The sequence below is a fragment of the Lolium rigidum genome, chromosome 4, assembly GCF_022539505.1.
Source record: "Lolium rigidum isolate FL_2022 chromosome 4, APGP_CSIRO_Lrig_0.1, whole genome shotgun sequence".
Lineage (NCBI taxonomy): Eukaryota > Viridiplantae > Streptophyta > Magnoliopsida > Poales > Poaceae > Lolium > Lolium rigidum.
Window position 1 is genome coordinate 195356864 of NC_061511.1, and position 58625 is coordinate 195415488.

The window sequence follows — 58625 nt, forward strand, 5'->3', positions numbered from 1 at the left end:
ATATATATATATAGTGCGTGCAATGAACGAGATGGGGTAGAAATTAATAAATCACTTACGTAACGTAGCAACCGATGATAGATTTGTCGAGCTCGCGCAGATTGAACAGCTCGGAACAATTCACTCGGAGGAATTTGTACCCAGTAACGTTTGAAGTGATGCACATATTTAACTTCCGCATAGATATAGTCTTTGGCGTTTTCATGTTTTATGTAACCCTTGTACCAATTTAGCGTACCTTTCATTTGTCGAGGTAGATCCTCTTCTCGCGCAGGGCTCGATGAGAGGGCCATTCTTCACATATGTAAATACTACGTCCTTCATTGGCGCCTCATCAAGGCCTAACACCGCACGAAGAGTGATACCTAAGTCGGCCGCTTGTTTTCCGGCACTTTCTACGAGTCAATCCATGTGCTGCCGCAGCTGCTATGATATCGGGGGCATCCGGACCGGCGGCTTGCACTATGAGCGGGGCGATCGATTGTTTACTTTGTTCCCCGAGCCGGGCAACTTCTTTCCCCTTTCTAATTTTTTCTCGGCCTCGTCCTCCAAGGCTTTCTTCTCCGCCAACTCTTTCCTCGTTCTTGAACGCGAGTGCTTGCCTACGAAGTTCACGTAAATAGTCGTCGAGCAGATTCTTCGCGGCTTGGGACGGTGTGTTCAAAAATGACTTAGCCCACTCGCTTTTCCTTGTCGAATATACCGGCTTGGGCTCGCCCTCTATTTTCTTCTTGACGCTCGCCTCGCCATTTCTCTAAATCAGCAGCCGCGCCGCCTCGACTTCCTCGGCACTACTTTCCCAAGACCTCCCGGGGAGAGGCTTCGATGATACCTCCGGTACCTTTGTTTTCTTAGGTACGTAAGGGTCCCGGGTTAATAACCCAGGATCGTGCTTCTGCTTCTTCGCCGGAGGTGGATTGGGGGCGGTACCGGTGTCCGATCACCCGCCGGACGAGGATCGGGGGCGGCGTCGGCCGACGTGAATGAGGTGTATTAGGTGAAGCACCACCGCCGTCACCGCCACCGCCACCGTCACCGCCACCGCCACCGCCACCGTCACCGCCACCGCCACCACCACCACCGTACGGGGGTGGACTTGTTGGCGCCTCGCCCGGAAACTTGATAAATTTCTTCTGCCATAGAATGAACTCGGCGCTTGACATCTCCAAGTCTTTTCACCCCTTCAGGTGTAGCAATGTCAATGTCCGTGTCCTCAAACGCTTGGACTATCTCCTCCACCGTCACACGAGCATAGCCATCTTGAATGGGGTTGTTGTGGTGGAGTGCTCCAGTGGTAAAGCACCGCCGATGGCTACCTTCATGGACATGTTCCCGATAGGATAATACGGATGACATGCTTTCATCTCCTTTATATCGTCCACGGGGTAGCGAGGAGGCTCCGGTGCAAGAACTTCGACCACCGACCGAGGCTCCGGTGCAGTAATTTCGATCGTCGGTGCACCAGCCCGGTGAGGCCTCCGTGGAAGCCACGCCGCTTCTTCTCCGCTGCCGGCTTCCGAGATCCATTGGATGATCTTCATGCCGCGCCCGAGCTGCATCTCTTTCGGCGACTAGTACACTCACGGTTTTCTTCATCACATCCATTTCCGTTACCAACTTCGCCACAACATCCGCATCCCGATCCATCTTTCTCTTACGGCTTCGTAACCGTACGGGTCATCTTTCGCGGGGAACCCTAGTTTCCACGAAATGTCCCCGGCATGCCTCGTACACGTCCTCCGTGTTCAGGATTCCCGAGGGCTTTTGTCGTGGCGTCGTTCTCTCCGTTGAACCCGATCCTCCCCTCTTGAGCATCCCTCATTGCCTCAATAAGGTTTTGGGTGGGTGTAATTATTTTGCCCCGGTAAACACACTCCCTCGTCTCCGGGTTCGGCGATCCCCCATGCCCGTACTCACCAGCTTTTGGCCCTTGGGTCCCATCCCTCCGTACTCGGACGGATTCCTCGCGCCCTCGCCTCGTTCTCCATCTTCTCCCACTTAGGCTGCCAAAAGCGATACCCTCCCCGGCCCCATTTTATGATTGTACTCCTTCTTGGCCGCATTTTCCTTATTTTTTTTCGATAGTTCAAGGAACTCGCTCCGATTTCTTTTGCTTCACAAATTCTGGCCAATCATGTTGCAGTTTCTCATATTGTCCTTTGAAATCCGGAGTCTTGCCCCGGTTGACAAAGTCATGGGCTAGATTTTGCTTGTATTTCCGGAATGCGTTGGCCATCCTAGAAAGAGCGAATCTGTTTGACTAGCTTGCGCCTCTTCTTGTTTTCCGCAATCTTGTTACCCTCCTCATCGTATTTGCGGTATTCCGGAGGTAGAACGAAATGTTCCATAAGCTTGTTGAAGCAATCTTTTTTTCTCTCTCGTTCGACAAAAGTGAAACCAACACGTGCCTTCTTTGGCTCATTCCACTCCCGGCGGGTGATCGAGACGTTGTCTCTAACAACGGCTCCGCATTGGCCGACAAACTTGGTGGCGTTCTTGCTGGGCTCCGGCCGGCTCTGCCGGTTGCTTCGTCGACAACATCGATGGTGCATGTTTCTCCCGCTTTCATCGTCTTGGTTGCGCCACGCTTTGACGACGACGTACTCGATTTTTTCGACGATCCGGCCGAGGGCTAAAATAAGAAAGAGAGTCGCGCGCGTTAGTACACACACATTTATTCAAATCAGTTAGTTGTATCACCAGACGCTCAATATGTATATATATATACCTCGGCGCCGGAGGTGGTTGCTACTTCCAATCGAAGATCGTCGTTTATCGACGTTTCTTCCGCACCATCTTGCCGACAGCGCCCTTCATCTTCACCCTCAAGGTTCGAGATAAGAAGAGATATCATCTTCTTCTTCTCCGGTCGGCACATATATAACATCGCCTTTTATGATGCCGAAGATATGGTCTTCGCCGACCGGATCATAGTTGTCCGGAATCGGGTCAGCTCTATCGTCCGCCATATGTCGGTCCCGAAAACATGTAGTCAAAACAAATTAATTGTGTATATGCCAACGATTATCATATCTCTTCTACATATAAAGAGAGAGGGCGACGAGGGAGGCGAGAGGGGGGACGCGGTGATCGCGTGACCGAGAGAACGGTGGTGGTGGCGAAAGGGGGACGCAGGTGACCGCGTGACCGAGAGACCGGTGGCGGTGGCGAAAGGGGGACGCAGGTGACCGCGTGACCGAGAGACCGGTGTGGCGGTGACCGAGAGGGCGGTGCTTGGAGCAATGGATGGAGGCGGTGGCGGCCACCTACCGAGCCGGAGAAGGCGACGCGGACGACGACCTCGAGCACCTCGAGTCGATTCCTTCTCCTTCGTGTGGGAAGTTCAGCAAGGCGAGCCGAGCTATTGAACATAGCTTAGAGGTCCACCAGACTTCGAGGGACGGCGTGCTCGTGGCCGCGGGGATAGAAATCAGGCCATCGCCGTCACTACCCGAATGAATTTTTGGAAAAAGTGAGAGAGACTCATGCTACGATGTGAATGCCGGGTAGGTAATTAAGGTGGGCTAAAAGACTAATTCGATGTAAAGACGGTAGCCACGGTATTTGTGGTCCAGTGCAACAATTACGGGAAAAGTGATGTTTTATGCAAAAGTATTTTGTGGTTGTCGTTTTTGCACAAGTGCTCCCCAACAATTGGTGTTGCAATTTTACAATTTTAATTAAACAAATTTTACAATTTTACAATTTTAATTAAACAAATTTTACAATTATAGTTTACAATTTTAATTTACAAATTTGTGAGTTAATTAATTAATAAAAACAAAAAAAAAACAAAAAATGGGGGCGCCGGCCGGCCACGGCCCCTGCGCGCTTCGTCTCTCCCTCATCTCTCGATCTTCCTCTCTGTAACGCGCGCGGCCGCGCGCGTGGCCGGAGGCCGGCGGCGGGCCGGTGTGAGGGCGGCGCGCGCGCCGGCGCACGGGCGAGGGCGGCGGCGGGCGCGGGGCGACGGGTGATCGAGGGGCGGCGCGCGCGGGCCACGGGTGATGAGGGCGGCGCGCTCGGGCGGCGGCGGGTGGCGAGGGCGCGCGGCGAGTACGCGCGCGGCGGCGGGGCGAGAGAGGGCGGCTCGGGTGACGACGTACGGCGGCGGTGACGTACGGGGGCGGGCGAAGGGCGACGGCGGCGAAGGCGGCAGGCGACGGCGGCGAAGCGCGCGCGACGAAGGGCGACGGCGGCAGTTCGATCGGCGCGCAGAGACGGAGTGGGCGAGAGGAAGAGGAGAAGAGGCGCCGCGCGCCCGCTCGTTTTTATAGGCCAGGGCCTTTAGTCGCGGTTGGGGTCACCAACCGCGACTAAAGGCTACCCTTTAGTCGCGGTTGGTGACCCCAACCGCGACTAAAGGCTTTTTTCGCCCCTTTTGCAGTTCCCGCGGAAAATGGCCTTTAGTCGCGGTTGGCCAGGCCAACCGCGACTAAAGGTATTTTTTCAAATTAGTTTTCTTTTTCAAAATAGTTTTCTTTTTCAAATTAGTTTTCTTTTTCAAATTACATATAATATATCAATAAATTCAGAAAAATAAAACTAATTCAATTCAAAAACTTAAAAATACAAATATTATATCAAAAAATTCAGAAAATTAAAACTAATTCATTTCTAAATGTTAAAAATAGAAATAATGTATGAAAAAATTCAGGAAAATAAAACTAATTCATTTCTAAATCTTAAAAATACAAATAATATATCAAAAAAATCAGAAAAATAAAACTAATTCATTTCAATATGTTAAAAATACAAATAATAAATCAAAAAATTAAGAAAAATAAAACTAATTCATTTCAAAATCTGAAAAATATAAATAATATATCAACAAATTTAGAAAAACAAAACTAATTCATTTCTAAATGTGAAAAATACAAAATAATATATCAACAAATTTAGAAAAATAAAACTAATTCATTTCTAAATGTGAAAAATACAAATAATATATCAAAAAATTTAGAAAAATAAAACTAATTCATTTAAAAATCTTAAAAATACAAATAATATATCAAAAAATTCAGAAAAATAAAACTAATTCATTTCTAAATGTGAAAAATACAAATAATATATCAAAAAAATTAGAAAAATAAAACTAATTCATTTAAAAATCTTAAAAATACAAATAATATATCAAAAAATTCAGAAAAATAAAACTAATTCATTTCTTCACCGTCTTCCCTCCTCTTTCTTCCCGCCAATTTCTTCCCGCCTCTTTCTTCCCGCCTCTTTCTTCCCGCCTCTTTCTTCCCGCCTCTTTCTTCCCGCCTCTTTCTTCCCGCCACTTTCTTCCCGCCTCCCGTCTTCCCGCTCCCATTTCTCCCGCCATTTCTCACTACATATATGTTGCCCGGCTTGGGCAGCATTATCACATCTCTACAATCTCTCATCACTCTCTCATGGCTTCCAACGCACCCACTCTAACCTACCGGCAGGTGGAGGAGCTTTGCGCCTCGAACTACCCTTGCCCACCGGCTACCGCGTCCCCGCCGGCCGGAGCCTAAGCGCCGGCGGCGTGCCGGTCCCTCCCATCCCTCGAGTGCCGCGCGCCGGGCGGCCATCACGAACCACTACTACCTCGACCTCACGCCGGAGCAGCGGATGAATCCCCGCCGGCATCCCGATAACCAGCATACTTGGGACGCCTTCTTCATCAATCGGCGTGAGAGGGCGCTCGCCGGGTATGAGGAGGACGGTCCGCCTCCCGGAAACTTCCACGAGGCCGGCCGTCGGCTATGGTGGTACGGCCGGACTCTGCAGAGCGTCATGGACTACATCACGGCCGGCGATATCCCCCGCCTGCGCTACCCTCGGTTCGAGCCACGAGCGCCGCCCGACGACGGCGACGACAAGCAGGCGACGACGACGCCGGCAACTTAGAAGGCGACGACTACCGGTACAACGGCGGCGGCTATGAAGACTACGAGTATGCATATTATACGCCTAGGCAGGAGTATGACTAAATCACTCCAAATTTCATGTATGCGGGAGTATGACTTAGTCACTCCAAATTTCTGTACGCAGGAGTATGACTTAGTCACTCCAAATTTCATGTATGCGGGAGTATGACTTAGTCACTCCAAATTTCATGTATGCAGGAGTATGACTGAATCACTCCAAATTTCATGTATCATCAGTGCTATCTCGAGTCAATTGAATCATTCGAAAATGGACACCAAACACATCACGGGTAATATAATTCACATGATTCATTCAACAAAGTTTGGTACAATAAATTATTACACATCATTTCTTCCCTTGTGTCCCCGCTTGCTTACGATTGTGCCGTATCCATGGAGCATCCTCATCATTTAACTTAATGCTTGGGTCGGTGTTCACTTTGAAGGGCGGAATTTCAGCAAACATATTATAATCTTCCGACATGTCCGTCTTGTCCTCCACTCCCACGATGTTTCTTTTCCCCGAAAGAACAATGTGGCGCTTTGGATCATCGCATGATGTACCGATCGTTTTCTTATCTTTCCGTTTCCTCGGTTTGCTACTCATGTCCTTCACATAGAAAACCTGAGCGACATCTTTCGCTAGGATGAATGGTTCGTCAAGGTAACCAAGATTGTTGAAATCCACCATTGTCATTCCGTATTGCTGGTCCACCTTTACCCCACCTCCTGTTAGCTTGAACCACTTGCACCGGAACAAAGGGACCCTAAAGGAGGGTCCATAGTCAAGTTCCCATATCTCCTCTATGTAACCATAATATATATGTGACCTTTTGCCCATTCTCGGTTGCTGCATCAAAGCGGACACCACTGTTTTGGTTGGTGCTCTTTTTATCTTGTGCGATCGTGTAAAATGTATTCCCATTTATCTCGTACCCTTGGAAAGTCGTTATAGTCGAAGATGGTGTCTTGGCCAACATGTACAGCTGATCTACAACCTTATTGTCACTCATTAAATGTTTTCTCAACCAACCGCCGAAAGTCTCCATGTGGGCCTTCCTAATCCAGGATTCGAGCTTCCCGGGGTTGTCCGAGCGTAAAATATTCTTGTGTTTCTCAAAGTACGGAGCCACCAAGCTGGAATTGGTCGAACCGTGTGGTGTGCTTCGATCGGAGAATGGCCGTCCATACATATCATTGATTTCCTTCCGATCGTGCCTTTTCCACTTAGTCTCCCCTCGTGCCGCGATTGAGGAAGACCAATCGGCTTAAGGTCGGGAACAAAGTCAACACAAAACTCAATTACCTCCTCATTTCCATAGCCCTTGGCGATGCTTCCTTCCGGCCTAGCACGGTTACGAACATATTTCTTTAATACTCCCATGAACCTCTCGAAGGGGAACATATTGTGTAGAAATACAGGACCGAGAATGGAAATCTCATCGACTAGGTGAACCAGGAGGTGCGTCATAATATTGAAGAAGGATGGCGGGAACACCAACTCGAAACCGACAAGACATTGGATCACATCGTTCCGTAACCGTGGTAGAACTTCCGGATTGATTACCTTCCGAGAGATTGCATTGAGGAATGCACATAGCTTCACAATGGCTACTCGAACATTTTCCAGCAGGAGCCCCTCAAAGCTATCGGAAGCAATTGCGTCATAATCACGTGGCGGTCGTGAGACTTCGGGTTTTGGAACTTTTTCTCCGCCATGTTTATTATTCCCTTTATATTGGACGAGAATCCTGACGGGACCTTCATACCGCTCGGGCATTCAAAAAAGATGACCTTCTCTTCTTTGGTCGAGCGTAGGCGGCACGACCTTGAAACCGTTCCGGATGCTCGGTCATCGTGGTCTTTCAAACTTTGTCTGGTCCTGCCGTGCTTCCTTTGTATCATTTGACTTCCCATACACGCCCAAGAAGCTTAGGATGTTCACGCAAATATTCTTCGTAACGTGCATCACGTCGATTGCGGAGCGGACTTCTAGGACTTTCCAATATTCTAGCTCCCGTAATATAGATTTCTTCTTCCACATGGCTACGTGCCCGTCGGCTCCCTTCGGAACCGATTGTCCGCCGAGACCCTTTCCAAAGATGACTTTCAAACCCTTGACCATATCAAATACCTCGAGCACCGAGTGTGTTCCGCAGGCTTCGGCCGGTGATCCGCCTTGCCGTTGTAATGCTTGCCTTTCTTTCTTACTCGGATGACCTTTCGGAAGAAATCGACGATGCCCAAGGTACACGTTCTTCTTACAATTTGGCAAATGTACACTTTCGGTCTCATGTAAGCAGTGCGTGCATGCATTGTATCCCTTATTTGACAAGTCCCGAAAGGTTACTAAGAGCAGGCCAATCGTTGATGGTTACGAAAAGCAACGCTCGTAGGTCAAATTCCTCTTCTTTGTGCTCATCCCACACACGGACACCAGGTCTGCCCCACAGCTGTAAAAGCTCATCAACTAATGGCCTTAGGTACACATCGATGTCGTTGCCGGGTTGCTTCGGACCTTGGATGAGCACTCGGCATCATAATGAACTTCCGCTTCATGCACAACCAAGGAGGAAGGTTGTAGATGCATAGAGTCACGGGCCAGGTACTATGGCTGGAGCTCGCTCGCCAAAAGGATTCATGCCATCCGTACTTAGACCAAATCTTATGTTCCTTGCGTCAGCTGCAAAATCTTTGAACTCTCTCGTCGATCTTTCTCCATTGCGTTCCATCCGCGGGGTGTCTCAACTCCCCGTCCGACTTACGGTCCTCTTTGTGCCATCGCAACAACTTGGCATGCTCTTTGTTCCCGAACAGACGTTTCAACCGTGGTATTATAGGAGCATACCACATCACCTTGGCGGGAACCCTCTTCCCGGGTTTCCGGCCCTCAACATCGTCACCAGGGTCATCGCCTCCGATCTTATAACGCAATGCAGTGCATACCGGGCATTCATTCAAATTCTCGTATTCACCGCGGTAGAGGATGCGAGTCGTTGATGCATGCATGTATCTTCGTAACCTCTAAACCTAGAGGGCGGACAACCTTCTTTTCTTCGTACGTAGTGGCGGGCAACTCGTTATTCTTTGGAAACATATTCTTCAACATTTTCAGCAAGTTTTCAAATGCCGAGTCAGCTACACCTGCTCGTGCCTTCCATCTCAGCAAATCCAGGTGTGCAGCCCAGCTTTTCGGACCATCATCGCATCCGGGGTACGCCGCCTTCCCGTGATCCTCTAACATGCGATCCAAATTCTCCCTCTCTTTTTCGGTCTCGCAGCGTCTCCGTGCATCAGCAATGGTCCGACCAAGATCATCAACGGGATCATCACGTGCCTCTTCTTCACCTTCCCCTTCACCTTCCCCTTCACCTTCAGCATCCTCCATGAAAGTATCACCGAAATGAGCAAGATAGTTTTCATCGATGAAATCGTCCCCTTCTTCATCATCTTCCATTATAACCCCTCTTTCTCCATGCTTGGTCCAACAATTATAGCTTGGCATGAAACCGTGCCGAAGCAGGTGCATGTGAACATCTCTTGAGGAAGAGTAACCCTTCTGATTCTTACACTTAACACATGGACAGATAACAAAACCCCCCTGCTTGTTCGCATTGGCCACTACGAGGAAATCTTTCAAACCCGTACTGAACTCGCCGGAGAGTCGGTTACCGTACATCCATTGCCGATTCATCTCGCATTATTATAATATAAAATATATAATTAACCATCATGCATTTGTTAAACTAACTAGCTACAAACAATATAAATTAAACAATGAACTACACACACATGCATATTTTATCAATGACACATCAAAGGTTCAAGTTGCTAACCGCGATCGAGGAGGAAAAAATAAATGAGAAACCTCAAGTGTGGCTCCAACACTTCATATCATGTTTGTTTCATGCTCTTGGGGCATTTCATCAAACACCTTATGTGCATAAGAGGAACCAAAAGCAAACCTAACACTCACTTGTGAAGTTTGTGAAGAGAATGGCTCCAAATGGCTAAGTGTTGGTCGCTGGATGGGTATATATAGGGGAGGGCGTTAGTCCCGGTTGGCCTGGCCAACCGCGACTAAAGGCCTTCGGGCACATTTAGTCGCGGTTGGGCTGGCCAACCGCGACTAAAGGCCCCCACGTGCACCACCGGCCACCGTGCGCCCTGGGCCCAGGCCTTTGGTCGCGGTTCGCCACACGAACCGCGACTAAAGACGCCATTAGTCGCGGTTCCTTTACCTTCGCGACTTATGGGGCTTCCCGGAAGCCTGTTTTTCCACCAGTGATAGATTCACACAAAAATTTGATTCGCTAACTTTTGACTTACAGATTATTTCTAATAATTTATTAACCGCTTAAGGGTGATTTTTAGATAAGAATGCCTCAGATATTCCCAGCATCTTAAAAAAAAAATCTCTGGATAAGTTGGATAGAAAGGTGCATTGGTTCTGCAAAAATTGGTTTCACGCCAACATAATATTTTAAACTCTCTCAGTAATTTAACAAACTCAAACTGGGACAGACTTTGCTAAATGATGCACTTGAAGGGAGAAACAGGTACAAGCATTTCCACCTATTCTAAAGTGAAGAAAATACAGAGGGGTTTGCATACAAAATTGGGTTACTCTAAAAAGAGTTAGAGAACGTTTACTATTAAATTTATAATGCTACTGCGTACTTTCAGTATTTTAATTACTGTTGGAGTTGCATGGTAGATCTGGAGCTGATACTTAGTCTATGTGACAGATAACTCATCCAGGGACGTGACAAAGTTTGAATCAACGCATGTTGAACATCACAGAATATTTGACGAATTTAAAGTAGAGTAGATCTCTCAGCAGGATTTAATTTCAGAATAAAAGGGAAGTGACTATCGGAAATTCAATTCGGCTCCCGGGTGCGTATGCTCCCTCTACCAACAAAACATATTTCGAAGTGTGGAAAAATTTTGACAAAAAATTCTACATGTACATCTCCATAATATATGTGTATGCGTCAAGTTTCACAAAAAAATAATATTTTTTGTGGCCTATGTAAAAAAGAGAAAACTTATCATGTGAAAAGCATTGTTTTCAGCACTGAATTTTGTCTTTTTTACACACGTCACATGATAAGTTCATTTTTTATGAAACGACTTTGTGAGCATGTAGCACGTGAAGATGTACGTGCGGATTTTTTGTTTCAATTTTTTTGAAATTTAAAATACATGTAACATGCATTTCAAAATATAGGGAGCATATGCTCCCATGTTCCAAAACACCACACCCAGTGACTATGAGCCTGTTTGAACAAATCGGACCAGGTCCAGAGCGGACCGAAACTGACAGGCGACCCAATAATGCGACAGGCTGGCCCAAGAACATCATGCAACTGTCGGATGGGAATCGAGCGGCCCTGGGCGAGCTCTTCCGCGACAACCCACAACGAGCGGCTCGGCCACGATCTAGCAACGGAGAGGAAACAAACAGGAGCTCACCGTGGGGAGGTCTGGAGGCGACGGAGATGAGGTGGAGACGGCGCGGCGGCTCGCGGCTGCCCCACTCTATGCCTTGGACGCGAAGGCAGAGCTCGCGGAAATCGGCGGCGAAGCGAGCGAGCGTGGCATCGGAGACTCCAGCTCGGACGTACGGGTCGATGACGGAGGCAGAGAGTGGCTCACCGAGGGTGGCTCGTGGGCGACGGAGTGGTGTGGCGTGGAGGCGACGGGGGCGAAGGTGCGGAGGCGTGCTGTTGCACGACTTGGCCGGCGAGGCGTGCATGCAGAGGCAGCTTGCTGCATGTCGACGAGAACGGAGGTGAGCTCCGCGTCCGCCATGTCCAAGGCGTCCATCGTCGGCGGCGGAGACGATGCAGAGACGGCTCGGGGACGGTGCAGCTGAGGGCGGAATGGCTGTGCGTCGGCGACATGGCACGCTGCTCGGTGTCTTGGAGATGCCCGTGTTCCCCTCGGTCGTCGGCGCGGGCGAAACGGGCGACGGCGTTGTTCGCAGGGTTCCTGGAGAGAATAAGGGCCGTGTTAGGGTGCTGAGAGGGTGCCGAGATGGGGATGACCGAGAGGGAGTGCGAGGGAGAGGGCGAAGAAGGGCGCCGGCCTCGTTTGCCACGAGCGGCGGGGCGACGACAACGACGCACACGGCGGCGAGCTCGGCTCGGCCGTGTCCATGGCCGAGAGTGGAGAGGGCTACGCCCTGGAGGTATTCTGGTGAGAAGGGAGTGGTGTGGATCAGGACCAAGGCTGGGATGCGCCGGGGTCGAGTTAAAAACGGTCTGGAGGCGTGCACGGTCTACGGCCGGTTCCTGGACTTGGGGTTTCCCCACGAGCTCACATTGGTCGGCGAAACGGTGCAGAGAGGTGCAGCGCAGTGAGCTGAGCTCAGTATGACCAAGGGCGAGGAAAACCGCGGGCGCAAACGGAAAGGACTGGAAGTTGCCCGAGCCACGTCGCAGGTGTTCGATAGGGTTGTACAACGAACGAGAGCAAGACGGAGGATGCTGGGGCACTAGGTGGGGTCACGGTGGCGTGCCTTGCAGGCTTAGGGTGAAGGAGGTGACAGGAGAGGAGTCTATGAGCGGGAACGCCGGGGCGTCCACAGCGGTGGTGACCAGGAGCTTGGCGAGCACGGGCGAGGGGCTGTGGGGCAAGGGATGCTTGGGGAGCATGCAGGTCAGGGAGAGACGAGACATGACGTCTCCGTGGCGCAGCCATGGGAGCCAGGACGGGTCATTTCTCTGTTGTCCCTTGTTTGGTGTCCGCCGGGTACGTAGAGAGAGAGTGAGCGAGATCGAGAGAGAGAGGAAGAGCTAGGGCTTGCTAGGCTCGTGTCCAGGGGGAGATGAGGGACGTGAGGGGTCCTGTTACTGGTGCAGGTACTGGTGGAGTGGAGGGTAGGCTGGCAAGCAAGATCTCTTCAAGATTTGTCCGAGTGGCGAGTGCATGCATGTGTTCTTTGTGTCTCTTCTCTTGTCTCCAAACACTATCAAACAAGGATGGTGCTGCTACAGTGGGACGACCAGAGGGAAGTGCAGCAGTGGTAACCGATTGAGCTAAGTGTTTGCAGATCACAAGATCAAAAGAGAGAGATAAGACACATCATGCGTATGCAAGGCCATGGTCCGGTTTTCTCATTGTCCATCAGGAATGTGCAAGAAGGAAGCACCAGATAGCAATGCATGTTGATCAAGACATTGTGTTACTGATGGAAGATCATATATATGGAGTCGTTTTTTTTTTGTTAAGTGGGAAAAAGGATTAGAGAGATAGAGGTGAAGATGGAGAGTAATGCCAAAGGTAGCTACCATGGTACTTGATCACCATTCAGTATTTTGCCAACGCAGATTAATCAGATGGATGGGCTTTATGCAAGTAAGATAGCATTTAGATTTGGGCTTCATTGAATTTGTTTTGGATCATTATCCAAGAATTGGTCCAGTTTTGAAAAAAATTCAAATAAACTAGATTTTGATTTTTTTTTTAAGACAACGTAATATTTTGAGCTAAACTAATTCTACTTGCATATCTCTGCTTCGTAGATTTTTCTCAATTTCCAAATATGCAAGAAAATGTAAGGAATGACATATGTCCCATTTACATGCATTTTGATAGGAAGAAAGTAGAATGAAGAAAATATATTTGTAATTATTTTTTTAATGGAAGTGAGGTGATATAACATATCAATCCCATTCCACGTTTTATTTGTGAAAATATTTTAAAATATTTTGATCAAACTAGAAATAGTTTTGTAAGAACGATAAAGAAGAAAATAGGGTTTTAGGGTTTGAGTTATTCTGAGGGCGAAAACACATTTTGGGAAACTAGATTTATTTCCGTAGGGCACTGCATTAAGTTTTTGGAGATTAGGTTAGATGAGTTGGCGAAGTTCTCGGAGAGTCCTCATACACACAAGAAGAATTTAGCACAAGCATCACACAGGTAACATAAGATTCATCCTCATTCTACAAGTCAACCAAGTCACATAAAATCATTTCCTCACACACAGTCAAACAAGTTCAATTTAAACAGGATACACACATTCCAAAAAAAAACAGTGTTGAACACGTGCCAAATAATGATCATGCCAACATAAGGTTTGGAGAGTGTTTTTAAATAAGGGAGCAAGGCTTTTGCAACAATTTCGAGAAAATAGTGGAGACATGAACATCTCCTTATTTTTATTACTTTTCAAAAGTGTTTGAAGTACATAAAAAAAAGTTTGTAAAATGAGGTTTCACAAGAGGGTGGGATCATACCACTAGTAGATCCGTATAGGTTTAATAAATACTTAGTTTGGAAAAACGCTTGTGTCAAAATAAATCTTGGCTCATTGTTTTAGAAAAGTTAAATCACTTGAAATAAGAGAAATTGCCAAGATAAGACTTTTGTCAAAATAGATAGTAGTATTTTGAATGACATGGTCACTAAGGCACATGGATATTGTTGGTTCACGATCTTGTTCAGCATTCAAATTAAACAGACATGCTTATCGCATAACACAAACATGCAAGAACACTATTTAAAAAGGTTAACACAAAAAGTTTTTGTTGGCCCTCATTTTCACACTACAAAAATCCGCTTAAACAAGGTTATAAAAGTTGGGGTGTTACAGATTCTTCCCCCCTTAAAATAATCTCGTCCCGAGATTACTAAGCGTAGGGGTGGAGAAGTTTTATGGGTTGACTTAAGTTAGAGTCCATCTTCAGGTAGGAGTGTCGTTGTCGACCAGGTCACAACTTCACTTTCTGAGAGACACGATAGATTCCTGCCGAGGGCGAGGTTGACTTCTCCATGCGGATGTTAGATTTGCATCTTCCTAACGATACTAGAGGGGTCCACGATTCTTAGATAGTTAGAGCATCCCAAACGATGCTTTAGAGGATCGAGGGTTTTGGATTTAGCTTTGATTTTAGTGGAAGACGAAGTCTTCCACCCTTAAGATTGTTCATCGGGAGTTCAGGAAAACTCGGAGCTACATCCATGGGGTCTCGGGCGCTTTTGAGGAAGTCATCGATCTCCCGTGTTGAGTTGAAGAATCTTTAGGGGACGAAGTGCAGTCCTCAGCTTCAAGAGGCACGCACGACGTTTACTGTTCCATAAGGCGCTCGTTAAATTAGTGAGTCAACGGAACTCCTGGTGGGTCTTCACATTAGGCAGCAGCGGTCGTCAAAAATAGTCTTCAACCTTAGGGTTGGTGCTTATTAAAGTACACCAATTTCTAAGTCTTGAATTTTCTTCAAAGGCTTCGCTTGATGAGGACTAGATGGACCTTGCAGAGTAACTTGGCTTCGGTGATACAGCTCACTTATCTTGTTAGAAGGCGCGTTAGGCTGCGGTTTTAAGTAGATAATCTCAAGGTTAGCGCGATTATGCTCTAAGGTTAGATAAAATTTGTATGGCTTCATCTTCTCATGGAGTTGCAGTCGATCCTGAAGGCACTGGTTTTTGTTTCCTTGCCATCGCAGGGTGTTTTTGGCTGAGTGTCGTACTGAAGTTGGCATTTTGGGAAAACATGGTTGCATCTAGCGCTTACCCAAGTTAGAGTTAGGGTTTCCCATTTACTTCTACAACTCCAGTTAAAATTTCTACCAAAAACCTGAGCGGATGCGAAGAAAAACGACTTAGGGGGGTTTCCTAGACAAGGTTAGCACACAACAAGGGTTTTCCAGGCCAAAGGGCCAAAACAAACATACACACAACAAGCAATCACAAGCACTCAAGCAGCAAATTCAGAACACCGCAAGCAATCATGAAAACCACACGAGGTATTTCAAATACCCAAGGATACCTAATACGCAGGGGTAGCTCAATCGAAGCAATTGAGTTTGTCCTATCCATCCTATCGGCTTGGGTTGGTCAGAGATGCAGACGTCTTCATTTTGCTGATATTAACTTCAACATTGATTCTTGTAGCAGTTGGTGGTGAAGTGGACCTGATGTTGAGTTGATGTTGAGTCGGGGGCGAAAACTGCATAGGATCTTATGGTCTCAATTCGGAGGGGTAGTTGCTGGAGAGTTCCATGGATGACAACTACTTGTGATGGGCCTAAAGATTACTAGTAAAGAACTAAGGACTTGATCCTTGACGACTGCAAACATGCAAGTCCAAAGAGGAACAATGTCAACTCCTTAACAGACTTTGGTGATAACCAAAGATATGCTCTTATTTTCTCTATACGTGTACTGCTAAGTTGGTATCCATTCTTTAGTAGCTGCAGTCGAAGATACTGGAGACTTCCTGAAGAGTTGACCTATCTTCAACTTCGAGTTTCTGAGTCTGATTTCGGGACATCGTCCAATATCTAGGTTTGGAAGAGGATGAGGTAGGAGAGTAAAAGGTTTCCAAAGTCTTTGGCAATCAGAGAGTGATGTAAGAATTTGAAATTTTTGAAGGGATAAGAAAATTATAAGCTATGCTTCCGTTTACTAAAGAAAGAATTTGTTTTAGAATTTTTTTTTCAAAGTACCGGTTTCCTAACTAACGTCCATGCTAACTAGGGTCTCCTACAGTCAGGATGGCTCTGATACCAGCTCTGTGGGGCCCCGGACTAGCTGTCCGAAACACCCGTTATGCATAGACATTCACGATCCCATGATCAGTGTGTCGTGAAAGCATAACCGAACTGGTATCAAATACATCATCCATTTCAGTACCGAATAAAAAGGATTACAACAGGTCACATGACCAATACTTACATAAGAGACGCAATGGCAGGGGATTAACAATCACACAGCGGAAATACTTCAGACGAAAGCGTTCGCATGGCCCAAGTCATGCCATAACCCTACAGGCAACTGACTGGGAAGACGTTCCTAGCTCGCATAGACGACGTCGACTGCTTCTTCATCTGTTGGAATCCACCAAGTCTGGCCAAGTAAATAGCCAGGGACAAAGCCATGAGTACATTATGAATTGTACTCGCAAACCACCTTAGAGAGAAGTAAAGGATATGCATATTTGGCAGTAGCAAAAACAGGCACTGTTCTAGGGTTACAAGGAGTGAGAGATTGATTCTCCCAAGAGTAATAAAATCTCTATATCTTTGTTGAAAAACCTTTTTGAAAACAAGTTTTCTTTGGAGACTAATAGGTAAGGGCGACCCATTTTCCTTTCCGGCCATCTCAGTATGACCAAAACAACTTTTCCAACTTTCCACCGTACTTCCCAAGTACATCTCCACCAGTCCCACTGGTATTTTTCCGTACCTCCCAGGTACATTTCCAAAACCTTTTGGACAACACTTTTTGTAAAACAAAACTTTCCTTTAATGCCAAGTACCGCCATTCCCATGTCCATAACCGCGGACACGGCTATTCGAATAGATTTACACTCTGCAGAGGTTGTACACTTTCCCCACAAGATCCGATAAATCCGCCGGGATCATCCCTGGTTCACCAAGCGTCAAAACGCGAGGCTCGGATAACCGATCGTAGTTTTTCGCTTGCTCGCCTTAGCCTAAGACATGCCGAATGAGTTGTACCTCCCAACACCGAGTCCGGGATGTCGTTTACCCAGGAGTTGCAAAGTCCCCGACACCCGACCCTCCGGAATGCCATCCAACCTCTTAGGCATCTTTCAATGGGAGCTCATAAGTTGTACCCCGCGTACCTAAACAGGCAAATGGGTTGCGTCCCTTCTCATGGGAAGAAGCCCGGTCGAAGCGTCCATGGTCGGACTGCCACTACACTTGCAGGACCCAAACTAAGGCGAGACAAACTACTACGCTACGCCCCGTCCCACTAAAGGGTAATGTGGTTGTACTGGCTAGGTCCGGTTTCGTACTATGGTCACCAAAGTTTTTCGAAAACACAAGTTCCTCCTTTTTCCTTCAGCACCATCTTTCTCAAAACATTTTTATAAAATTCCCACTTGGGCAGGGTTGCCCCATTCCAAGGTTTTCAAAGAACTCATTTTCTTTAAAACCTTTTCCAAATTCCTTTTTCCAAAGGGCTCCCAACCTATAGTCCAACTTTATTTGAAAAGCGGCGACAAAGATGATAAGGTGTTAAACACCATATCACTAACAGGTATTTGTTTAGTAGGTATCAACGAGGGCTGCACCCGTAAGGGTGGAATAACAAAACATCGAGTGGCAGGACCACTCACATAAATAAATAAAAACATGCAATTTATAAAAGTGCTAATAATGCAAGAGTAAGATAATTAGGATGAGATATGCATCAAGAGGTGGCTTGCCTTTGTTGGCTATTTGTCCCTTGACTTCATCTTCACGAATCATCTGCTCATCCTTCCTCTTCAAAATCCTCATCAAGATCCTCTCCTTCTATTCCGATAGCACTCGCATTCTAACGTCGCAAAAAAAAATCAAAGAACACACAATCACCATACAAGACTCAACCATACAAGAAACATACTCGCGACACTTAGGCTACTGCAATAAGTGGGTATTTCAAGCAACAATAAGTGCACATCACACGTAGTATATATCTAGAACTTTTTATTTCAAGAAAACCAATTTATTTCCACTAGATCAAGTCTAGTATCCTAATTATAAGCCAAAAACTTTCTTCTACACTCCAGGGGCTAAATTTCACATGCACATGTAGTTAAGATTATTTATAGACTAATAGAACTAGTTTTGTGCTAGAAACATTTATATATTGTTTTTAATCATTTTTATAAAGGCATAAATCATTTAACAATAATTTTTAATTTCGCTTCACTGAACACCACAGTATTTCAGCAAGCAATAAACATACCACTGGAAGGATATTCGAGCATAGATTCACACAAAAATTTGATTCGCTAACTTTTGACTTACAGATTATTTCTAATAATTTATTAACCGTTTAAGGGTGATTTTTAGATAAGAATGCCTCAGATATTCCCAGCATCTTAAAAAAAAATCTCTGGATAAGTTGGATAGAAAGGTGCATTGGTTCTGCAAAAATTGGTTTCACGCCAACATAATATTTTAAACTCTCTCAGTAATTTAACAAACTCAAACTGGGACAGACTTTGCTAAATGATGCACTTGAAGGGAGAAACAGGTACAAGCATTTCCACCTATTCTAAAGTGAAGAAAATACAGAGGGGTTTGCATACAAAATTGGGTTACTCTAAAAAGAGTTAGAGAACGTTTACTATTAAATTTATAATGCTACTGCGTACTTTCAGTATTTTAATTACTGTTGGAGTTGCATGGTAGATCTGGAGCTGATACTTAGTCTATGTGACAGATAACTCATCCAGGGACGTGACAAAGTTTGAATCAACGCATGTTGAACATCACAGAATATTTGACGAATTTAAAGTAGAGTAGATCTCTCAGCAGGATTTAATTTCAGAATAAAAGGGAAGTGACTATGAGCCTGTTTGAACAAATCGGACCAGGTCCAGAGCGGACCGAAACTGACAGGCGACCCAATAATGCGACAGGCTGGCCCAAGAACATCATGCAACTGTCGGATGGGAATCGAGCGGCCCTGGGCGAGCTCTTCCGCGACAACCCACAACGAGCGGCTCGGCCACGATCTAGCAACGGAGAGGAAACAAACAGGAGCTCACCGTGGGGAGGTCTGGAGGCGACGGAGATGAGGTGGAGACGGCGCGGCGGCTCGCGGCTGCCCCACTCTATGCCTTGGACGCGAAGGCAGAGCTCGCGGAAATCGGCGGCGAAGCGAGCGAGCGTGGCATCGGAGACTCCAGCTCGGACGTACGGGTCGATGACGGAGGCAGAGAGTGGCTCACCGAGGGTGGCTCGTGGGCGACGGAGTGGTGTGGCGTGGAGGCGACGGGGGCGAAGGTGCGGAGGCGTGCTGTTGCACGACTTGGCCGGCGAGGCGTGCATGCAGAGGCAGCTTGCTGCATGTCGACGAGAACGGAGGTGAGCTCCGCGTCCGCCATGTCCAAGGCGTCCATCGTCGGCGGCGGAGACGATGCAGAGACGGCTCGGGGACGGTGCAGCTGAGGGCGGAATGGCTGTGCGTCGGCGACATGGCACGCTGCTCGGTGTCTTGGAGATGCCCGTGTTCCCCTCGGTCGTCGGCGCGGGCGAAACGGGCGACGGCGTTGTTCGCAGGGTTCCTGGAGAGAATAAGGGCCGTGTTAGGGTGCTGAGAGGGTGCCGAGATGGGGATGACCGAGAGGGAGTGCGAGGGAGAGGGCGAAGAAGGGCGCCGGCCTCGTTTGCCACGGGCGACGACAACGACGCACACGACGGCGAGCTCGGCTCGGCCGTGTCCATGGCCGAGAGTGGAGGGGGCTACGCCCTGGAGGTATTCTGGTGAGAAGGGAGTGGTGTGGATCAGGACCAAGGCTGGGATGCGCCGGGGTCGAGTTTAAAACGGTCTGGAGGCGTGCACGGTCTACGGCCGGTTCCTGGACTTGGGGTTTCCCCACGAGCTCACATTGGTCGGCGAAACGGTGCAGAGAGGTGCGGCGCAGTGAGCTGAGCTCAGTGTGACCAAGGGCGAGGAAAACCGCGGGCGCAAACGGAAAGGACTGGAAGTTGCCCGAGCCACGTCGCAGGTGTTCGATAGTGTTGTCCAACGAACGAGAGCAAGACGGTGGATGCTGGGGCACTAGGTGGGGTCACGGTGGCGTGCCTTGCAGGCTTAGGGTGAAGGAGGTGACAGGAGAGGAGTCTATGAGCGGGAACGCCGGGGCGTCCACAGCGGTGGTGACCAGGAGCTTGGCGAGCACGGGCGAGGGGCTGTGGGGCAAGGGATGCTTGGGGAGCATGCAGGTCAGGGAGAGACGAGACATGACGTCTCCGTGGCGCAGCCATGGGAGCCAGGACGGGTCATTTCTCTGTTGTCCCTTGTTTGGTGTCCGCCGGGTACGTAGAGAGAGAGTGAGCGAGATCGAGAGAGAGAGGAAGAGCTAGGGCTTGCTAGGCTCGTGTCCAGGGGGAGATGAGGGACGTGAGGGGTCCTGTTACTGGTGCAGGTACTGGTGGAGTGGAGGGTAGGCTGGCAAGCAAGATCTCTTCAAGATTTGTCCGAGTGGCGAGTGCATGCATGTGTTCTTTGTGTCTCTTCTCTTGTCTCCAAACACTATCAAACAAGGATGGTGCTGCTACAGTGGGACGACCAGAGGGAAGTGCAGCAGTGGTAACCGATTGAGCTAAGTGTTTGCAGATCACAAGATCAAAAGAGAGAGATAAGACACATCATGCGTATGCAAGGCCATGGTCCGGTTTTCTCATTGTCCATCAGGAATGTGCAAGAAGGAAGCACCAGATAGCAATGCATGTTGATCAAGACATTGTGTTACTGATGGAAGATCATATATATGGAGTCGTTTTTTTTTTGTTAAGTGGGAAAAAGGATTAGAGAGATAGAGGTGAAGATGGAGAGTAATGCCAAAGGTAGCTACCATGGTACTTGATCACCATTCAGTATTTTGCCAACGCAGATTAATCAGATGGATGGGCTTTATGCAAGTAAGATAGCATTTAGATTTGGGCTTCATTGAATTTGTTTTGGATCATTATCCAAGAATTGGTCCAGTTTTGAAAAAAATTCAAATAAACTAGATTTTGATTTTTTTTTTTTAAGACAACGTAATATTTTGAGCTAAACTAATTCTACTTGCATATCTCTGCTTCGTAGATTTTTCTCAATTTCCAAATATGCAAGAAAATGTAAGGAATGACATATGTCCCATTTACATGCATTTTGATAGGAAGAAAGTAGAATGAAGAAAATATATTTGTAATTATTTTTTTAATGGAAGTGAGGTGATATAACATATCAATCCCATTCCACGTTTTATTTGTGAAAATATTTTAAAATATTTTGATCAAACTAGAAATAGTTTTGTAAGAACGATAAAGAAGAAAATAGGGTTTTAGGGTTTGAGTTATTCTGAGGGCGAAAACACATTTTGGGAAACTAGATTTATTTCCGTAGGGCATCGCATTAAGTTTTTGGAGATTAGGTTAGATGAGTTGGCGAAGTTCTCGGAGAGTCCTCATACACACAAGAAGAATTTAGCACAAGCATCACACAGGTAACATAAGATTCATCCTCATTCTACAAGTCAACCAAGTCACATAAAATCATTTCCTCACACACGTCAAACAAGTTCAATTTAAACGAGATACACACATTCCAAAAAAAAACAGTGTTGAACAAGTGCCAAATGATGATCATGCCAACATAAGGTTTGGAGAGTGTTTTTAAATAAGGGAGCAAGGCTTTTGACAACAATTTCGAGAAAATAGTGGAGACATGAACATCTCCTTATTTTTATTACTTTTCAAAAGTGTTTGAAGTACATTAAAAAAGTTTGTAAACTGAGGTTTCACAAGAGGGTGGGATCATACCAACTAGTAGATCCGTATAGGTTTAATAAATACTTAGTTTGGAAAACGCTTTGAGTCCAAAATAAATCTTGGCTCATTATGTGTATATAGAAAAAGTTAAAATCACTTGAAATAAGAGAAGTTGCCAAGATAAGACTGTTTGTCAAAATAGATAGTAGTATTTTGAATGACATGGTCACTAGAGCACAAAGGATATGTTGGTTCACTAACTTGTTCATCAAATATCTTAAACATACATGCTTAACACATCAAACAAGGGAAACATGCAAGAAAAATTGTTTCGAGATGGTAACACAAAAAAGTTTTTGTTGGCCCTGATTTTTGCAACTCTAAACCTATGCGTACTCAAGGTTACAAAAGTTGGGGTGTTACACAGAGGTAGTATATAACTGTGTATACACTAACTAGTGTCTAGTTTTGGCATCAATAATAACCTAGATGACACAAATGCTAAAACTGCAAGAATGCTCGATGTCAGTCACAGAAACATTATTGCAGTACCACTTTAGTATGTAAACATCAGTCGAAGTAACAGAAAGACTCAAATAGAGTTAGCTACTGAATTCATTCTTATCCTGATGTAGAGTTATTTTCTATATATTATTGAGACGTTTCGATGCTTAGTTTCCGTTGGGCTTTTCATCCGGACAAATCATTAGCTGAAATGGGCAGCTACTATTTTTAGATTATATCAACTAAGGCAGACTGTTACTTTTCTCTCGTTCTTACTAATTACCGTTCATGAAACTATAGTTCATATTACATGTGTCAAGGTGAGACGATTGCTAAAGTAGAATTATCTCGCATTTACTTTGCCGTGCTTTCCCCGAAAATAGTCTCGTTGTTTTTGGCTACTAATTCATACGCTCACATCTTCACATGTTAAACATGGATGTACACTAGACCAGCTTAGATGAGGCAATTGTCCACTTTTGCCGGTGTAGCAATTTTAGTATTTCATCTTACACTCAATTACTTCAGTGGTAGCCGTCTTTTGTTTTCGGATGTCTTTTAATAGATCAAATTCTGAGAAGGATGCAATTACCTTCCCACGGTCAGCTTCCTACATGGGGTAGCTAGCCGAGCATTTGGCTAAGTATATGAACTCTTACTTTCACAACCGGAGACATGAACCATCGCATTAGTAGATGGCCTAGCAATTTAACCGATACTGCACAAGATACACACCAAGGAGTGATAACAAATGGCATCACAAAATTGTGTTCTGTAAAAAATAATCCCGAAGTTGTGTTGTGATCTATTTATGAGTTGCAGCAATATGTGCAACGGATTCGTTCTCTACACATCAGGATTAGACAGTTGATCTCTTCACAGTTGAGATTGTTTCAGACTTCCGGATAGCATGATGTTTGATTGCGTTGTCTCATGGCTTAGGGAAAGTGGGTATGTGCCTAATATCAGCTCCCTTAACGTTGTAAGGGCAGTTTGAGAATCGGTGAGTTTGAGCATCATTTATTCAAAAAAAAATCATGCTACAACTGCTAAACTGCTAAACTTCACTTCATGTTGTGCCATCATCATTGCTGATGAAAAGCCCATAAATATTTACAACAGCTAAACATTTACTCCATCTCACAGCTTAAGGTGTAAATAAATTGGCGCTAGGATTAAGTAGGGTTGGCGTGCAAATTAGCTTCCATACTTGCCCCTCATAAATCTCTAATAACTCACTCCTTTTACTCCGTATTTCTCTCTTCCCTAAAGTAGCCGCATCGTACTCCTCGTTAACTACCATCTCATGCATGCACCGTATACAACCAATGAGGCACCGGTTTTAGAGGAGATTGACCGGAGGAGCAGCTAATTCAGCGTGAATACCGTGTGCATGCCATAGCTGGGTCAATCGTCTCCCCGTTTTTAGCAAACGAGAAACGGCTGAGAGGGGCATCTTCGGTAGAAATAGGATAGAGTTCACCCTACGCCTTATGCTTTGATCAGAAATCGAATTTATTTTTACGCCTTAAGCTCGAGATAGAGGGAGTATATTAGTTAGACACGCCGCGCCGATCATTGCTAGTGCCTTACTATATGACATAAGAAGACCATGTGAAGGAGACATGCATCACCTTTTTTGGTGATGTAACTAGTCGTCCTGTAGCCCTTTTCAAATTCCTCTGATACTGATGGGAGGGCCTGCTCACCCTATACGCTAGTACAGTAGTAGTAGTTGCATTTTTTGGGCTCACAGCGGCACGACGGTTTTCGCGTGTGGGGCCGCCTTGTCAGCGGGAGGACGCGACTGTTCGCATCAAAGGCGACGCGGGAAGGTTGGTAGTCCCCGGCGTTTAATGGTCTCCCGCGCCTAAACCTAGGCGGCCACGAGGGCAGCGGCCGGACACGCGGCGTCCAGTCGCCTACGCCGCCGTAAATGAGGGTAGTTGCCTACCACCAGCATAAAGTACCTACTACGCCGTCCACCCCCGCGGTGCTATCCTCTCATTTCCACCACCGCTTACGCTCCATTCTCTCCTCTCCACCTCAAAAATGCCGCGCCATCGGAAAACGAGGTTCTGTAGGCTTGGCCTCAAAGTCCGCGCGCAGCCTCCACCACCATCGCAGCCGGAGCCGAGCCGGAGCCGGAGCCGCAGTCCGACGCGGAGTACAGCTCCGATAACGACGAGGACCCACGGTTGAAGGAGGAGTACAGCGAGCACGACCTCCGGATCTTGGAGGCTTCCCAACGGAAGTTCTGCGAGGTCAGGGCTCATCGCCATTATGAGGCGTTCGCCCGCCAGCAAGCGATACTCTTCTTCCGGAAGGAGATTTCTCGGCTAAGGACTGAACCGCTGGGACAGCGCCGCCGGCAAGGTCTTTTGACGGCGTCCGCCATGCTCGACCGCCTGGAGCGCGAACAGTGGCTGCGCCAGTGATGAAGTGCTGGGTATTCATTTTCAACCTGTGTATTCATTTTGCCAAAATCCTCATGTATTTGCCAAATTTTTCCCCGATTTATGAGGAAATTCTAAGGTTTTGTCAGAATCTTGGGTATTCAGCTGCATACGCAAGAATACCCCTGGGGCCGCCCCTATCGCGAAGCATGGGACCGAAGCGGGCACGGACGTAGGCGGCATAGGCGAAGAACGAGGACGAGGCAGACCCGTCGCGCGCCCCAACCGACGTCCATTAGATTAGGATTAAGTTTAAGTTTTATTTAGGCCTCCCCAACCGACGGCATCACTTGTGTTCATGTAGTATTATTATGGTGGTGTACTTGTGTTCATGTACTTGCTTCGTACATGTACCGCCGTGTTTGTTGAAGGAGACATGCATCACCCTTTCTTGGTGATGTCTTCCCGTAGCCCTTGTCAAATTAAATTCCTCTCGATACCGATGGGAGGGCTTGCTCACCACACACGTCAGATGAAGTGGAGAGAAACTACTCGTCCCTTGTTGGACACGGACCATTGGAAACTTATTTTCATTATCAATCCTACGTATTATTTTTGTGGCATATATCTTATATTACACCTTGTCACTGCCCATGATGATGGACTTGGGTGTCTAGGAATAGGAAGGAGGACACTAGCGAATAAACAAACCGGTCAGCCAAACGGGGCAGCCGATGAAAAGTATGATCAAGTGCGAATCGTCGAAATTGCAATACAATAATTTCCGGGGAAAATATATGTTGATATGAACTTGCAAGTGTGGGCTACCCACAAACTATTTGCAAACACGGGCTATGCATCCACCATGCCATGCTATCTATAGTTCTATTCCCGTTGCTTAGTTTTTTCCCAGTTTTATGAGTTGAAGCTGATATACCGTTCCTACGAAATAGCCAAACTAGATCCAGAGGCATAATGTTCAGATTGTGGGCTTCATAAGTATACCATTTGGGTCCATTTTTGTTGTTGCATTGTTCAGGCAACAAGATCAAGCTTGTAGGAGAGCTCATCTTCGAAAAAAAGGGAGCTGCCCTGATGATCAGGCCACCAAACGCCAGTGAGCAGACCCGCCCTGGCAGCTTCTGCAAGTTACTGGATGGGCTCATCCCCGCTGCTTTTAGCCCTGGTTTGAAGGTTTGTGGCCGCAGACCATCAAGCTGAAGATCTCCACCGATTGCATCTGGGAGGTCGGCCCGAAGGAGGAAGATGGCAAGATTGTTATGGACGCACGCTGGTCAGCGTTTGTCAAAGCACATGACTTGAAGATAGGATACTTCACAGTATTCAAGAGGATTGACACCAGATCCTTGAAGGTGCTCGTATTTGATCACGAAAACTCGCGAGAAGGTCATCAAGTGTAAAGGCAATCATGCACCACCGGAGGAACAATATGGATCACAGCTCAAATAAGGTGGTGCATGTTCGGTTCTAATTACCACTTTTTTGTAGAGAGGTGGTCAATAAGTATATTTACCACTCTCTTCGATGATGCATTTGTGGTCAACATGATGGTACTCTTATATACTATGTGCGTGGCTCCTCCACACACAATGTTATGTTAAACATGAAGGCTCAATCTGTACTCAATGTCTCTAGTTACATTAGTTAATGCTTGTGTTGGCTGTATTGTGAAGAACACATGCTGTTCAGTTGTCTGGTGAAGTCAAAATGCTGCATTTGGTTCCTCGCAAACGTATGCATGCACCAACAAACTCCCCTTCCATAGTTTTCCAACAAATAGCAAACCTCCCGCTGACAAGCATATTAGGCGCAAATGTGCAACCTTCAGTAACGATCAGGCTTCCAACACTGCCCCATGTAACCAGACATTTTTTGTGTGTGAGGCTAACCTTACCCATAGAAAAAAAGTACAACTTCCACGGCTTGGGCCAAAATTTCCCCTTTTGGGTTGCCGTCTACATGGTAATTGATGTGGGCCTACTTACTCGGACTATAATGCCCAATAACTACAAACGGGCAACTCAAACACTTTCGGCCCCTTTTCTAATGCAACACGGATACTATGATTCACCACAAAAAACAGGGACATTCTACGTACAAGTTGTTTTAAAGTGATCAAATATCGTGAGCCAAAAATAATTCAAGAAAAGAAACTTGAGTGTACATAGAGGATGACATGCGGGTCCCATTTAGCAAGCAGCGGTATCACCGTTTGAGAGGCCGCACGGGATCGAAAGAAAAAGGCAAGTGACCAAATACGAGGTGCCAAAAAATCCAAGAAAAGAAAGTTTTATAGTACATAGAGGATGACATGCGGGTCCCATGAGCCAGCAGGTTCCTCAACGTTTCAAAGGTGGCATGAGATCGAAAGAAAAAGGCAAGTGACCAAAAATCATGGGGTAAAAAAAATCCAAGAAAAGAAACTTTATTGTACATAGAGGATGAAATGCGGGTCCCATGAGGCAGCTACTTACTCAACGTTTCGCAGGCGGCATGAGATCGAAAGAAAAAGGAAAGTGACCAAATATCAGAGCAAAAAATAATCCAAGAAAAGAAACTTTTATTGTACATAGAGGATGACATGTGAGTCCCATTTTGCAGCAGCGGTCTCAACGTTTCAAAGGCGGCATGAGATCGAAAGAAAATGCAAGTGCCAAAACATCAGTAGCAAAAAATAATCCAAGAAAAGAAACTTTATTGTACATAGAGTATGACATGCGGATCCCATTTTTCAGCAGTGGTCTTAACGTTTCCAAGGGGCACGGGATCGAAATAAAAAGGAAGTGACCAAATATCATGAGCCAAAAATAATCCAAGAAAAGAAACTTTATTGTACATAGAGGATGACATGCGGGTCCCATTTTGCAGCAGCGGCCTCAACGTTTCCAAGGCGGCACGGGATCAAAAGAAAAAGGAAGTAGCCGTAAATCGGGGTAAAAATAATTCCAAGAAAGGAAACTTTTATTCTACATAGAGGATGACTTGCGGGACCCACGAGCCAGCAGCCTTCCTCAACGTTTCAGAAGCGGCATGATACCGAAAGAAAAAGGCAAGTGACAAATATCAGGTCCCAAAAATAATCCAAGAAAAAACGTTTATTGTACATAGAGGATGACATGCGGGTCCCATTTTGCAGCAGTGTTCTCAACGTTTCAAAGTTGGCATGAGATCGAAAGAAAAAGGCAAGTGACAAATATCAGGAGCCAAAAATAATCCACGAAAGAAACTTTTATTGTGCATAGAGGATGACATGCGGGTCCCATCATGCAGCAGCTGTCTCGACCTTGCCAAGGCGGCATAGGACCAAAAGAAAAAGGAAGTAGGCAGAAATTAGGGGGTCAAAAATAAACTCCAAAAAAGAAATTGATTGTACATAGAGGATGACATGCGGGTCCCATGAGTCAGCAGCTTACTCAACGTTTCCAAGGCAGCAGGGGATCAAAAGAAAATCAGAGGGTGAAAAAAATCCAAGAAAAGAAAGTTTTATAGTACATAGAGGATGACATGCGGGTCCCATGAGCCAGCAGGTTCCTCAACGTTTCAAAGGTGGCATGAGATCGAAAGAAAAAGGCAAGTGACCAAATATCAGGAGCCAAAAATAATAATCCAAGAAAAGTAATTTTTATTGTACATAGAGGATGACATGTGGGTCCCATTTTGCCGCAGCGTTCTCAGTGTTTCGAAGTCGGCATAAGATGGAAAGAAAAAGGCAAGTGACAAATATCGTGAGCCAAAAATAATCCAAGAAAAGAAATTATTGTACATAGAGGATGACATGCGGGTCCCATTTAGCAGCAGAAGTTCTCAACGTTTCCAATGCGGCACAGACCAAAAAAAAGGAAGTAGCCGTAAATCGTGGGGTCAAAAAATCCAAGAAAAGAAAGGTTTCAATTGGGCTGCATCTGGCCGTCTGGGCCTTCGAACTATCCCGCTGACGCCTTTGGACTCGTACAGCTTCAGCCCACTCCAAAACAGGAAAGTCCTATGCTTCGCAAAAACAAAAAACAAGGAGATTCAACATATAAGTTTGTTTATTTAAAAATAAAGATTTTTTTTCCGTTTGCAATAGCTCTGAGCGAAATACACTGTTTATTGTCTGCAAAATAATCAAGATATCACATTTTTTTGTACGGGGAGGCTGACATCGGGGACCCATGAGCCAGCAGCGTCGTCAACGTTTTAAAGATGGCAGAGGATCGAAAGAAAAATAAACCAAAAATCAGTTGGTAAAAAAATAAAAAAATAAACATTTATCGTTCTGAGTGGATGACATGCGGGACCCATGAGGCAGCAGCATCCTCAACGATTCCAAGGCGTCGGGGATCAAAAGAAAAAAAGGAAATATCCAGAAATTAATTAGGGGTTCAAAATAAATCCATCAAAGGAAAGTTTTATTGTTCATAGAGGATGACATGTGGGACCAACCTCGCCAACAAGTCGTTCTCATCGTTTCAAAGGGGGCAGGAGATCAAAAGAAAAAGGCAAGTAGCCAGAAATTAGGGGTAAAAAATAACTCCAAGAAAGGAAACTTTTATTGTTCGTAGAGGATGACATGCGGGACCCATGAGCCAGCAGCTTACTTAAAGTTTCAAAGGCGGCATGAGATCGAAAAAAAGGCAAGTGACAAAATATCATGAGCCAAAGATAACCCAAGAAAAGAAACTTTATTTACATAGAGGATGACATGCGGGTCCCATTTTGCAGCAGCGGTCCCAACGTTTCAAATGCGGCTTGAGATCAAAAGAAAAAGAAAGTAGCCAGAAATTAGGGGGTAAAAAAATCCAAGAAAATAAAGTTGATGGACATAGAGGATGACATGCGGGTCCCATGAGCTAGCAGGTTCCTCAACGTTTCAAACGTGGCATGAGATCGAAAGAAAAAGGCAAGTGACCAAATATGAGGAGCCAAAAATAATTCAAGAAAAGAAAGTTTTATAGTACATAGAGGATGACATGCGGGTCCCATGAGCCAGCAGGTTCCTCAACGTTTCAAACGTGGCATGAGATCGAAAGAAAAAGGCAAGTGCCCAAATATCATGAGCCAAAAATAATTCAAGAAAAGAAACTTGATTGTACATAGAGGATGACATGCGGGTCCCATTTAGCAAGCAGCGGTCTCACCGTTTGAGAGGCTGCGCGGGATCGAAAGAAAAAGGCAAGTGACCAAATATCGTGAGCCAAAAATAATCCAAGAAAAGAAATTTTATTGTACATAGAGGATGACATGCGGGTCCCATTTTGCAAGCAGCGGTCTCAACATTTCCAAGGCGGCACAGACCAAAAGAAAAATGAAGTAGCCGTAAATCGTGGGGTGAAAAAAATCCAAGAAGAAAGATTTCAATTGGGCTGCATCCGGACATGTGGGCCTTCGAACTATCCCGCTTGGCCTTTTGACTCGTACAATTTCAGCCCACTCCAAAACAGGAAAGTTCCGAATTTTCTAAAAAACAGGAAAGTCCTATGCTTCGCAAAGACAAAAAAACAAGGAGATTCAACATATAAGTTTGTTTATGTAAAAATAAAGATTTAATTATCCGTTTGAAATAGCTCGCAGCGCAATACACTGTTTATTGTCTGCAAAATAATCAAGATATCATATGTTTCTTGTTCGGGGAGGCTGACATCGGGGACCCATGAGCCAGCAGCGTCGTCAACGTTTTAAAGGCGGCAGGGATGGAAAGAAAAAATAAACCAAAAATCTGTTGGTAAAAAATACAAGAAAAGAAACATTTTCGTTCTGAGAGGATGACATGCGGGACCCATGAGGCAGCAGCATCCTCGCCGTTTATTGTTCATAGAGGTTGACATGTGGGACCCGTGAGCCGCCAGCCGTCCTCAACGTTTTAAAGGCCGCAGGTGATCGAAAGAAAAAATAAGCCAAAAATCGTTTGGTCAACAAAATCCAAGAAAATAAACATTTACCGTTCTGAGAGGATGACATGTGGGACCCATGAGGCAGCAAGCATCCTCAACGATTCCAAGGCGGCAGGGGAAATATCCAGTAAATTAATTAGGGGTTCAAAATAAATCCATCAAAGGAAACTTTTATTGTTCATAGAGGATGACATGTGGGACCGACCTCGCCAACAGCGTCCTCATCGTTTCGTAGGGGGCAGGAGATCAAAAGAAAAAGGCAAATAGCCATAAATTAGGGGTAAAAAATAACTCCAAGAAAGGAAACTTTTATTGTTCGTAGAGGATGACATGCGGGACCCATGAGCCAGCAGCTTACTCAACGTTTCAAAGGCGGCATGAGATCGAAAGAAAAAGGCAAGTGACAAAATATCATGAGCCAAAGATAATCCAAGAAAAGAAACTTTATTGTACGTAGAGGATGACATGCGGGTCCCATTTAGCAACAGACGGTCTCAACGTTTCAAATGCGGCTTGAGATCAAAAGAAAAAGAAAGTTGATTGTACATAGAGGATGACATGCGGGTCCCATGAGTCAGCAGCTTACCCAACGTTTCCAAGGCGGCAGGGGATCAAAAGAAAAAGGAAATAGCCAAAAATCAGAGGGTGAAAAAAATAAAGAAAATAAACTTTTATAGCACATAGAGGATGACTTGCGGGTCCCATGAGCCAAGCAGGTTCCTCAACGTTTCAAACGTGGCATGAGATCGAAAGAAAAAGGCAAGTGACCAAATATGAGGAGCCAAAAATAATTCAAGAAAAGAAAGTTTTATAGTACATAGAGGATGACATGCGGGTCCCATTTAGCAAGCAGCGGTATCACCGTTTGAGAGGCGGCAGGGGATCAAAAGAAAAAAGAAATTGCCAAAAATCGGAGGGTGAAAAAAACCAAGAAAATGAACTTTTATAGTACATAGAGGATGACATGCGGGTCCCATGAGCCTCGCAGGTTCCTCAACGTTTCAAACGTGGCATGAGATCGAAAGAAAAAGGCAAGTGAAAAAATATCGTGAGCCAAAAATAATTCAAGAAAAGAAAGTTTTATAGTACATAGAGGATGACATGCGGGTCCCATTTAGCAACGAGCGGTATCACCGTTTGAGAGGCGGCAGGGGATCGAAAGAAAAAGGCAAGTGAAAAAATATGAGGAGCCAAAAATAATTCAAGAAAAGAAAGTTTTATAGTACATAGAGGATGACATGCGGGTCCCATTTAGCAGCAGCGGTATCACCGTTTGAGAGGCGGCAGGGGATCGAAAGAAAAAGGCAAGTGACCAAATATGAGGTGCCAAAAATAATTCAAGAAAAGAAAGTTTTATAGTACATAGAGGATGACATGCGGGTCCCATTTAGCAGCAGCGGTATCACCGTTTGAGAGGCGGCAGGGGATCGAAAGAAAAAGGCAAGTGACCAAATTTGAGGTGCCAAAAAAACTCCAAGAAAAGAAAGTTTTATAGTACATAGAGGATGACATGCGGGTCCCATTTAGCAACAGCGGTATCACCGTTTGAGAGGCGGCAGGGGATCGAAAGAAAAAGGCAAGTGACCAAATATGAGGTGCCAAAAATAATTCAAGAAAAGAAAGTTTTATAGTACATAGAGGATGACATGCGGGTCCCAGTTAGCAGCAGCGGTATCACCGTTTGAGAGGCGGCAGGGATCGAAAGAAAAAGGCAAGTGACCAAATTTGAGGTGCCAAAAAAACTCCAAGAAAAGAAAGTTTTATAGTACATAGAGGATGACATGCGGGTCCCATTTAGCAGCAGCGGTATCACCGTTTGAGAGGCGGCAGGGGATCGAAAGAAAAAGGTAAGTGACCAAATATGAGGTGCCAAAAATAATTCAAGAAAAGAAAGTTTTATAGTACATAGAGGATGACATGCGGGTCCCATTTAGCAGCAGCGGTATCACCGTTTGAGAGGCGGCAGGGGATCGAAAGAAAAAGGCAAGTGACCAAATTTGAGGTGCCAAAAAAACTCCAAGAAAAGAAAGTTGATTGCACATAGAGGATGACATGCGGGTCCCATTTAGCAAGCAACGGTCTCAACGTTTCCAAGGCGGCAAGGGATCAAAAGAAAAAGGAAGTAGCCGTAAATCGGGGGTCAAAAAAATCCAAGAATAGAAAGAATTTTGGTTCATAGAGGATGACATGCGGGACCCATGATCCCGCATCGTAAACGGCTCGATCGGAGAACGTTGAACGAGATGGCGCGATCGAGAAAAAAACAATGCCAGAGAGGCTGCCATCTGGGCCCTACATCCCTCGGCGGTGCGGATTTGCGTTGACTCGGCCGGCGAACCCGAGATTTCGAGATGCACCACGTCCCGGGCCACCATACGCGACGTTTTGGCCGCTTTCGTCGGGCTAGGTGGCCTCAAAAACGAGAAAAAAAGTTTTGACATGCACCACGGAGGGACCAAAAATCGTCGGCCATGGTACACCAGCAACCACGGCGCGACTTCAACTTCGTCGGCCATGGCAACTTTTCTTGTAGTGACATGCATAACAATGATGCTAAAAATCCATGAGGCAAATGATTTGAATTCCACTTATTTGTGGAACCACCGTTTAGGTCATGTTAGAAAGGAACGCATGAAGAAACTCCGTGCAAATGGAATTTTGAAGTCATTCGATTTTCAATCGTTTGGCACTTGCAAATCTTTTCTAAGAAGAATGACTAAAACATCGTTCATAGGCCAAGAGTTGAACACGAAACTAGCTTAGTGGAAACATACATGATGATGTATATTGTTCATTTGGTATAGTTGTATGCGGAAGATTCGTCTACTTCATAAAACTTCCAACAATGAATCAATAAGATACATGAGGATATATTTGATTGATAAGAAAGGAGTCTGAAACATTTTAATAGGTTCAAAGAATTTCAGCACGAACTGGAAATCATCGTAATGGAAAAGTCAAATATCTATGATTCGATCATGGTGGAAATATTTGAATTACGAGTTTTAGCGAACATCTAAGAGAGTTGCGAAATAGTTCCACGACTCACGCTTCTCGGAACACCATAGTTATGATGGAGTATTCGAGAGACGTATACAAACCTTGTTGGAACTATGGTGAAACTAAATAAAATAATACCATTATATTTTTATGGATTATGCTTTAGAGACTACCGCTTTTGCACTAAATAGAGCGCCATCATAATCCGTTGAAATAAGACCATACGAGTTATGTCATGGGTATAAACCATAATAGTCTTTTCTTAAATTTTGGTATGCTTAGCATAAGTAAATGAGTTTACAACCAAAATCAGAAAAATGTCTTTGTCGGTTTTCCCAGAGAACAAATTGGGAATTCTTTCCACTATGGAGTCAAAGACAAAAGTCTTTATCGATGTTTCTTGCTTATTTCCAAGAAATTGTTTCTCGCGAAATTTTTGAGTGGGAGGACAATGAAACTCGATAAGGTTGATGAACCTGAGCATGATGAGCAGAGTAGTGCAGCGTCGGAAATGGTACCGGAAGCGGCCACGACGCTCATGGCTCCCATGTCTACAAAGTGTTATAGCCATGGAGATCGAAGTACCTATTGAGAATTGTAGGTATGGTTGACTTTATGATCAAATAAATGATTTGTGGACAAATGATTGATTTTGAATAATGATAAACCAACTGCATACAAAGAAGCTATGATGGGCCCTGACTCCGTTAAATGGCTAAGGGCATCTCCAATGGCGACGCATTTCAGACGCCCAAATTATTTGTGCGTGGATGTTTGCGTCGCCTGGCGGACGCAAAAATGACTGTTTTTGTCTGCGCGTCCGTTTGCGCCTGGGGGTGCCTCCAACGGCCTGACGCATTTGCGCATTGGCATGAATTTGGATGTTTTATGGATTTGGAAGGGGAAGCAAACTTGGAAGGGGATGGTTCCCCCCCCCTTTCCTTATGTGCGCTGGTGGTGCCAAGGGGGCTGCCTTGGCCGCCCCTCCCTCTATAAATAGAGGTGAGGGGGCAGGCCGGCCACCACACACCCAACCCTAGCCGCCCCTCTCTCCCTCCTCTCTCATGCAGGCTTGGCGAAGCCCTGCAGGAATTTCTCCTCCACCACCACCACCTCCACGCCGTCGTGCTGCTGGGATTCCAGGGGGATCTACTACATCCGCTACCCGCTGGAACGGGGAGAGGGCATCATCATCGACACCGTACGTGTGACCGAGTACGGAAGTGCTACCCGATCGTAGCACTGGAAAGGACTGTTACATAACAAAAAGCATGATCTTCCCAAAGAAAAGATGCATGTCAACATGAAATGTATTGCGACACATAATAATTCATAACGTTTTGAACTCACAACATAAACTCATACTGAACATATATATTAGGGATTTCTATTTTCGTGCCCCTGCTTCGTTAGTTGTACTCAGTTTTCCCCAGCTCGTTAATTTTTCCTCAGCTTTCCCCTCCCTCTAGTTTGAAACCCCTCGAAGACGCGGGTTGCCGTCAGGTCGAGGCCTTACCGTTACCGTTAATCCGACGGGTGGGGCTGCACAGAGGTGGGGCTGCATAGAGGGCGGTTCCTCTCCGACCGTCTCGTGCCGACGGGTAACCATCCATCTACCGCCGACGCGTGGGCCGTTTTATTTCCCGATTGTATACGCGGTGCTGCCAATGACAAATGGGGCCGCTCTTAGCCATCCATCTACCGCCGACGCGTGGGCCGTTTTATTTCCCGATTGTATACGCGGTGCTGCCAATGACAAATGGGGCCGCTCTATGGGGCTGCCGCAGCCAATGACCAGTGGGTCGTCTATTTATTTATAGAAAATTATATATTGCCGCTCTGTGGGGCCTCCGCAGCCAATGACCGCTGTGACAGGTGACTATTTTCGCAGCTTAATCTAAAGTGACTCTTATGCTAAACATTGTGCATCCCGACGTTGACCTAGCAGTGGCGGCGAGCATAGCCGTTCTGACCATGCCGATATTGGCACCGGCATCGGCATCGTTTGGAGGATGTGGTGCTCGAATAATAGTGTAAATGCGATATTATTTTTTACATAATATATAGAAAATAGCTAGATCTCTAAATCGATGCATATGAAGCTACATATATATTCTTGGTCATAATCCCCTTATCTAAAGGGGATGGATGCATGGCTTCACGTCGTCGTCACTTTCATCGTCAGTATCTTCGTCGTCTGAGTAGTAGTACTTCTTGCACATTGTTCCGTCGAACACCTTCACTCGTGAGCACATCATCGCCTTCATATTTGAAGTGTACGTAGCAGCCGAAATCCACACCGTGCGCGATGGCGAAATTCTCCCAGCCCTTGTCGAGATACATCCGGCCTTGTCCGTCAAATAGGACCTCCACGGTCCAGAGACGAGGACCGGAGTCAGCTGCTCGCAGATACACCTTAGCTGGCTCCTGGCCGTCAAGATAGTCGGCAAACTTTTTTGGGAGTGCCTGCAAAGAGATCGAGCGCCGATCGTTTGAAATTAAAGTTTTTTTTAGAACATGCCCATAATTAATCACATGCATCATATATGTGTGAACGCGTACGTACCTTCTTGACCAAAGGGTCTTCGTAGATGACGATGAAGAACTCCTCTATGATCAATGGCAGTGTTGACGGTGGTGGTGGCAATGGTGATGATCCACTTCCCCTTCCCCTTCCCCTTCCCCTTCCCCTTCCCCTTCCCCTTCCCCTTCCCCTTCCCCTTCCCCTTCCCCTTCCGGTCCGCGTCCGAGACGTGGAAGCCATGGCAATGGATCAAGTGTATGTGAACGAAGAAGAGAGAGGCAGAACCTATTGACACAAGGGATGGCCGTGTGGGTGTTTATAAGGGAGAGATGACCGTTGTAGGGGTTTACACAATAAAATAAGGAGGAGGTGAACGTTGGTGGGGGTTTACACAATAAATTAAGGAGGAGATGACCGTTGTGGGGGTTTACACAATAAATTAAGGAGGAGACGACCGTTGTGGGGGTATATATCTCAACAAAATTAAAAAGTAATGCAGACTATCTTGATGGAAATGGAACTTCGTGATATAGTTTATCATTTTACCGTGAAAAATAATGCCTAAAAGAAATGGTAATTTGTGATAGTTTATCATTTACCGTAATGGCTACAACAAATCGTTGATGGTTTATCATTTTTTGCGTGAAAAGTAATGGCTACAAGAAATGGGTGATGGTGTATCATTTTTTGCGTGACAAGTAATGGCTACAACAAAATCGGTGATGGTTTATCGTTTTTTGCGTGAAAAGTAATGGCTACAAGAAATGTGTGATGGTGTATCATTTTTTGCGTGAAAAGTAATGTCTACAACGAAATCGGTGATGGTTTATCGTTTTTTGCGTGAAAAGTAATGGCTACAAGAAATGGGTGATGGTGTATCATTTTGCGTGAAAAGTAATGGCTACAACAAAATCGGTGATGGTTTATCGTTTTTGCGTGAAAAGTAATGGCTACAAGAAATGGGTGATGGTGTATCATTTTTTTGCGTGAAAAGTAATGGCTACAACAAATCGGTGATGGTGTATCATTTTTTTGCGTGAAAAGTAATGGCTACAACAAATCGGTGGTTTATCATTTTTTGCGTGAAACGTAATGCCTAAAAAGAGTTTATAATTTAGCTCGTGAAAAATAATGCAGAAAACCAAACTTTGCGTGAAGCTAACCGACGACAGAGAGAGAGAGGGTGGTGGCCCCGACCAGAGAGAGATAGGGGTTATCCTGCCCGTTAGATCATACGATCAACGGTCGGCGGGCACGATCCGCGTGACATGGGCTAGACCAATCAGGGCAATGTTGGGCGTCTGTGAGAGTTTGTGAAGGGAGAGGGCAAAGCCGAGTAGTATCAAGAAACCAAGGGCAAGTGAGTAGTAAACGGACTAAGGGATTCAAATATGAGATTTAAAAAATGGAAAATGCGTGTTTTGTACAATGAAACCCATCTTGGCCTACCTCAAACTATTTGCAATACAAATCTACATGAGTGTGAAAATTATGGCCTCATTCAGACAAAGTATGTTTTGGGGAAAGCTGTTTTGGGTAGGGCTTATTATGGAAAACCATGCACCTTCATAGCTACTAGGTGATTTGAGAAGTGGCAATTTGTGGTGAAACTTGATTTATCTATGATTTGAGAAGTGGCAATTTGTGGTAAAGACTCAATGAGTAAGTGCCACTCTTTTTCGGAATTTTTGCACATTAAATAACTCATTTAACTAGTTAATCCCATTTGTTGACTCTCTGTTGACCAGCCACTTGAGGGTAAAACTGAGTATATTGCACTAGCCGGTATTAGCACTCAAGGGGAAAACTGAGCACACAAAAAATGCTAGTATATGACTCGAGGGTATACCCGAGTATATCTAAATTTCCGGGGTTAGACCCGAGGACGCGTGTTGCGATGCAGAAGTGGAAGACGTGCCATTGTTGACGCGTGTCGCGGTGCAGACGTGCAAATAGTGGACGCGGGTCGCATTTAGGACGCGTAAGCCCCTCCCTCCCTCCCTCTGCACACAGTCGTCTCATTCTCGCTCACGCACGAAACCACCCCTCTCACGTCCCATCAACTTCTCCAAATCGAAAAAACCCCAATCGCCGTACGCACGCTACCCTGCCGGCGATGGAGAAGAAGAATGCGCCGGCGGTCGTCGCCTCCGAGCCCATCGCCTCCGCGCCCGTCGCCTCCGCGCCCGTCGCCTCCGAGCCCGTCGCCTCCGAGCCCGTCGCCGCCGAGCCCGTCGCCGCCGAGCCCGTCGCCGCCGAGCCCGTCGCCGCCGAGGGCGGCGCATCCAAGCGCGGCGCCTCCATGAACTGGGCCTCTCTCTCGGCTGATGGACCACTTCACAAGATCGGCGAATGCTTATCGGCGAACGAGGAGTACGCCGACACCTACTCGCTATGAGGCAAGTCCGTAGAAATTGGCGCCCGGGTTTGCCCGAGCCCGACGTGCACCTCGGATGAATGGATCATGCTAGACCACGCCCTTCCACGCGTCGCTGAGTTCACCTTCCTCCAACTCGGCACATCACGCTACGTCACCATAGATCTATCGGAAGTTCATACAAGGTTCAAATTCCTCCATATCTACCTTTTTATTTTCAATCTTAAACATCTTAGTGCTGAATGTTATCTTCATCAATATATTTTAGATACTACTTCGTCGGCTTTTGCCGTGGCGTCATCGTGCTTGCCCGGAAGAACCCGCCGCACAAGATACGGCTGCTGAACCCACTCACAAAGAAATCGAACACTATGTTTGAGGCGCGAGATGCCATCCGTTTTTCCGAAATCGATCGCTGTTATCAAATCCCCGACTATGGTCTTCGTTGCCGCACATTACCCGCCGGAAATTGGTTGGGTCGATGAGAGCACTCCAACTAAGGATATAAATGAAGATGGGGATTGGGGAGAAGGAAGATTTTCGATCAAGAACCATTGTTTGCGTTGCATTACCCCGTTCAATGGTGAACTGTATGCAGTAGCTGCGGGCAATTTTGAGATCGAAAGAATAGTGTGCACCAATGTACGATTGCAGCAGCGCGCGAGCACCTGTCAAGATGGAGACACTAATTTCATTTCCGAACTTGGACGTCGAAGTTCTACCTTGTGAAGTCGGATGGTGATCTGCTGCTTGTGTTGTTGGTCAGCGAGGCTTTGGCGGGCAAACCATTGGTGTACCGTGTGGACACTCAGAGCCGCTCTCTCCATCCGGTCAGTAACATTGGCAATAATGCCTTCTTCGTGAATTATATCCGGTGTATCTCCGTCGACACCAGAGTGTACCCGACACTTCAACTCCGGCAGCATCTACTACACGGATTTGGGTTATATCGCAGAGTACTCTCATGATACAAATGCCTGGGATGAGTGGCCACTACGTGTGGATAGAATAGGACTCTACGGTTTGAGAAATGAACACAGGCCATACCGTTTGGAGGATGTATTGGCCTCACACTGCAGACGGAAGGAGTTCAATGAATATTTCCTTGGGAAATGCACGAATGGAGCGACGAAGAAATATATGGGGAGGAATGAAGAACAAATTCATTCATCCTAATCTTCTTGTTGTCCATACATTGCGTGCGTGATCTTGTATATTTTTCAGCTTAGTTTGTCGTGAACATTAACAACGTTATTGCTGCTGTATGCAGTTTATGTATTATACTTAGTTTTGTGATTATGCTGTTGTGAATTTATCATATACTAGCTTCTAGATTTGCTACTAGATTTGCTGCCATATTGGGCAAAAAACGAGGGCTAAAAGGCATAAATAACCCCAGAGATTTGCTACTAGATTTGCTGTCATATTGAAGAAAGACAGAAATAGAAGCTTCTCTAGATTTGATACTAATTTGGTGAAAAAGACAGAGAGAGAAAGAGGGGAAAAGGTGCTCTTAAAAATGCCAATTTGGGCCGAGAGAGACAAAACCCAGCTCCTGCTCACGTGCAACCAAACGCTTCTCGTCTGTCCCACGCGGTCCCTTTCTACCAGCCCCACGCGACGCGGCCCCACACGACCCGGCCCCACACGACGCGGCCCCACGGACGACGCGGCGCAACACGTCGGCACATGAACGTCCAAATAAACGGATTCCTTCCGTCTGAGCTCCTTCTGCGGGTTTCAGACATAGGCTTGGGGAAAACTGAGGAAAAACTAAGGGGCTGGGGAAAACTGAGTACAACTAACGACCCGAGGGCACGAAAATAGAAATCCCTATATATTATCTCATCATCCACAACAACAAGAAATGCCATATTCAGTCCATAGAACAAGGATGCATCGAGACAAGCAAAATCAACATCCAAAGTATTTAGCTAATTCAGTTGACCTATAATTTCTTCAAGTTCTCCTTTGGCACCAAAAGTCGTTGGTCCAACACTTGAGATTCGCAAAAATTACAATGTATTGAACTCTGAGAACAAAAGGCATATGTTAATTTTTAGATCACCGTGAACACGACCGAGACTTAATAAGCCTTAATTAGTAGACTGAGACTTGACACTCCCAGTTTACAAACGATTTGGGTTTGACATTCGTCTCAGCAGATGCAAGTTAACATTACATCCGTTTGTTCGCTCTTTCCTCTGGAGAGAATGTTGCACCTATATATGTTGTTCTTGACTGCTCAATTTTAGGTTTACTATTCTTGAACGCTAGATGGCGCCGCCTATATCGAACAATCCACAAGTTGGCAGTTTGTAGCCACAAGAATCAGAGGAAACAAGCCGAGGTCAATATATTCTCAAGGCTATCAAGTTCTGAAACTTTTTTTGACATGTCACCATTTTCTCCGGCATTCCTCTCATCCACTCACCGTGCCTCCTCACATCCATCACGCAAACCGCCATGGAAGACACAGCCTGACGAGGCGGGCGTCGGGCAAGAAGAACCACGGGCGCGCGCGGCGACCGTGCCACCACCTACAACGCTGATCCGGAACTAATGAGATGGACAATGTCAACTGCTACGTCGTCCCGCAGACCACGGGGAGCGGCCGGAACATCTTCCAGGGCGGCAGCCCGCTGTCGTCGTCGCTGCCCCTCCTGGGCGTGCAGCTCGTCCTCATCGTCGCTGTCACCCGCGTCCTCTACTTCTTCCTCAGGCCGCTCAAGCAGCCCCGCGTCGTCTCCGAGATCGTGGTACGCTCCATAATTTGCTGCCACCGTGACAAGATCGGCCGATGAAGAGAGCGTTGGTCCATTAAGATTTGGTGTCGATTTCAGGGTGGCATCATACTTGGCCCGTCGTTCCTGTGCCGCAACGACGAGTTCAGGCAGCTGGTGTTCCCGCCGAGGGGGGAGCCGGTGCTGAACACCGTGGCGACGTTCGGCCTCATGTACGTCATCTTCCTCATCGGCGTCCGGATGGATCCGAGGCTCGCCGTCCGGTCCGGCAAGAAGGGCGTGGTCATCGGCCTCTCGGGCTTCCTCCTCGCGCTTGCCCTGACGACGATGGGCTCGAAAGGCGACGCCCTTGCGGAGGAGCAGGACGTGTCGAAGCGTTTCACGTTCCTGTTCGCGCTCTCGGCCTCGCTCTCCGTCACGTCCTTCGCGGTGCTGTCCCCGATCCTGTCCGAGCTCAACCTCCTCAACTCCGACCTCGGCCGAATCGCCATGTCGGCGTCCATGACCACGGACGGCATCGCGTGGCTCATAATGGTGGGCTACGTCCTCACGGAGGCGTACCTTGTGTCGCCAGCCACGTCGCTCTGGGCCTTCATGTCCGTGGCGGCGCTCGTCGCGTTCATACTGCTAGTGGTGCGCCCGATAGCGCTCATGGTGATCGAGCGCACGCCGCCGGGCCACCCGGTGGACGAGACCTACGTCTTCTTCTTCCTCCTCATTGTGCTTCTCGTCGGCCTGTACAGCGACATCATCGGCACCAACTCCTTCCACGGCGCGCTCATGCTGGGGCTGGCGATCCCCGATGGCCCGCCGCTCGGCACGGCGCTCGGCGAGAAGATCGAGGCCATGGTGTCAGGGCTGATACTGCCGCTCTACTACGCCATGACCGGGCTCAGCACCGACGTGTGGGAGATACATTGGGGCAGGTTGCAGATGGTCATGATCCTTGCGTGGATCGGAAAGCTGGCCGGCGTCATGGCGTCGTCGGTGTACCTTGAGATCCCGTTTCTGGACGCCGTCTCGCTCAGCCTCTTCATGAACTCCAAGGGCATCGTCGAGATCATCACCTTCACCTTCTTCGTGACCAACAAGGTGATTTAATTATCTAATTGATCTTGATCCTTCATTGTTTTGTGTTCATACTTCATACTGGCTGACCTGACACGCTAGATTGATTTCGCTGCACCCGCAGCTGATTGGCAAGCACACTTTCAGCGCGCTGGTGTGCTCGTCGGTGCTGAACACGGCGCTGTCCGTGCCGTTGGCGGGGTTGCTCTACGACCCGGCGCGGCGCTACGCCGTGTACAAACGGCGCACGGTCCAGCACCTCAAGGCGGACGCCGACTTGCGGATTCTGGCGTGTGTCCACGACGAGTCCCACGTCCAGGGCACGCTCGCGCTACTGGAGGCGTCGCACGCCACGCCGCAGACGCCCATCGCCCTCTACCTCCTTCAGCTCGTGGAGATCGCCGGCCGCTCCGCGCCGGTGTTCATACCCCACAAGCTCCGCCGGAGCGCCTCCACAGTCGGCCCGGCACCGACGTCCACCGACTCTGACCGCATCATCAACGCCTTCTTCCAGTACGAACAGCGGCAGCCGGAGGGCGCCGTGTCCGTGCAACCCTTCACAACCATCTCCCCCTACTCCTCCATGCACGACGAGGTGTGCCGCCTCGCCGTCGACAAGCGAACCTCGCTCATCCTCCTCCACTACCACAAACGCCACATGCTCGCCGGCGGCATGCGCGCCGCCATGGGGCTCCGCGTCGTCAACCGCAAGGTGCTGGAGGTCGCGCCGTGCTCCGTCGGGGTATTCGTCGACCGCAACGCCGGCAACGTCGGCCTCAGCGCTTTCATCTTGCAAGATCACTCGACGTCGTCCTCCGGCGGCCGCTCGTCGCTTAGCGGCATGGGCTTCCGGGCGGCCGTCGCGGCCCTCTTCTTTGGTGGCGGCGACGACCGCGAAGCCCTGGCCTATGTGACGCGCATGGCGCGGCACCCGGGCTCGAAGGCGGCCGTGATCCGATTTCTGCCGACACGAGGCATCAAGGACGACCCGGCAGATCGGCGGGTGGACAACCGCGCCATCGAGGAGGTGAAGGCGCTCTCGGCGAGGAGCAAGTACATGAATCTCCAGGTCCAGGAGGAGCTCGTCGGCGACATGGAGAAGATCGTCGAGGTGCTGAGGGGCCTCGACAAGGCCGGCTACGACCTCGTCATCGTCGGAATGCGGCACAGGTGGTATCCGGTGATGTCCGCGAACGGGCTGTCGGACTGGAGCGAGTGCCCCGAGCTCGGAGTCATCGGCGACCTCCTCGCGTCGTCCGACTTCGACACGCCGTACTCGGTGCTCATCATGAAGCAGCAGGACCAGGGCGGGCTGAATGCCGCCGTGCCGGGTGCCCAGGACGTGTGGCACGGCGACGATGGTGGGCCGGCACCACCGCCAGAGCGAACAATGACGACCGTTGGATCTAGCAAGTTCCGGCAGTAGGCCGGGGACGAGCAGAACTGACGTGATCTTGACTTTTGCAATGTAGACGTTGACCTTTCTAGTTTATAGGACCTGATTCAAATAGAATTTTCTTCAGTTCAGTTCATCTGTTGTGTACAGTTCGCGCCATACAGGGAGTTTAAATACAGTAGTTTTTAAATTTGAAGTGTACGGTTAGAACTTTGATACTGCAATATTTAGCTATTATAGGGTACATCATCTTTCATAACAAAAGCGGTTTCGTGGTGTAGTTGGTTATCACGTCAGTCTAACACACTGAAGGTCTCTGGTTCAAACCCGGGCGAAGCCATAGTTATTTTTGCAATTTCAATTGTTTTTTGAGATCTCAATTACCAGAACATAAGAATCTGATTGAACATATATCGGCATCCCTTGTTGTTGCAGTGACCAAGCCTGATCTAATTAAACTTTTTTCGTGCTTCACAACAATCCTGATCAAGTTAATCCATTCCGAGACTTCAGTACCATTTACAGAGTCAAATCAAGGGAGGGCAGTAATAAGCACCTTCAAAGTTCTTGATTCTAGACAGCAGCTCCCAAATGCCCTCTACTGGATGCAGCCCACATAGTGGCGTGCACTCGCGACCTCACCTAGCAATGCCTTAACCAACAAAAGCCCAAACCATCAAGAAGATAGCACAAGTGAAACCTGATGACTAGAATTCATATGTGCACCACCAGAGTGATTCTTATCCAGAAGACTGACCTAGAGCAACCAATGTGCACCACCAGAGTGATTCTGTGAAGTGTATCCGACCACTCTTGGATAATAGTAGGTTATGGCATATGGTTACTGGATTCAAATTGAGATTTTAAATCTAGTAGTTTTGAGAGGTGCCAATATGGATTACTGCAGTAAGTTTCTCAGCAACTTTGAGGAATAGCACTAATAAACGGAAACTGTGGCATCAGGAAGTTCAGGCCTGGTTGCCTGAAGCCGAGGGCTACACAGTACCTTCTGATCTGTTGTGCTACTCCGCATCAGTTTGGGAACCCTTGAGTTTTGGAGGGTAGACTTGGTTCAGGTCAACTTTTCTGAACGAACCCACAAGGCGCAGGACAAGGCACTGAGGATAATGGGAGCACGACCAGTTATCTGCAGCAGAAATGGACCATATAATTTTCAATTCTAAATGCTAAACCTAGTTATCATTGCATTGTATACCTCAGCTATATAGGGGAAATTTAATTCAACTCCTAAAAGCTATAAAAGTGTTCCAGAAGCTCCAACATCTGCTCACTCACTATTACTGATGCGAGAGGGAAACAAGGCCCCATCATTTACAAGAGTAGACAAGGCACACACATCAAATAAGTGTTAAAAAAATGGTGATAGTAGGAAGTTGCAATGAGCAATTCAGTTAACTGAGGCGGCCACCGTATATTAACAGACATAAATAGCATAGGACAACTGAAATGGCAAATGTAACCAAAAGGGGGCATGTATGTGCTCACTGTAGTTATGGCTACTCCTGGTTTTAGGCCAGGACTGCATCAGGCCCACTAAAACAAACGAACAAAATGTATTCCAGGCAAAAATGAAAATGACTAAACGATGAACCAATATTGTCAAGCAATTGGCAAGTATAGTAGTGCAGTATTTGGCTGCTCGCAGCTGCACCAGACACATGACTGATAAACCTAAATGGTATTCGAACTGCGCATCAGCAACCATCCTTAACATAAATGGACTTGTATGAACAAGGTATTCACTATGAATTTTCCAAAGGGCAGAGTGCACGATGAAGTTCGTATTTACATTCCTTTTAGACAAGAATGACATTTGCCAGTTTTTAATGAAAGTTACCATGAACCATAAAACAGAAACAAAATATGAAATGGAGCGCTAGGGATGCCAACTTACAAAATTATCAAGCATCCAATAAAAAACACCGCCCCTCAATGATATTTCAGATACAGAACAGTAAACTGTAAAGTGAAACACACGAAGTCCTATACAAACTTATGAATTGGGGTGGAATCGAGCACGTCGGTGCATGTGACATTTGGAAATGCACGGCACCAAAGAAAGGGAAAATCTTTGCCTGGCAGCTGATTAAGGGGAGGATCAAGGTCAGAGCGGTTTTGTTTAAACAAAATATTGTGGATGATGAAAACTGCCCCTTTGGGTGCAATGTTGCAGAGACTGCGGAACATTTCGCAATGGATTGTGTGTGTGCGAACCAAGCAAATCCTTTCTCTCGTAGGGATTGATTTAACTGGAATACGTGATTTTCCTAATATATATGATGAGGCTAAGGAAAGATGGCCAGCCCATAAGAAGGATGCTTGGGGACTGGTTATTACCGCCTTGCTCTGGAGCATTTGGTTATCAAGAAATAAAAAGGTGTTTGATGATATAGAGTTACCGGCTCAGCTAGTAGCAGGGCAAGGTTTGGAAACCTGCAAGTTATGGGCTCTAAGGGCGAGCAAAGAAGAAAAAACGGCTCTCCAAACTTGGACATTTGAATGGCCGATGTAATATCTTCCTTGTCTTTTTCTTTTCCTGTCAGTTCCTCTCTTTCTTTGCATATTTGTAAGACTAGAGCTGCCTCAGCTCGCTGTTGAGTTTCTATAAAATGATGTGAGGTAGGGGGGTCGCCCCCTTCCGATGTTGGTTCAAAAAAAAGAAACACATGAAGTCCAACACCCTTGTGACTAGACTCATTCATGTCCACAGAACACCTGCTAGAAGATGCAACCAGTACACATTCTAAACAACGAAGACAAGGACCTCTCAACTAAGGAGAACACCTTGTCTAAGTTACTGGTTATCAATAATGTATATTGGAGACGAACTATATTCAATGAATCTCGTCTTTGCAAACTCACCTGGCACGAAAACAATTCACCACTTCCTCTGCATCAAATAGACTTTTCTAGTTCTAGGACCTGATTCAACAAATAGACTGTTCTTCAGTTCAGTTCATCTGTTGTGTACAGTCTGTGCCATGCCACCATTCAGGGATTTTAAATAGTTCTTTTATCTGAGATGAACGGTTAGGAAAAAAAATGATAATGCAGTCTTCAGTTATCGAGTAAATCATCTTTAGTAACAAAAGCGGTTTCGTGGTGTAGTTGGTTATCACGTCAGTCTAACACACTGAAGGTCTCCGGTTCAAACCCGGGCGAAGCCATAGTGTTTTTGCAATTACCAAATCTTAATCTGATTTACATAACAGCATCCCTTGCTTTCGCAATGACCAAGCCTGATCTAACTACTGATCCAGTTAATCCAGTCTGAGACTTCAGTACCATTTACATAATGAAATCAAGGGAGTGCAATAATTGATCACCTTAAAAGCTCCTGATTCTAAGCAGCAGCGCCCAGAACGTAAATTTCCCAATTCTTAAGCAAACAAAACTTCAGTCAAACAATAGACTTCTCATGGAGATCTCAGTCCTCTACTTCAAGGGTCCCCTTTCTACGCAGCAGAAGGAACAAGATTCATAGTTGCCTGTCTAATTAACTGTTGCAAAACCATTTACCTTAAGTAATAGCTGAAGGGGCAGAAGTTGCAGCCAACCGCTCGAGTAATCCTTATGAGTGAACTTTTGTTGGTACTCCTTTTGGCGTATACTCGCGACCTCACATAGCAATAGGTTAAGCAACAAGCTGCAACCATCAAGAAGATGGCACAGGTGAAACCTCATGACCAGAATTTATATGCAATATTGCCTGTAAAAAAAAGAATTTATCCACAAGACTGTCCTGGTCAATATTGCAAATCTAAATGAACCAATGTGCACCACCAGAGTGATTCCAGCAGCATGAGTGAAGTGTGTACCAGCACTCTTAGATAATAGGAGGTTATGGCATATGGTTACTAGATTCAAATTGAGTTCTTAAATCTAGTAGTTCTAAGAGGTGCCATAATGTTATGATTCGCTGAATTGTCCAGATTATGGGTTATTGCAGCAGTTTCTCAGCAACTTTCAGGAGGAATTAACATTGATAAACAGAACCTGTGAATTAGGGGAAATTTAACTCAACTCCTAACAGTTACAAGTGTTGTAGAAGCTCCAACATCTGCTCAATCACTAAAACTGATGTGAGAGGGAAACCAGGCCCCATCTTTTAAGGCAGCAGACAAAGCACATAGCGTCAAATAAATGAACATCGTTAAAGCACAAAAAATGATGATAATAGCTATAATGAGCAATTAGTTAACTGAGATGGCAAACTTATACTAACGGGCATAAAGAGCATAAGACAACTGAACTAGCAAATATAATCAAAAGTGGCCGTGTATGCGCTCAGTGTGTTTATGGCTACTCCTAGTCTTACTTAGGTCATTAGAGCATCAGGCCCAATAAAACAAACAAACAAAACTTATTCAATGGAAAAAATAGTGGAAATGGCTAAACAACGAACGTATATTGTGAAGCAATGGACAAGTACAACAGTTGTGTATTTGGCTGCTCGCAGCTGCATCAGACACGTCACTATGACAAACCTAAATGACATTCCAACAGCACATCAGCCGCCACCATTAACATAAATAGACATGTCTGAACAAGGTATTCACACAGTGCCATGTAGTTCTTCATGGAAGTTTTGGGTCAGCCATGATGAATTTTCCGAAGGGCACACTGCACAACTAAGTTTGTCTTTACGCTCCTTTTAGACAAGAATAGCATTTACCAGTTCTTAATGAATTATAAAACAGAAACAAAATATGAACTGGGGCACTAGGGTTGTCAGCTTACAAAATTACCAACCATTCAATGAAAAGGCACCCATCCCTCAATGATATTTCAGATACAAAACAGTAAATCTGTGAAGTGAAACACACAAATTCCAACACCCCTAAGACTAGACTATTCAAGTCCACAAAACATCTGCTAGAAGTTGCAACCAGTACACATTCTAAACAACAAAAACAAGGACCTCTCAACTACGGAGAACACCTTGTCTAAGTTACTGGTTAGTGGTTATCATTAATGAATATTGGAGACAAATTGTATGCAATGAACCTCGTCTTTACAAACTCACCTGGCATGAAAACAGTTCACCACTTTCTCTGCATCTCTTTGTTGATAACCTTACAGTCATGAAGCGGTAATGGCATGTTTAGGTCTGCCATGGATTTCATGATTTGAACAGATTTTCAGCAATCATAGAATTAGACCATCCACAAAGTCACAATAGAACAACTCTTCAGAAATGTTTGAGGATACGAAGGTTTAAGATAGCATTTAAATCCACACATTAAACAGTTACGGGGTTAAACTGAAGGAGTAGTTGGAACCAAAACGGGACCCTACCTTTGTTACAAAATGATCACCTTACTACTCACTAGTTGACATACATACACCTACAATCGTGTACACCATTTGCCATAACCCCATAATTTCTTTATGGAGAACAAAATACAAATGATACAACAACAACAATACAGGGTTGAGGTAAGAATATCACCATTACTGAGGCACAGATCAAAACCAACGCCAGCAACTTCACAAATCCCAGGGAATGACAGGTTATCACCAGGATGACAACATATTGATTAACTTACCACTTTGCTGCATGTCCAACACCCCTGAGACTACACTTCATGTCCACAGAACACCTGGTATAAGATGCAACCAGTGCACATTCTAAACGACAAAGACAATGACATCTCAACTACGGAGAACACCTTGTCTAAGCTACTGGTTATCAATAATGAATACTGGAGGCTGGAGACAAACTATATGCAATGAACCTCGTCTTTACAAACTCACAGGCACGAAAACAATTGACCACTTCGTCTGCATCTCTCTGTTGACAACGTTACAGTCCTGATGCGGTAGTGGCATGTTTAGGTCTGCCAAGTCATAGAATTAGACCATCCGCAAAGTCATAAAAGGAAATGGCTAAACAACAAACTTATATTGTGAAGCAATGGACAAGTACAACAGTTGTGTATTTGGCTGCTCGCAGCTGCATCAGACATGTGACTATGACAAACCTAAATGATATTCCAACCGCACATTAGCAGTCACTGTTAACATGTAGTTCTTCATGGAAGTTGCTGGGTCAGCCGTGGTGAATTTTCCAAAGGGTACATTGCACAACAAAGTTTGTCTGTACACTCCTTCTAGACAAGAATAGCATTTACCAGGTCTTAATGAAAGTTATAATGAATCATAGAACAGAAAGAAAATATGAAATGGAGCGCTAGGGTTACCAGCTTACAAAATTATGAACCATTCAATAAAATGACACCCACCCCTCAATGATATTTCAGATACAAAACAGTAAACCTGTAAAGTGAAACACACAAAGCCCAGCACCCCTGAAACTACACTATTCATGTCCACAGAACAACTGGTGGAAGATACAACCAGTACACATACAACAAAGACAATGGATCTATCAACTAAGGAGAACACCCATTGGGGTCAAATTATAAGCAACAAACATTGTCTTTACAAAATCACCTAACACAATAGCAATTCACCACTTTCTCTGCATCTCTTTGTTGATAACCTTACAGTCATGAAGTGGTAAGGTCTGCCAAAGATTTCATAATTTGAACAGATTTTCAGCAAAGTCACAATAGAACAACTCTTCAGAAATGTTTGAGCACACGAAGGTTTAAGATAGCATTTGAATCCACACATTAAACAGTTACGGGGTTAAACTGAAGCAGTAGCTGGAACCAAAATGGGACCCTACCTTTGTTACAAAATAATCACCTTACTACTCACTAGTTGACATACATACACCTAGAATCATGTACACCATTTGCCAAAACCCCATAATTTCTTCATGGAGAACAAAATACAAATGATACAACAACAACAATACAGGGTTTAGGTAAGAATATCACCATTACTGAGGCACGGATATTCACCAAAACCAGTGCCAGCAACTTCACAAATCCCAGAGAATGACAGGTTATGTATCACCAGGATCACAACACGTATTGATTAACTTATCACTTTGCTGCTCCTTCAAACAACTGCCGGATATGTGCCTCGACATCTTCTGGGGTGTACTTGATGTACAAGTCACGTCCGGTTTCAGGAGCTGATTTTAGCCTAGCAATGAGAGCTGCATACACTGGCATCACAGAATCCACCACAGTAGACCTAATGTCCACCCGCAACTGATCATCAGCTATCATCCACTCCGATTGGACTGCATAGATCTCCTCAAAGTAGGTGTTGAACATGCGCAGCTTCTGCAGCATTGCCTTGGCTGGTAGCCCGCCAACGCCAGGCGCACCGATCTGCAGCACGCTTGTGACCTTGCCCCATGTGGTCCGCTGATAATCCATGCTCCAGCGACGCACTCTTGATGACATCTGCTTGATCCAGTCGTCACCGAGCAGAACACCTAGCTCGCTATCGTTCACTTTCTGGATGACGTACTTGCCGTTGTTCATCAAGAAGATGCAAGCCAGCGCTGGATCCCGGTAGAGCTTGGACTTTGTGTCCAGATTCTTCTGCAGAACGTCCATGATCCACGCGATGTGCACGGCAAGTGCAGAAGTTGGGCGATCAGGGTCCACGGGAGCTGCAGCTCTACCACCGGCACTAAGGTCACCTTCCATTACCTCTTCCAATGTCTGCCGCGACCCACACGCGGCGCGGAGGTAGTTCATGACGTACCGAGTGATGGGGTGTATGCCACCGCCGGGGGTGGCTACCCGGGCAGGGTCCCGGCGGATGAGGTTTTCCAGTTCCATGAATATGCCTTTGATCGAGGAGCCGAGGGTGTTGCACACCGCAGAGACCTCGGCGCGGAGCGCGGCGGAGTAAGGATCGGAGAAGACGGGGTCGAGGTCCGGGAGGATGTCCCGCACGGCCTCGTACATGTCGACGACGCGGAAGAGGCGCTCGGGCGAGCGGCTGGAGGAGGAGACGGCGTCGCCGAAGGAAATGAGCTGCAGCGCCTGCGTGCGCACGGCGGCGATGAAGGCGAGGTCCCCGAAGGGCGCGAGGCCGTCGAAGACGCGGTCGCAGAGGCGGCGCTCGCTGGGGACGAGGATGCGGAAGACCATGTTGAAGGCCGGGATCCAGCGCGCGATGTCGAACTCGAGGTCCTCCCAGGTGGCGGCGTGGACCTCCTCGGCGGTGCGCGGGCGCACCCCGAGCCGCGCGACGCTCTCGTCGACGAACCCCCTGCGCGCGGCCGCGTAGGCCTCGGCGCACTCGCGGCCGAACCCCGCGTCCACCATCCGGCGCGAGATCTGGTGCACGTTGGCGATGGAGCCCGGGGAGAGCGCGTCGATGACCACGTCGTAGTCGGTCACCGGCTTGGCGACCGGGATGGGCTCGTCGTCGCCGTACGCGTCGTCGGCGTGCGTCGTCCCGCCGTAGAAGCCCTCGTCGTCGTCGGAGGCGTCGGAGGCGAACCCGCCGGGGGGTGTTGGGGCGGCGTCGTCGGGGCGCTCGATGAGGGCCCGGAACTCGTCCTCCAGCCGCGCCATGCAGCGGCTGAGCAGCTCGTCGGCGCGGTCGAGCAGGGCGCGGTTGGTGCCCGCCGCGTCGAGCTCTTGGACTGTGCCGATGAGGTCGTCGACCGCCTCGAGGAAGGTGTCGGCGTCGCTTGAGTCGGCCCAGATGAGGCGGTCCATGGTGACGAACTGCGAGATCTGGCGGTCCAGCGTGCGCACGGTCCGCTCCATGGACGTGACGGGCGGCCTGGCGGAGGAGCCCGGTATGGCTGCCGCCTGCGGCGGCGGGGGCAGCGTGGGCGACGCCGGCATGGAGCGCTCGCCGCCGGCTGCCGAGGCGGCGGCGACGGCGCCGCGCGCGGCGTAGATCTTGTCGAGCGAGAGGCGGCCGTCGTAGTTGGAGAAGACCTTGAGGATGTCCTCCGTCATGGTGTCGCTGCTCCCGAGCGTCTGCACGATGTGCTGCACCGTGGCGAGCAGCTTCTCTTCGCCGTCCTCCGCCATGGATGGTGGCTACCGCACGCGGCTTCGGGTGGTGGGGGTGGTTGTGGACTGCCTGCGAAGAGGAGATGAGGCGATGACTTGGGACGCGGTAGCTTGTGGGCTGGCAGAGGGCGACAGCGCGTGGACTGGCCGTCGTCTTTACTGGCGTGGCGGGTAGGCATGGCACGGGCAGCGGCCGCGCTCGAGCGGCGGATGCGGTGGGGTGTGTGGTATGGACGGCTGGATGAGCGGCAGAGCGCGCGAGGAATGGTCGATGGTGAAATGGCGTGGCCTCGGGGGAGGCGAAAGGAGGTGGGAAAAGTCAGCAAGGAAAGTGCGTCAAAGACATGGGAAATGACGGCGTTGCCAGAGTACTAGCGTGATCGACGGGGAGGTAGGGCCGTAGGGCTGTGGTATCTGGAGCACTGAAATTTCTTTCTTTGCGGAGGAGTGAAGCACGATAGACGTGAGAGGCGACAGAGTTTGCAGCGAAACGAAGTTGCTGAACTTGTGGCGACACGAATGTGTCGCTCCGTTGGTCAGCCACACCTCGCGGTTCCAGATGAAGCATGTCGTCTGGGTATCATCGCCAGACCAGAAAATTGTGTATCCAATACCTCCTATACCTGGAGGACCTAATCCTATGACATTGTACCAGTGTGCATTTGCGTGGAGACATGCGACTGTTATGTCCAACACCCGGCAATCCTCGTCTCCTCTCACGACACTCGCCAAGCGTGGCATGTGCATGACAAAAATCTGAAGATCTAAAGAAGAGGCCCAGGTAAGTTAGTAGTCATGGTTACCCTCAAGGATGGAGGACAATCCTCATCTAACTGACCAACAGACCCTTGTTAGTTTATCTACAAGCACGTGCCAGTAGAGCCGCAAATCCTGACGCTTCCAAATCCTACAATGCTCGGTGATTGGAACGACATTGCAAAGGGAATTCCAACAAAGTGTGAAACTTATGTTGGTACGTGGTACGAGCTAATATGGATCGGGCAACGGTTAGGCTCTACCCCTTTTCCGCCTCGGTACGTGTGTAGTCTTTTCTACGAAGAATGACCATTTGCTCTCTCTTCTCCTGCTTAAATAGGGACACCATCGTATAACAATCAAGTTGTACAACAACCATGTGATAAATGTTCTTTTTTCTTGCGGTTCAATATTGTAATAAGGGTCACAAAGGCAACCATGTATGGTTGTGAGCATGTGCTCTCGCTATGACCCATGGTAGGCGTTTTGATTTTATATGCTGGTTTTTCAAGTAAAAGTATATAGCAAAGTTCACAATGTAGGTATGTAGATCACCATGATTTGATAAATGCTTTGAATTAAGTTTCTTCATCCTTAACGAGTATAAACGGGCATGTATTGAACAAAAATCACTGAACTATAATGTGGTAAAATCCAAGGCTAATTCCTTTACATCAACAAATCATAGCTAGTATGTTGTGTTGTTACATTACCGGCCTCACTGCTAATCACCGCCTTCTCATGCGTCAATTATGTGCTCGCCACCCACACACGTTGATACGTCTCCAACGTATCTATAATTTCTGATGTTCCATGCTTGTTTTATGACAATACCTATATGTTTTGTTCACACTTTATATCGTTTTGATGCATTTTCCGGAACTAACCTATTGACGAGATGCTGAAGTGTCAGTTCCTGTTTTCTGCTGTTTTTGGTTTCAGAAATCCTAGTAAGGAAATATTCTCGGAATCGGACGAAATCAATGCCCAACATCTTATTTTCCCGGGGAGCTTCCAGAACGTCAAAGAAGAGTCGGAGACGAGCCAGGGGGCCCCCACACCACCTGGCGGCGCGGCCAGGGGGGTGGGCGCGCCCCCCTATGGTCTGGTGGCCCCAGGACCCTTCCGAGGCTGCCCTTCCGCCTATATAAAGCCCCTGACCTAAATCTTCGATACGGAAAAACCACGATACAAGAAAAGTTCCAGAGCCGCCGCCATCGCGAAGCCAAGATCTGGGGGACAGGAGTCTCTGTTCCGGCACGCCGCCGGGACGGGGAAGTGCCCCCGGAAGGCTTCTCCATCGACACCACCGCCATCTTCACCGCCATCGCTGTCTCCCATGATGAGGAGGGAGTAGTTCTCCCCTGGGGCTGAGGGCTCTACCGTAGCTATGTGGTTAATCTCTCTCTCTGTACCCCAATACAATGATCTCGTGAATTGCTTGCATGATTGAGATCCATATGGTGAGCTTTGTATCGCTACTAGTCTATATGCTACTCATGTGATGTTATTAAAGTACTCTATTCCTCCTGCATGGTGTAATGGTGACAGTGTGTGCATCGTGTGGTTCTTGTCGTAGATTATGATCATAATCTCTTGTAGGTTATGGAGTTAATTATCGCTATGATAGTATTGATGTGATCTATTCCCCCTTTCATAGTGTAATGGTGACGGTGTGTATGCTATGTTAGTACTCGGTTTATTTTGCAAAGATCTATTATGCTCTAAGGTTACTTAAATATGAATGCTGAATGTTGTGGCGCTTGTTAACTCCGGCTTGAGGGAGCTCTTGTAGCCCTACACAACGAATGGTGTTTGTTATCCAACAAAAGAGTGTATGTAGCACATATGAGAGAAGTTATTATTTATTATGCGATCAATGTTGAGAGTGTCCACTAGTGAAAGTATGATCCCTAGGCCTTGTTTCCAATATCGCAAACACCGCTTACTTACTGTTCTACTGCATGTTTACTCGCTGCCATATTTTATTCAGATTACTATTACCACTCATATACATCCATACTACTTGTATTTCACTATCTCTTCGCCGAACTAGTGCACCTATCCATCTGACAAGCGTATTAGGTGTGTTGGGGACACAAGAGACTTCTTGTATCGTGATTGCAGGGTTGCTTGAGAGGGATATCTTTGACCTCTTCCTCCCTGAGTTCGATAAACCTTGGGTGATTCACTTAAGGGAAACTTGTCTGCCGTTCTACAAACCTCTGCTCTTGGAGGCCCAACACTGTCTACAAGAATAGAAGCACCCGTAGACATCAAGCTATTTTCTGGCGCCGTTGTCGGGGAGGTAAGGTAAAAGGTATTCACATCCTCCGACTACTAAGTTATTTCTTAGCATTGTTGCCGGTGTGTGAGTGCTCGAAGCTATTTCCTTTAGATCATGCAATTGCATCTTTTTGTTTCTTGTTTTTATTTTCACTAGTTAGGCATAATGGAAAACAATAAAAAATTTAGTGAGCTTTTTAATCATTTTCCTGATTTAGAATTGTTTGATACAAAAATTAAAAACCTATGGAACCTTATTTGCATGTTAGTAGCAATGTTATTAGTATGAATGCAATTACTGCTAATGCTATGGAGAAGTCTAAGCTTGGGGAAGCTAGTTTTTCTGATCTTTTTAGCTTCCCATCTTTAGGGGAGAAATTTTGCTCTGATAATACATTATCTCCCATATGCGATAACTCTAATGATGCTTGTGATATTTTAAATCCACCTACTGAAGTATTCTGTATAAAATACCCATGAAAATTATTGAACGTGTTGTGGATAACCGCTATGAAGGGGATGGAACTGTTCATCCTCATTTACTGTTTTTGCATGAATTATGCGGGTTATTCAAGTGTGCAGGTATTTCAATGGATGAAGTTAGGAAGAAATTATTTGTTATGTCGCTATCTGGTAAAGCGGCGCATTGGTATAAACTGCTGAAGGATGGGCGCTCTCTTGATTGGAAGGATATTGTGCCTCTATTTTATTCTAAGTTCTATCCTCCAAGTGAAATTCACAAAGATCGAAACCGTATATATAATTTATGGCCTCATGATGGAGAGAGTATTGCCCAAGCATGGGAGAGATTGAAGTCCTTAATGCTCAAATGCCCCAATCATGAGCTTCCTGGTAATATTATCATTGATAATTTCTATGCAAGACTTTCTTTTCGGGATAAAACCTTGCCGGATATCGCTTGTTCCGGATCATTCACACGCAATAAAGAAGAGTTTAAATGGGACCTTCTTAATCGGATTCGGGAGAACGCCGAAGATTGGGAGAATGACAAAGGTAGAGAGTCGAGTATAAATTATGATTATGAATGCATTGAAACTTTTATGGATACTCGATAAATTTCGAAATATGAGTGCTACTTATGGTCTTGACTCTCAAGTTGTTGCAAATCTTTATAAAGCTTTTGCTTCTCACATCGAATTGCCTAGGAAGAATTTTGATAAGTATCATGAACCTTTTAAAGACGCTTGCATGAAGGATGAAACTGTTATTAATGATTGCAATGAACATGTTCAAACTTCTGAAAATGCTATTTCCTATAAGCATGTTAATTTTTGTGGAATACATAGACCTTGTGGAATTAATCAAATCGAAGAAGAATATTGTATCCATCATAGGAATGAAAAAACTAGAAAATGGTCTAGGGCTCTAGATGATCTTGGAGAAAAAGTGTGTGCCCTCTATCCTTTTATTTGTGAACTTTGCCATAAAGTTGGTCATTTTAATTTTCAATGTTCCTCCAATGATAATTCGAACCCCATGAGTGCTGCAAATTTATATTGTGATGATGAAATTATTCCTAATCAGCATGATGAACTTACCTTATTTTTGAAGTGTGAAGAGTTATCAAGAAAAATTTCTTTGTTAGATATTAACGATCTTGATATTGATGATGTCCTGCATGGGTGTCTTTCTTATTGCATTAATAATTGCCATACAAATACTTACATACAGAATATTTTAGAAGATGACACTTTGCCAAAATATGATAGGACCGCTGTGTGTTTCAAACTTATTAATGAAAAGGGGGAATCCTCCCAAGTTTCTTCTATTGTTTCTGGAAATAAATCGGGTTCCACTACAAGAAAAGTTGCCATGGCCGACGAAGTTGAAGTCGCGCCGTGGTTGCTGGTGTACCATGGCCGACGATTTTGGTCCCTCCGTGGTGCATGTCAAAACTTTTTTTTTCTCGTTTTTGAGGCCACCTAGCCGACGAAAGCGGCCAAAACGTGGCGTATGGTGGCCGGGACGTGGTGCATCTCGAAATCTCGGGTTCGCCGGCCGAGTCAACGCAAATCCGCACCGCCGAGGGATGTAGGGCCCGGATGGTAGCCTCTCCGGCATTGTTTTTTTCTAGATCGCGCCATCTCGTTCAACGTTCTACGATCGAGCCGTTTACGATGCAGGATCATGGGTCCCGCATGTCATCCTCTATGAATCAAAATTCTTTCTATTCTTGGATTTTTTTTTACCCCTGATTTCTGGCTACTTCCTTTTTCTTTTGATCCCTTGCCGCCTTGGAAACATTGAGACCGCTGCTGCTAAATGGGACCCGCATGTCATCCTCTATGTGCAATCAACTTTCTTTTCTTGGAGTTTTTTTTGGCACCTCAAATTTGGTCACTTGCCTTTTTCTTTCGATCCCCGCCGCCTCTCAAACGGTGATACCGCTGCTGCTAATCGGGACCCGCATGTCATCCTCTATGTACTATAAAACTTTCTTTTCTTGAATTATTTTTGGCACCTCATATTTGGTCACTTACCTTTTTCTTTCGATCCCCTGCCGCCTCTCAAACGGTGATACCGCTGCTTCTAAATGGGACCCGCATGTCATCCTCTATGTACTATAAAACTTTCTTTTCTTGGATTTTTTTTGGCAC

General features: G+C 46.5%; 2 protein-coding genes and 2 non-coding genes across 4 annotated transcripts; 3 read left to right on the forward strand and 1 right to left on the reverse strand.

The window, feature by feature from the left end:
• The first annotated feature begins 41397 nt into the window (after positions 1–41397).
• LOC124707993 (cation/H(+) antiporter 15-like) lies at positions 41398–44068 on the forward strand. Its single transcript, XM_047239681.1, has 4 exons — positions 41398–41589; positions 41674–42666; positions 42767–43411; positions 43712–44068. Exons 1-4 carry the CDS (start codon positions 41398–41400, stop codon positions 44066–44068), a joined length of 2187 nt encoding a protein of 728 aa, XP_047095637.1.
• A 236-nt stretch (positions 44069–44304) lies between these two features.
• On the forward strand, positions 44305–44378 carry TRNAV-AAC. Its single transcript has one exon. It is a non-coding gene; the product is annotated as a tRNA-Val (tRNA).
• Positions 44379–47152: 2774 nt separating this feature from the next.
• On the forward strand, positions 47153–47226 carry TRNAV-AAC. The gene has a single exon. It is a non-coding gene; the product is annotated as a tRNA-Val (tRNA).
• Positions 47227–50648: 3422 nt separating this feature from the next.
• On the reverse strand, positions 50649–52990 carry LOC124706796 (exocyst complex component EXO70B1-like). Its single transcript, XM_047238468.1, has one exon. It carries the CDS (start codon positions 52981–52983, stop codon positions 51016–51018), a length of 1968 nt encoding a protein of 655 aa, XP_047094424.1. The 5' UTR covers positions 52984–52990; the 3' UTR covers positions 50649–51015.
• Between the last annotated feature and the right edge of the window lie 5635 nt (positions 52991–58625).

Excerpts from the sequence above, each read along its gene's own strand:
- LOC124707993 (XM_047239681.1), top strand. The coding sequence starts at position 41,398 with ATGGACAATGTCAACTGCTACGTCGTCCCGCAGACCACGGGGAGCGGC. Across the intron at positions 42,667-42,766 it reads CCTTCTTCGTGACCAACAAG|CTGATTGGCAAGCACACTTT; the intron begins GTGATTTAATTA and ends CTGCACCCGCAG. Across the intron at positions 43,412-43,711 it reads TCGACCGCAACGCCGGCAAC|GTCCAGGAGGAGCTCGTCGG; the intron begins GTCGGCCTCAGC and ends ATGAATCTCCAG.
- LOC124706796 (XM_047238468.1), bottom strand. The coding sequence starts at position 52,983 with ATGGCGGAGGACGGCGAAGAGAAGCTGCTCGCCACGGTGCAGCACATC.